Below are 60,081 nucleotides of genomic sequence, written 5' to 3'. Positions count from 1 at the left end.
AAATCGTAAACCTGTATGAAGGCTAACAGAAAATGAATTTGCAGCATTAAAAATGTATAAAGCTTTTTAAGTCCCTAGAAAGACCATTACTAGGCAACATATTGCTGTAGTTCCCGTCACAAGGCGCTTAGATGGTGCAGACCCAGCTCATATCAGCCGCGGTCCCTCCGACCTGGCAGCGCAGAAGCCATCAAGTGCCTTTGTGCGAGAAGCTCCTCGCCGCCTAGAGGAGCATCAAGTCGGTGGGGGTCTGCTGGGGCACACAGGGTGGGAGGTCTGAAGTCTCCGGTTACCAGCATCCCTCGGGTTGAACCGTAGATGGCCTGGTTATTTGCCACATTTCCTAATCATAGGGTAGCTTTGACCTTTCCCTTAATGCGAGTTAGCACTCTTCCCCTCTCTGTAGCAGGTTGAATCTGACTGAAAACACCCCCTAGGAACTCCTCAAATGAACAGGTTTCATAAAAATCCTTTGAATCTGAAATGGCTTAGTATTTCATAGGTAATGCTACTGCCTTCATGCAGTGTGACTACCTTTTTTATGGTGCGTGCAGTTTTCTCATTTACTGCTGGGTGTTTTTGTGAGAAAAGCTCTCCAGGGGCTGGCAGACTCCTCAAGGCTCTGCCTTTCTCTTTCAGCCATAGCATCGAATGTGACACTTTCTGTGCTATAGTGTCTGTAGTTCTGAATAGGTAGAACGATACACCACCTCCCAGAAGTATTAAAAGGCTCAGTTCCTCGTATTTATGAAGTGCTTTGAGTTTTTGAGGGAAGGTACAATGTGCTGTAAATGCAATTTATTAGTAGCTATTACTTGTGTAAATAAAAGAGGATTTCTATTTGGCAGGTCTCGGATGAAGCGGAACAGTCATGTCAGACGTGTGCTGTGTCAGTAACAGATGGGTGAAAGGAAAACCAAGCCCCCGAACTGTCGGGATTGCTACCAAATCCACACACAAATGCATTGGCAGAGGTCAGCATTAAGTCTAAGACTCTGCTAAAAGTCAGATAGGATTTATTAAGCTGTTGCTCTTTCAACAAGATTCATTGCCAAAGGGCTGTTTTATTTCTGATGTCCTTATATCCTTAGCTTTATATTGTGTCTGTTGTTTAAATATTTGTGTGCATTCAGGAGCAGTAATTTCATCTTTCCAGCATAAAAATGTTGCAGCTGGCAGTGGCTCTGGGCCAATAACAGGATGTTAGCAGCCCTGTGTTCAGTGTTTCTCTGCCCCAGCAATCTGGATTGTGTTTTTGTAAATTTATTTGATCATGGTGCTCATGAAAATTACAAATTAACATCAGCAAGTAGGAGCTGACGTGGTCTCAGCGTATCTCAGGTAATCTTTGCCATTGTTCTGTTCAGCTCAGTCCTGACCTGCCACGCTCCTTCCTTTCCCCAGGCTGTGCTTCTTCAAAGACTGATGCTGACAGTGCACCATAGAAACTACAGAAACCGAGAGAGCTGAAGTAGGATGACAAACTTTGTGGAGTTTGAGACTAGCATGAAACCCAGTCAAATTCCCTATAATGACAGGAATATGACATGAGAATACTTTGGTGCTATAGTAACTGGCCAACGGTTAAGATTTTCATAAATCCCTGAGCATTTAAGAATATACTTGGCTACAGCCCTTGTTTGCAATTCATGTTAGTTTCACCTCCCTCATTTGCACATACCCATTGATTGCCTTCATTTATTGTATAAGGCAGCAGCTCCTCCTGAATGTGGCTGTAAGATCTGGTCCTTAGATAAATTAGCATTAGTGACAGAAGACTGATATGCAGCAGCAAAACGATGCTGTTTCAGCCTGCAGTACTGATTTCACACATGCACACACCACATCAGTCTTTGTTTTTTAACCACTTTAAAAAGTGACTCACTTCTGCACTGGGAAAAATATTAGTCATCATCATGGATTTTAGCAACACCGAAAGAAAAGAACAAAAAAATAAATTTAGCACCACACTGCGAGCTATCCACACTCTACCTTTTCTAAAATGACATCCCAAATATGCCCCAGGAGGGTGGTAGGCAAACGTGAAGTTGCCTCAGCGATGCCATTTACAGGAGCAAATCATTACCTCACAGAGTGCAAGTCCAGATGAAGCTCATGTAACTAACCTGAGGAAAGCAGCCACTTGCCTGCTGAAGAACTGTTCAGTAAGTTAGAGCAAAAGGGATCAATAGGATCAGCTTTCGCCTGCATGTTCATCACGAGAGCTTACAGGAAATTAAATGGAATTTAATGTAACACCATAATATCATACTGCCATTTAATTGCACAGCAATATATCATATAAAGCATTCCCCAAAGTTTAACCTGCTAGTTCATTTAGTTAATTGGACATTTAGCACTTCTTCCCCCATCTCCCTAACCCCTGTTCCCTCCTCTCTGAAGGAAACATTGATTGATTCATTCATTATTGGCTCCTGCTACAGAATAATTCACTCTCATTTTCAGTGTCAGTATCAGAGTGTTCTTATCTGTTTGAAAAAAAAAAAAAAATAGACAAACAACCCCCCAAACAAAGACACAGAAAGTCTTTCTAAAGGAAATCACAAGCTAAAACCCTAACAGTTGCAGAGACCAGTACACTTCATTACTGTGACAGGCTAAATAAATCCATCCCACCCGAGCATCCCTGCACTTGGAGCTCAGGCTCCCTTTTGCTCCACAATTATTGTTCCAGATGTTTTAATGGTCAGGACAGTTGGTTCTACTGCATGCACCTCTCCAGCTGCTGGGGAACAAGGCAGCCTCCCAGCTTGCTCCCAGTGCAGAGCTGTTGCTGCAGTCTCCTGCCTGCGTGCAAGCCCACCCTGCTGTGTGCCCATGCAGCTGGGCTGGGCTATGTTTAAATGCCTTTAGCTCCGTCCTGAGAAGTCAGGAGCTCCAGAGGTGCTTTGCTTTGGGACCAAAACTATGGAAATGAAAACTGTAGCACTCTGGCCCACAATATTTATTTATTAGAAGAGCAGAAAAGTTAGGAGGAATGAGGATTCACACAACTGGATTTCCCCAGTGAATTCTTTTTTTCTGCTGAAAAATTTTGTCCAAACAATTTTTGAGGCTTTTTTCTGCTTATCTCCTATTTCCAGGTCTTTGATAGCTGTAACAGATTACGCACCACCATCCCAGTGCTGGCAGTTGGCTCCCACTACTGGAAGATCTGACCATCCTCTGGCAAGGCGCAGTCCCACCGTCAGCCGGTGGGAATTAGACCTGTTGCTTTGCACCATGTGGTCCTCTTTGACTCTGTCCCATCAATCTCACTACCAGCAAAAAGCCACGTTAGGGGATCCAGAGAGCAGGATAAGTCGCTGTATTGTTCTTTACTGCACACACTTGCATGAGCTCAGTGCTTCACAAACATTGTCTCTTAACTCTTGTAAGGGTGGTCACACGGGAATCAGGTGGAAAACAGAAAACATTGCAAAAATCAATTAATTCAACACCATAATCACATTTGCAAGTTGTTACAGAACGTAAGCCCTGCAAGCAATGCTCACAATGGTTTGTGATGCAAACAGCTCAGCTAACAGTAGGCAGCAGACTCTGGAGCTGCAAACAAAACTTGATCTGGGATTTTGCGTCAAATTTCTGCTTGCATAGCATTAAAAGACTCATAAAATGGCAGAAAGTAGTGGACCCCACACACAGAAACCATAACTAAAGCTGGTGCTTGTTGCAGGTGGCAAAATTGGGCAGTTGTGTGAGCTTCACGGAGCACGACATGCAAACCGCCTGATCTTGTGCCGGTTCTGTTATCAAGCAAAGGCAGGCTGCTCCATGAAACAGACATTGCTATGTTGCTCCAGTGGCTGCTCAAGCTGTGAAAAGCAATACTGTTTTTTTTTCTTTTCCTTAAAAGACCACAATATATCGTTGCTGAAATGTAAAAATCTGTTGTAGCTTAGTTGTGGCCTCTCTTGGGAGCCTTGGAACAAGACAAATATGACTACTCTGTCCACACAAGGCTGAGCAAAAACACACGACTGAAAATTTGGAAGCTGTTCTTCCTGACCTCAGGGAGGAAACTCCATGCTTCTTTCAGCTTAGCACTGGTTTTCAGTTTTCTCGGTAGGTTGTCCACAGCACAAGCTGCTCTGGCAGGGACCCCGTCCAGCCCTGACCCACTCCAGGGGGCTCCAGAGCTAGGAGAAGAAGCAGCCACCAGCAGCACTGCTGGAGCTGCTGCTGGAGAGCCCGCGGCACTGTGTCCATGGCTCCTTTCCCAGCATCAGGCAGGAGGAATAGCAGCCTCGAAAAGAAAGTCTGTCCGTCTCCCTCCTCCCTTCACTCCTGTGATTAAACTTTGGAATAGGCAATGGGATATTATTGCTTGGGACTCCCTGTATGTTCCCAAAGAGCTGTTTAAAGAATGCTGAGTTGAAGAAATAGAATTTGCCTTCAGTTTCTACCCATGAAGCCTGCATTTGTTCATGTCTCTTATGTGAGTAAGGGGTATGGCTTAAGTCCCATTCCTGTGGATTTCCTCCTGTTGGTAATAACATCGTTGCTCCAAGAAGATGCAAATGTTAAAGGAAGGTACTGTCACAGGGAGAAAGGAGTGACGTGTCCAGGAAGGACTTTCCTGTCTGGAGACCTGGGCTCAGACTTTGCATTTATTGGAGACTGGTGCTGAGATGAGCATGTGAGTGATGTGGCTGTGCTGTGTTGGTCAGCAAGCAGAGAACTGAGCAAGCAAAATCTGCATTGAAGGGAGCTGTTTGGCAGTGTAGGGGTACGAGTGCACCTACAACAAGTTGCAGCTACTGGATGAATTGCTGATGCTAAAGATGCTCTGACATGGAAATCTGGAAGTCCAGCCTGCAGGTTATTGCGGGTTTGCAATTTTCTCAGCAGTTACAAAGTGAAGACAGAGTTTTAGCAATCACGAATATTTGGGTTATTCAGAAGCATTTGGGAGTCTAAATAGAGCAAAACTTAATGAATATTTAGTGCATATGTACAGTATTTATCAAGACGGCATTGGTGTGGGCAGACATTATCAAGCACTGAGAGATAAGGCTGAATTTTTGTGCTGCATATTCCAGAAAGAGCAAGCGATTGCCATGCTCACTTGAGTTCAGTCTAAGGGAAAGGCCATTTCCTGCCCTTTCTCGTCACCTCAGAGCCTCTCAAGGAAGACCTACACCCAGCACCCTGCAGGCCTTCTGCAGGGCAGAGCTGGAGACGACCTGGAAGAGGTCACTCACCAGTGGTACAAGTGCTGCCTCTGCACCATGACCAGGCTCATGGCAGTCCAGATGCTAACAGTATGTGCTGGAGGCTTGGTTTTGCTACTGACAGACCTCTTGATGGCAAAGAGCTTTCACGAGCAATTGTAAAACAGAAAGGCAACAGATTTTAGTTGTCCCTGAAGGAGAGGGCTTTATGGAAACAGCAGCAGCGTTTAATGCTCTCATTATGTCTAGGTCATTTTATCTGTGCCATTTTATTTTTTTTTCCAATGGGTAGAGATAAAATCTAATCAGAAGTGGCCTACTGCTGTCCTTGTTACCTTGTTAGAATAAAATTTAGGCCTCCAGAAGGTAATAGGCAATAAATATTATCACTATCTCTTTCATGGGAGTAAAGTACCCAGAAGTAAGAGGAAGAAATACGTAGACTGAACCAACGCTGATGACTGGGAGCAAAGAAGCATTAAAAAGACAGAGCATGGTAATGTTCAGCTGCATTGGCTCAGTGGTGCCCTGATATAAAAAATGCAGATTGAAGGGTTTGCACATCATTGTTTAAAGGGTCTGTTTCTTCTGCACTGTGATAAACAGAACACTGTGTAAACACTACCTCATGTCAAAAGATTAAAATATGCCGTCGCTTGAAGAGCTGTATCGTTACTGTATGTCAACAGAAAAAAATGTGCAAAAGAGCACTTAACTGAATTTGACAGTTTGGGAGGGGCAGTTCTTGTACCATAAGGAGATGAAATCCTTGCATGTTAGGTGATTATTTTCAGTGTTTTGCAGGAGCTGAATTATTCAGGAGTAGGAAACAAACTACTGAGCAGTTTTGCAGGTCTGAGTGCCTCTTCACTGTTATAATGTCCTAATTGTTCTTCGAAATCTGTTGTTAGGGAGGGTCTCACCGACTGAATGCTCTGTCTAATCTAAAATGGCCCATAGTAACATTTCCTGTAGCTTGAAAACAAAATGAGGGGAAAAAAAAAAAAAAGGTCCAAGAGGAGAAACAAGGGAGAAGGGGAGAAGGAGAAAAACATGGGAGGCTGTTGTATTGTTAATGAACCTTTGAATTGCTACTATTGATGATCACTTTTTGAGGAAAAAGAAAAAAAAAAAAAGTAAAACGATGAGATGAGATATATTCTGTCATACCTATTTGTAATGTGTCTTACTGTCTCAAAAAACAATGCTGAGGATTCAGGCATCTGTTTCTGCAGGAGAGAGGTACTATAAAACACAAATGATGATGTCTTTGTGGCAGAAGAGGTTAAGCCAAAGTCAATAAAAAACCTGGTGTTTTCAATGGGATTTGGATCAGGTGTAAGTAAGTGATGGGTAACTACAGGGTCTTTGGTCTCTGCCCAGCTCTACCACAGGGTTCCCAAGTGGCCCCCACAAACTAATCCACCTTTTATGCCTCAGTTTCTCTACTTTTCTGAGTCTTCTAAAGTAGCTACCCAAAGGCATAATCAAGCTTAATGGCTCATAAGGTGATTGGAAAACCTTAGAAAGTGCTGCAGAACTGCAAGGTATTCCTGGTACCCAGCAAATGTTTTCTTTTATGGATGGTTAAACACTTAATGTTTAAGATATGAGGGGTTGGTGAACACAAGTGTTAATAAAAGGTTCCCACAGATTAGGTTTTCTCCTGGGGGTCTACTTTGAACTTCGTTCCTATGTTTATTTAGCTGTGCCTATGTGTGTGTATTGCCCTGCATGTAGCAAAGAGCCAGAAGGACCGAGCCCCTCCCTGAGGAAGCTCTGACAGAGGATCTGTGCAAATGTGCTTCCTCTTCCTTTCACTCCCCAACCTTAAGGTCAGAGGATCTGGAAAATCCTCCTCCACCCTGTGACTTGATCTGACGATTGTAATAGTACCGCGGTTCCCCCTCGCCTTCCGCTCCCCACCCTTCCCTCTCACAGCCTGGTAACCCTTTAAAGCCTTTTCCAGATTGATGCCCATCAATCCTGGACCCCAAGCAGGGAAGCTCGGGCATTCAGTCTTCGCATTGATGACGGCTAGTAACCCCAGTGTCCCAGGAGGTGTGCTGTTTCTGTGACCCTCGTGGGCCAAGACAACACATGAAAACAGTGTCTCAAAGGGTATTCTGGGGCATTGCTTCCTGCAGCCAGCCAGACAGAGACGAGCCTGGAAAACGCATTAATTATTAACTCAGTTGAAAAGAGTTAACTGCTTTTTTATTTATTTTTTTTCATGCTTAATCTCCGATATTTGGATTCAGGTCAGTCGAGTCAGGAATTCCTGCCTTTGACTTCCAGCTCTGCTGCAGCGCGAGGGGCCCCGTGGTGGCTGATGGCACCAGTGCCGACGGGAGCATCAGGGCTGCAAGGATGCCATTTGAAGGGTCCTGTTTTGAGTGGAGCTCTGCCATCTGGAGGATTTTCCACTGCTGCTGGCACTACCCTTAAACAATTGCTTTGGGGACTCTTAGGAAGGTCTTTGGGGAGCCCATTATGGCTCACAGGAAAAAGGGATAGTCGACTAAAGGAGTGTCTCCATTTCCACAACACTTTTCCAAGCTGGATGCCAGGCAAAGCCATGAGCATTACCTTTTCTCAGAGCATCCATCAGTCCTGTGAGAGCAGCAAGTCTTGCACCATGTGTAGCTCCTTCTGTCACCTCACTGCCTCAGCACAGGGAGCTGGCAGCTGCCTTGCACCTCAGGGCAGGTGAAGGCCACTGCACCCCATGCATGGCCGACAGCAGGGCCCTCCGCACCATTGTAGAAACCATGAATCAGGCTTCCCTGGAATGGAGAGTTCTTACAAATAAAGAAAAAGCAATGGCATTTGGAGTTGTTTTTATTTGCCTTCTGGCTCTTGAGTTTTCTTTTTTGTCGCACCTGAGTCATATTTTCAAGCTTTTTGCAGTGCTCATCAGAGCAAGGAAGTGCCTTTATTTTCAGAGGAAGGCGTGATTTCCATAACAAAGAGCCAATGTGTTGTGACAACATGAGCTATGGGCAGGCAGTAAAACCACCGAGTGAGCCATGCTACCTATGGCCTGTAGGCCCACACTGTGGCTCAAGATGGAGACCATACCCCTCCAATGTCAGCCTTGGGCTCGCTGAACAGTGAGGCTGACACACAGTGTGGTGTGCCCCTTCCCACCACCCAAAGCTGAGGGTTTTCAGGCAGCATGGGGCTTTCTGATGGCAAACACCGCAACAACAAAGGGTTGTTGTGGTTGTGGCGGGGACATGGCTGGTGCCAGGGTGGGGGCAAGGAGCGTCCATCAGAGGGAGGGCAGCAGCCACGGCAGCCCTGCTGGCCCCAGGCCTGAGTGCCTCACCTCCTCCGGAGGAGCAGGCTGACGTCTCTCTCTGCCTCCCTCCCCACAGCTGCCTGTCTGCAGGAAGAGACCTTGTGGCAGTGACGTGATCCTCAACGATGGGTTCACATCGCAGATTCACCCCCGCCAGCCGGCTGGTCAGGCGGCCCTTCCTGCACACCTGCCCTGGCACAGGAAGGGACGCCAGGGCCAGCACGCCATCGGGCACCACTTGACACGTCTCTGATGGCAGCCTCTGCAGCTCTGCAGACCACTTCAGTGAGTGCAGGACTATGTGCCCTCTAGGAATTGACTGGGGAGGATGCAGTGCCGTCTCACCTGCTGCTCCAACCCTGTGGGCTGGCAGTCGATCCAGTGCTTTTCAGAGACGCTGTATGCACTTCCAACCCTCCCGTGGTCCTAAACACACACATGCAGACCTGACTACTTTGTATTAACCTAAATGATTTTTAAAGAAGCATTTGGGACTATTAGTGTTTGTTGCTTTTCTACACAGTCTGGTATTTCTGGTGTCATGCATAGACTTTGCCTCCCTGGAAGGAGCAGAAGGTACTCCCCAAAGAGCACACGCAGTGTGAGCCTCCATTTCCCCACGCAGTCTAGACTGAGCAAACATTTTATGTTCTATCAGTGTTTGTGGTCTGCAATTAAAAAAGCTAGGACAGATACAGGTTAGTTGAGTTCTTCTGCAGAGTGATTTATTACGTACACACAGGCCAGCAGCTGAACACTGCAGCAATATGTCTGACCCGCAGAATAAGTACTTTTCAACATTAGCATTGACCCAGGCGAATTACACAAAGATGCCTGCATAATTATGCCTCTTTGAAAGGCCTTTCAGAAAACATACATGTGCATAAAGTGCCTTTCATTTGAAGAACACGAAGTGTTTTGGGTCTTATTCCACTCCATTTACTCTAAGGCCCTATTACCCTTCTGTGGCAGGGAAAGTACACTGGGCTTGAGCCCTGGGGGAAACCACAGATGTTTGTATCCTGCAACAAATGTTTCTGGGTGCCTACACTAGCATTTGTGGAGGTAATCGCTAAATGAGTTACCACGGGGCCACAAACTTGGCTATAAATATGTGCACAAATTTCACGTTTCCTGGAGCAGGAACTGCTATTTTTTGTGTACAACACCTGACACAATGAAGTCTTGACCTGGTTAAGGTTCCTGGGCTGTCCTGCAGTGAAATGGTAAATAAAATTGCAATAATGATGTTTTCTCCTTTCCTTCTGCATAGTGTTATTGCTGGGGTGTTTTTGTTTAGTGGGTCTAATTAGCAAACTTGTGGAGCTGCTGCTGAATGAAAAGGATTTGGAAGAAGGCATATTTTTGCCATTTGTGAATACTGTCCACTTTAAAGCAGGGCATGGGCTCCTTGCAATTTTGTAAGAAAGAAAAAACATGTTTTCTTTACAATAGTAATGAATTCTGTGCAGTGCAAAAGGTCATATAAAAAGCAGCAGGAGGACAGGATGTTGGGATAAAACACTGAGCAGATTTACTTCCTAAATTAACATTTCTCTCTCTCTCTCTCTCTCTCACTCTCCCTGGAAATTTGTGGAATAACAGCATCTTGTGCTAGACAAAGGAAATGAAAAAGCATTAAGTACAGGTATACTGCAAACACAGTAGGCAAAATACTGGGACATTTCTAAAGAAGACCAACAAAAGAACCCAACAAGGAATGCAGATTTAAGTGGAAACATGCAATTCAGCTTATCAGCAGCTTTACATTTTATTCATTGCCAAGAGTCAAATGTATTGGGAAGATGTTAAGTGGACAAGTATACGTAAAAGTTGTCAAACATGATCAACATGAATGAACTCACTGAATTTATGAGAAACATATGCATTTGCCCATGTAAGTACAAAGTTGTGTTGTTATACCTATATATTTCATGAATCTGAAGAGACTGTACCAACTGCATCCCTACCGCAATTTCATCGCAGTCTTGGGTCGCTTACTAAGCTTACATTTTCCTGGTGTAAGTGCCTGAAAATGCAAGCTCTGATAACATTGCGATCCAATTGATTGAAGTGTCACTTCGAACACCTTGCTAAGTTTATGAGAAAAGCACATACGTATCTGTTGCTTCACATTTCTGGCTGGGCCCTTCTGTCTACTTTAAGGTCTCAGGAGGACTGCTCTTAGCTGTCCCAGACCAGGAGGAGCATGGGGGCACCCTGGCAGCAAGACTTCCTCCCCAGATCCTTATCCGCTTGGGGAAATGACCGTGGTGGGAGTGATTTATCTTACTGCCCCATCTGCCCCTTCTGAGCAATGCAAGAAGGGACCAGCACCATTCTTTTCCATTCCCCGTCCTTCTTGCCAAGTAGATGTATAAAGTACAGTCCCAACATCTCTGCCCATTTTTCCCTTTTAGCCTCCTGGTGAAGCTTGTTGTGTGGGAACTCCACAGGACTCTGCTTCTAATTTCTTGCCTCACTGTCACACTTGCTGGGCACACCGATTCATCCTCAAATTCCTGTGGGATAAAAGGAGGATTATGTTACCTGTTTTCTATTTCAGGCAGGAGTTTCGGAGCCCCTTCCTGTCACTAGTCCACAGGATCCTGCAGGGCTCTGCAAGGATAATCTCTTGCAGAAGGGGAAAAGCAGAGAAGGCTCCCATGGCAGCCTTCCTTCCATCTCTCTCCATCTCTCTGCATCTCTCTGCCTGCATCCTCTCAATTTTCCTCTGCAGAGAGGAAAAAGATAAGGTTTGCCCCGTTTTCCTTTCCAACAAGCACTGAAAGATTACAAAGAGGGCTGGGAAGACGTAAAAATGATAAATACTAAGGAAAAACAAACAAACAAACAAAACAAAACAAAAAAAAAAAAAAAACACAAAAACTGCAAGATAGAGAAGTGTATAACTACCAAGAAGAAATGATAAAATTTTAAAGAATGAAGAAGAGGAACGTGCAGAAAATAAATCACGATCCCAAGTATTTGAGTAGCTGTAGCCTCCTCTACTGCCATAGTAATATGCACTTCCTAGGCTGGCTCAACTGTGCAAGAGCATTTTGTGGTCAGAAACAGTCATTTCACACAGGACCTCTTGAAAGGATCATAAAAGCCAGTCATGAGAAAGCCTTTTTATGAAACATGCTGGAATATGTTCAAATTATCCTACATCCAAATTATGATTCCAAGGGGCAAGGAGAAAAAGTCAACATGGTGTGGTGGACTACAACATACATTCACATTCTGCCTGGGGTTGCTCTACCTCTTAATATGATAACTTAAAAATTTAAGATCTATGACCAATGCATACAAGTCACCTCCTCCTTTGCCTTTTCTTTATCATCTTCCTCCCAACCTTCCTCTTAGTCTTTTGGGTCAAAAGGGCACAACTTCCTGTCTGCCTCCTAAATCCTTAGTCTCTTTTATTCTGAAACAGGAATGAGCTGAATATGAATTTTATTTTGCAGATAGCTGAACATGGCAACATTTAAAATAAATAGGCACAGAATTTGAGTGCTTTTATAAAGAAAAAAATATATAAACAAATTGATTCCCTCACAATACTTGCAAAAAAAAAAAAAAATAAATAAATAAATAAACAGACATGGAAAAAATCTAAAGGTGAATATAAAATAAAATCCAGACCTGTAATTTTTTTTTTTTATTATTTTTACTTTTGGCAAAGAAAGCCAAAGTTATTGATACATCTTCCAAGTATGGAAAACACATATTTGAAAAAGTAAAAAAAAATAAATGGAAAATGCAGCACCATAGGCCTGAAAGGATCAATAAAAAGAACAAATTGAATGAGGATCTCAGAGGCCAAATAAATGCTGACATGGTTTGAAAAGAACAAATAAAATAATCCTAGCTAGCAGAAGAAAATCTCTGTGTCATAACTAAAAAAAAAAAAAAAAAAAGACAGTTTGAAAGATGCTCTATTATCTTTCCTAAGAGTTTATATGCTAAATTCTGATGCTAATGAGTCCATAGTATAACATTTCTTCAGCTGATCATCATGTTACTTAGAAGGATATTTGTTTTTTTTATAAATGAGAGAATAAGGCTGCTTTGAAATTTCCAGATATTAACACCACATACACTCCACCACAGTGTGTAGGTTGTTTCCAGGCTGAAAGCTTTAGAAAAATGTGCAACTGATCTGCTGAGCGTAATATTTCTTCTAATGAGATCTATAAGTTAATCAATTTAACATGCATAACAGAAACTGTTCTGTTCTCGCAATTTTGAGGAAGAACATAATAAAAACCACACCTGAAAAACCACACAGAAAAAATGTGTGGTCAGAGGCCTGATCCTTACCTGTTGAATGCTTAGTATAAACAGCTACAACCTTTTTTCCACTAGCAAATTAATCCTTATTCTCAGTAAACTTTGATGTTCAAAATGCAGTCTTGTTCAAAAAACAAAACAAAACAAACAAACAAAAAAAAGAATATGTATCTGACTAAAAATAGGGGTTTGGTTGTTATCTGTTTTGTTTTTCTTCTTTTTTCTTTTTCATGATTTTAAGACGTAAGAAGTTAAACAGGGAGAGATTCTAATTATTCAGTGCTTTTGGCTTACTACATGCAAAGTGACAACTGCCCAAATGTTGGAATGAAAATGTGACAACAGTTTTATTTATTTATTTATTTCAGGGATTTTACTGGTTTTCTTGACAAAAAAGTCCGAGACCTTTGGTTAGGACATCACTTCAAAGTCTTCCTGAAACTACTTATACAGCAATGACTGTCCAAAGCAGCCACATCTGAACTTTTTTCAGTTCACATCTTTCAGATCAATAAATTTCTTCCACCCCAAATGTTGGCACCAGTAGTGTACTGTAATCTCATATCATTGAGCTGTAGTCTCATATCAAAGAGCTACATTTGAAGGTATAGCCCTCAATTTGGGATATCAATATATATGATATTAGGTATCAGACATAACTGAACACATTTTAAGTGCTTTGATAATTTTTATCCTCTTCTCTTCTCTTCTCTTCTCTTCTCTTCTCTTCTCTTCTCTTCTCTTCTCTTCTCTTCTCTTCTCTTCTCTTCTCTTCTCTTCTCTTCTCTTCTCTTCTCTTCTCTTCTCTTCTCTTCTCTTCTCTTCTCTTCTCTTCTCTTCTCTTCTCTTCTCTTCTCTTCTCTTGCTGTTTGCTTGATAGCTCTTCTGAGCAGACTTTATTCATGCTACATACAAGGAAATCAGAGATATTAGATTAAAATATTAGGTTTCCATGCCCTTTCCATCTTTGATATTTTCTCTTCTATTCTCTGGAAGAGTTCTGTCCTCATCTCACAGACAGAAGACTTCTTAAGTGTAAATCTTGCGTGAAGTCAACTAGCATGTAACTTATGGAGTGACAAAGTGATATCTTACCAGCAGAGACTGCCTCCCCCATCCCCCCATTTTTTTAAGCAATTTAATCAAAAAGACTAGCATATAATGCCAGAAGCCCTGACTTTGATTCCTGAGACTTCTCCTCATGTAAGTACAAAGACGTATCTTTCAGACCGATGACCTCTTTTTTTTCTATAGACCCAAGGAGGGTGACAATATGGTGATTTCCAAATCACTGCAAGATAACAAATCCTCTTAAAGATATGAAATATTCTCACAGTTCAGAAAAGACTTGAAGCAGCTAAGTAAGTTCTCCATTCCTGAAGCAGAGGACCATTGCCAATAAGTCCTTGGCACTTCCCGGCACCATTCCCATGAGACTCACATCTCAGTTCCTTCTTTCACCTTACTCAGTACTTACACAGAACATCAAAGAGAGGTGATGAAACAACACCCAGTTGGGAAAAGAGGCACAGACTCTGTTTTGGTAGAGCTCCATGGAAATTAAGCAGTTTCGTAAACAGAAAAAAAAATCATTAAAAGGACTGAAATGCTACAATTACAGATTTTCTTTGTGCCTAGAGGTCTCTGAACTGGCAAAACCTGTGCCTACCTTAAGACAAGCTGGCAAAGCCACACGGAAGCAAGACAGAGGTGATTTTTGCTGGGAGAAAGACAGGCATCATAGAAGTTGCTGTTTCCTCTACTAGACCACACATCCTCAAGGGCATCTGTTTCTAGATTATTAAATTAATCTTTAGCCTGTGACTCATTTTTGTTTCTTCACAAACAAACTCCCTTGACGGCTGTTCTGCTTGACTGAGGGAACTGTCAGACACTAAAGGAAGGTTTTTGCATGCAGAAGAGAAATGGAAGTGGAATCAGTGGGACCTGCAAGGGTAGATGCAGTCCTGCTCTAAGTATGACATATGGCCATGATTTAGTGATTTGACCCTTGAGTGCATGGACTCTGCCAGACCATGGTAATTGGGGAAGTGTGAGGACGGGGAAAGAAACCCTTTCAGCATCACGGTAAGCGCCCAGCTTCGTTACCTCCCCCACAGGAGACACAAGAAATGATTCTATCTTTGCTAATTTCAGAATTATACAGAGCACTCATCTCTTTTTATGGCTTTACCTCAGGAAAATCCTCATAGAAATACATATATATATATATATATATATTATTACTGAAATTATAAAACAGTTTTTTGTTTTGGGAATGAAGAAATAGTTGTTTGGAGGTGTTTGTAACAAGGTTCGAACAAAGAAACAAACCTGAGAATGCAGACTCTGAAATCATCATTACACTTTCAAGAGGCTGTTTTTTTCCATCATTAAAGAGTCTTTCACTGGAGCATCCCCTGTCCACTTCCACAGAGCCCAGGTTCCCACTGTGACCCACCCTGCCAAGCGGTGACTCAGTGATAACATGTTAGCACAAGCATCAAATGAAACCAACTGCCTATACATCTTATAACTCCGCTTTGACTATGCTGGTCTGGGAGTGTGAAGGTTTCTACTTGTCCTAGAGGAAGCGATGAGTTTACAAACTTATGTGCATAAGTGGCTGGGGAAACTAGTTCAGAGAGCCAGTGGCCTCAACACTGTCAGTCTGGCTGTGCAACAGGAGAACCCTCTGGAGACTGAAGTAAGCTGTTCGCTAATCTACTTATTTCTATTTTTCTTTTTTTTTCTTCTGTGAAACTCAGTTGAGAGTGGCTTATCTAATATAGTTGATCAGAAGTATAACTGATAAATTAGGGTAAAATACACATTTCTTTTGTTTTCAATTAATTTTCACCTTGTTTTTAACAAATGTTGTTCTTGTTGAGATCACTAGCACATGTGTAATTTTACACAGATGTCTTCAAGAAAGGAAGACTCTTGCAACCTTCTGGGGGAAGGTATTGAACAATTTGCACTGCTTTTGAGGTTAATCCAGAGAGCAGAATGGAGTTATCTATACCTTCTGAAATGTGGTGTCACGAGGCTCTGATAAACAAACCAAGATTATCTAGAGAACCAGGAACACCAAAGGAGAAAGATATAGAGAAGGAGGAGCAGGTCCAAGGCCGTTAAATAATCTGTGTTTTACTGGCATGGCACAGGCTCCCAAGACAGTCCAGTCTTTCCTTGTAGCCTGTTGTGCATGTTGAACAAGAGATTAATTTACGTCTCTTGCAGAAAAGAGGAGCCAATGAAGCCTGTCTTCACATGGCCTAAAATATTTTGACTGTTTCTTTTTTTTCCGGTGCCTACTAAGTGCAAACTACAATTCTCTCTGATGCCATGGTTAAGGCATTTATAGTATCTCACCACATGGACTCACATTTGCCCATGGCCTGCTGAGTTCACTTACGCTTCCTCCTGATATAGCACTAAAATTGTCTTCTTTCCAAGAGCTAATATTCGTGGAGTATTCATGGAACTTAATGTTGGGCCTTTGAGATCATTTCTGTTAATGAGAAATTTGCATTGTTAGGGAGAAATGGCAGGTGTATCCATGCAAATACATTGACATTTGGAATCAACAGGCATACGTGCACTCACTGGCACTCACACACTCATGGTGTGTAACCACAAAAGCCTAACTTATTTATGAAAGTGGACTAAAGATGTTTCTCTCTTTTGGGGATTGGGAAGCCAATATTTCTTTCTGTAACACCCATAGGGGTTCAAAATTGTTCAGAATTAGCCCAGTGAAATTCTGAGTGACACCAATGACTTCAGTTCATGTCTGTTAGTTTAGACATGAGGGAGCCTGAGCAGAACATGAACTGGAGTCAAGTCCATTAACCACAAAAGCAGAATGCTCTAACACAATCATAAATGACTGACACATGCACAAGTATAGTTCCCACTGCTAACTGCGATCTTGAGATTTTTTTTTGGAAAACCGTTGCCCTCATCAATTTACAGTGTCAATGTGCTAGTTTTAAACATGGGGTTATTTTAGGGACCATTCATTGCTGCATGTTAGCCTTGTGCTAAATTATTTATTATTTAGATATATTATATATTAAGAAATAGTATTTATAGAAATGAAAGGGAAGAACCTTAATATAAACAAGTGAAATAAATAGCATTTAAATAAAACAAAGGCTAACTAATAAAACTTCTTAACCAGTTTGGTAATCAGTAAAGGCACAATTTTTAAACAATTAATTTTTTTTGACTGCATTATTTTGCTCTTCATACTGTTAACTTCCTATAAGTCTAAACATTTCCCTTTATTCTATTTGCCTGTTCCATTTATCACAAAAAGAAAGATAAAAACAAACAAACAAACAAAAATGAAATATATACCTTCTCAGAAAAGGTGAAGAGAAAATTTAAAAGCTGGTAACTACAAGATACTTTTAACTCAGCAAATCTCATCCACGCAGACGGATGAATTTTGTTCTGTGTTATTTTAAAGATAATTTTTAAAACATCTACTTCCTATTTGCTATTTCAATAAACTGTCTGAAACATCTGCATATTTTTAAGTTTCTGTCTTTTCACATTATTTTAATTTGATACCCCAGTGGATCATCTATTATTTTACACACCTGACCTTCATTTATTGTAGTGTACAAGACTACAGTGTAACTCTCTTCAGTCTTGATCACCATCATGCCTTACTGCTATTGCAGGGGAAAGACAGCTCAATGATCTAAATGAGAAATGTATGTGTATACATCTGCATTTAGATATGCGTAGGGTTATAAAACATGCTTGTGACATACAGAAGAACAGCCCAGCAGTAAAAGCCTACCCTCCTGACTGCTCAGGAACATGTTCCATTAACATTAACTAAGCTTATCAAGTCCTGGGCTTTTTTATTTATTTATTTTTAACCGTATTGACTTTTTAGAGTGAATTAGGACACTGCAGCCCAGACCAAAGGCCCTTACTAATTTCCTTATTTATTACTAGGAGTCAAGAAATCAGTCCTGTACAATTCCCACAAGGATGCAGACAGAGTCTGGACAGACAGGCAAGCGAGAAGTGGGAGCTAATGAATATTGCTCTAGTGTCAGACAGGTAAAGCACTCCCCCCTTCCTGTTAATTCAATCGAAACAATGAAGAGAAAAACCCAACCCGCCCTTGTCTTGTTTGGCTTAGACATGAACCCTTGATAAGACTCTGGAAAACAAGAAAGTTTGTAATAGATTTGAGCTACCTTTGGCTGAGTAACTTATATGTCATAAAAATGTGAATATAGTGGTGTACTTCTGCAACCAATGTAGACTCAGCTTGATATGCTGTAGATAACAGAAAATGACTGAGATAAAGAATAATATAACATTTTTACTTGAATATGACATACTTTACATTTCTTTACAGAAAGGATATCCCAGCAGGAAGGAGAAAGGTGGAGCACAATCCCTGTAGCATTTCTTGTTCTGCATTGTGCGAAACTTTGTAGGGACACAGGAAGAGGATACGGAAGTTTCTACAGGAAAACGGAGAAAAGTTCAAACATAAACAGCATCCAAAAAAATTTACCAACAGTTTAGAACAATTCCTTTTTCTCTTTAAATACTTGAAGACACTTACATTATAGTTTACTATACATTTCTATGCATATCCACTTTTGCAATTTCTCTCCCAATAGCAGTTTAAAGCAATTTTTAATGTGAATTATGCAAACTATATTCTGTGTGCTAATGTAAGCAATAATCTATTTGGTACAGCATTCTCCTTTTAGCAGAATAAGTGAATGTTGGATTAACAAGTTTATCTTGCATCCTCTGCAGGATTTTGAAGGAACTTGGTGTTAAAGAAGATGCTCCTGAAGAACACTTCAATAACTGAAGGCCACTGAAGTCAAAGGAAAGTTGCTAAAACTCCAACACCTTTTGAACAAGGATGGGCGGTCTTGCTTCAGCCAAGCTTTAAGAATGTGCTTAAATCTCTTATTGCGTGCAGCTGAAATGTGGATAAAAGGGTTATAGCTGATGCCTTACCTCTCTTCTTACCTGGGAGAGTTGTGCTTCACCAGATGGTGCTAGTGGTGGGCAACAGCCAACTTAGCCATTCTCCTAAATTTGTGGTTGCTTGAATTTTATTTTATTTTATTTTATTTTATTTTATTTTATTTTATTTTATTTTATTTTATTTTATTTTATTTTATTTTATTTTATTTATTTTATTTTATTTTATTTTATTTTATTTATTTTTTTATCTTAAGTACAACATGAAAGCACGTGGTTAACTCTTCAGGGCTTCTTTGAAGAGGGTGGATTTTGGCTTGTGTTTATAGTCTTTGGCTAAGTCTGGATATAAGGAGCATACAGTTTTTATCAAAAAAGCTTTCATTTAAATGTGTCATCTCTTGATAACAACTGGTCAACAGCACACAACAAAATATGAGACAATATTCATATAACCATAGCTCTGGTTAGCTATGGTTGTAGCTAACCATATATGTTATATATGTTAGCAATTCTCATAGCACTGCAGCTATCACTAGTACTTGGTAAAATGTTATCAGATAGGCAAATGGATATCAGATTTTCAATGTGTACATTTAAGGTACAGGCAGAAGAGCAGTCCTGAAATAATACATAGCAAACCAGCATGAGAAAGATGCACAAACTGGGAATTTCTGGAGGAACAAAATCAAGTTTGCATTGCCTGCAATTAAGCCTGCATTACTTGAGTTTTTAGAAGGATCAAAATGCTGACACATTTAAATGATTCAAATCTGGGTATGGCTACGCTGAAAGGTTTCTGTACTTGTATTTTAAATGCATGGGAAAAAAACATCAACAAAACACATCCCAACATCCCATCATAGACAGCAGAAGAGGAAAATCACATTTTAGCTGTGCTGAAGGCAGAATATTCATGTATGTCTGTTATCTATGTATCCATGTCTCCTACCTTGAAGCACCTATTTGGACAGCTACATTAGCTGGGAAAATCCCCCAGGATCTCTGCTAGAGAGCAGAGAGATGTGATTTTCTAGCAAGCAAAAGGTACCTACAGTTATGCTAACGGCAGTCATTTCCCATAAGAAACTCACAGTGCATGTGCTTTATGGTCTGTACCAATGGCTGGTTAGGGGTTAGTTTGGGTTTTAAAAGCCCGAAGACATTTTGAAGATTTATTTGCTTTTCCGAAGTGTCTTTTATATGAGTTTTATAACTGCGGCTATTGAATATGAGAACAGGTAAGGCTTTAAGAAACATTGATTATTAGAAAATGCACATCACCAAGATAATTAACTTTGTAACAGCAACATGATAACACAAACATCGGAACATTATAATCAAATACGCTATAATTAAAAGAAATAAAAGAAAGAAAGAAAAACATTGTCATTTGCACCTAACTCAAAATTAAGAAGTGTCTCCCCAAGTGTGTATCATACAGGGAAACATAAAAGCTTCCAAGGTCACATGTTGAAGACAAAATCTGCACAACTTCATTTGTCAGCTAGAAATCTTAAAATTAGTGCGGGTTGAACAGAAGTGGCAGTGAGTCGCGCTCCATTTGACCAAAAGCATTTGAGAACAGTAAAAGCAGTTTAATTATATTCAGATGCTATGGTGATACTTGGCAGCAGAAATACCTTGGTTAAGTTATATTTAGAGATTAGGTTAGAATAAAATAGACAGATGGGAGGCAGGAAAAAGAAAGAAAAGATAGATGAAATGCAACTAAACTTTTACCTCAGACCTTTAATTAATTAGTCTGGGGAAAAAAATGCAGTAGAACAGATTGAAAGATTTAAGAGAAGCTCAGTGACCTCTCAAATAGTTAATCTTTGTGGCTAGATTAGACCATGGGTTTATTCAAAGATTCCCGGAATCCTCTTTCCCTGTTTTCACGGATTGTTCATTTAGGTGCTACAGGCTCCTTCAGCACACAGCAGCACGGCATTCCTGAAATGACAAAAAATTGTAGGCAATTGCACTGCACGCAGGAGGTAATTCCTTATAAATCTTTCACTAAGAAGGCAAACCTAATGAAATAGCAGATGTTAAGTGATGCTTTTAATCTAAACATGTTGGGTCATGTGCTTTCTTCCACAACAACACACAGGGAAAGCAAAACATTCAGGACATTTCCCCAAACACTCCTTCCTGATCCAGCACCGCAGCCTTCCCGGGCTGGGTAGAGGACAAGGACGGACACCAAAACATCATTCCCATAAGACTGCATGTAGATTTCTAATCGCAAGGCAGCAGTAATGCTCATTCACAGCCTCTGCCAGGAGGGACTGGAATGCGCTCCCCAAGGAAACAAAAGTCCGTGGGAGGAGGGAAGAGGCTCCTGCTTCTTTGCTGAGGTCCTGCCATCTGCACAGGATACTTGCTTCGTGGTGTGAAGAAGCACTTAGCCCTCCTCCTGCCTCTGATGGCAAACTTTTTAGGTTGAAACTTGCAGGATTTCTTTGTTCCAGAAAACATGGCACGAGGTTTTCAACCTTTTGATGCTGACATGCAATGTTTTTTCCCACTATTTAGATCCTGCTTTGAACAACACACACAGTTTTGTCATTGTCTGCCACCTAAACCCTTTTGTAAAGCGCACAATTTTACTCAAGACAGGTGAGCAAAATGCCCAGGAAGGAATAATGCTTGAAGTGGAGCAATGTGCAGTGCCTCCTTCTGAGTTTCTGTGGGTTTAGAGTCAGTGCTACACCCTGGAGGTAGCTCTGTACAGTACTGCAGACTGGCTCTGCTTGCCAGTGAAGCTGCCTGCGAGATGAGATATAACTGAAGACCAGGCCACTTTGTGAGCAGAACGGATCCCCCAGGACTTTTTGCAGTAATGAAGTTGTTGGCTCTGAAACTCACGTTTGTCCAGCTACAGGGAAGTGTGAAAGAGAAAAGCCAAACCTGCTAGAGGAACATTCATCAATATTGATGCGACATTTGCAAGGCATTGAAATAGCAATGTTGTGGAGGGCAACCCAAAATCCTGCATGAATTAGGCTGTTGTTCCAACTCAGGTGATCAGGTTCTATATAACCACCTTCCAAAATCCCCCGGAAATCCTCCTGCAACCTGGCAGGTGGTTATTCAAGCCAGAACTACTAGAAAATAAAAGCAAAGAATGGTTACTTCTGATTTTGCCAAACAACTTCTGGTGGTAGATGTCAAAAAGACCAATACAAATGTGAAACCTCTTCACTACAGAGCTTGTAATCTGGAAAGAAATACAAAATGTTCAGAGAGGGCAATATAACACATACTTTTATTAAATATACTTGCAATTAAATTAGTAAATGAAATGACAATTATTTCCAACAGCTTTCAACTTTGTTCTCAATAATTGTACATGATTATAAACATCTATGTACATTTAAGGAAAAATGTGTACTGCAAAGTGGCATTACAATTATTTAATTTAATACTATAATTACAGTCGGACTAAAGACTCTGAGTGAAATTACAGTAAAACATAGACCAACAGACATGACCCTCAGCCTGATGAATGTAGACAGAGCTCTGGAGAGCAGCAAATCTGCTTTTTTTTTGGTTTTTTTTTTTTTTTTTTTGATGTTGTTGTTGTTTCTTTGCTTTAGATAGGTTAATTATAGAAGCACATGAGATTTATGAACATTTTAAAAATACAGTAGAAACAATCTGAAAGGACAGACAAAGCCTGGTTTCTTAATTGACGTAATCTAATGAAAATGAGGCAGAATTATAGTCACTATACTTAGGAATGCTTTGGGGCGATTTTTTTCAACAGAAAGCCAGGTTTATAAATACGGGCTCTTTTACAAACTCTACAATCCCTAGATAAACAGGCCACAGAGACATCTTGGGTGCATATGTTTGTGCAGAGTTCGCCTGAACCCATCAGATTAGGGCTTTCAGTGGCGGTAATGTGCCTTTCTGGTGGAAGGGGAGCTGTCTCCTGTTACTCCCAGTTCTCTCCAAGTGCGACAGCTGTTGTCTGGACCAACTCTGAGCAATGAACAACAGCTTCCAAAGCTAAACCCCCAAATCTCAACAGCTTAAGGACAGGACTCGGGCTTTATAATTAGCAGTTGTGATGGCAGTATGCACTGATGAATAGGCATGAACAGAGACATGGAAGTTGACTAGTGACCCTGCTAAAAACATAACCAGCATTTTTATGACTACATTAACAAACAGGTTTTCTGAGTGGAATTGCTTTTGCAGAGGAAAAGGGCTTCTACACAAAACAAACCTGCAATTTGCCTCGTTCACCACCTTGTATTTTCGTATCAGCTAGTCCTTAAAGACTAAACTTAAGTCTAAACTAATACTAGACTTAGTTAAGTCTAAACTAATTTAGCTAGGTAGATATCATGGATGAGAGAATTTTAATGACAACTCTGTAAAGCACAGTGTTTTTATCAAGCACAAAAAAGTCTCAAAAAATATTTTCTAGATGATATCCATGTTACTAGAATCACTAGCCCTGGCCAAAAGCTCACAGTTTCTTCCACTTCCAACAGAATTTTCTGAATTTGTGTTTCCAACATATCTTGATGGCTTTTTTCAATTGAACAAATTTCTCACTTTCTTCTCCACCATTCACAGGGTGATATGAAGAGCCCTCCCCCGGTGCCTGCCCAGTCTCCAGCATGGCAGCTTTGTTTAGTTTTCTACTTCACTACCTTGACAAAGAAGAACTAGTGCTGTAAAAAGTATTCTAGTACTCATGATAAATAAACATGCTCATTTTTTAACCTTTTTTTAAGGACATAGCATGTTGTGTGAAAGAAAAGGAGTCTTGGTTTGGAAAAGTAATATTGGCTTTGAGGGTTTGTTTTCTCAGATCTCCACACCACTAGTACTGGCCAAGGCAACTTTGGAATGTCTCTGCTTCTTCTCATCTTCACACAATTAATGGAAGATAAATGGAGAAGATGAAGGTAGGTACCCCCAGCTGTTGGTCCAACATTGCATTATTGGGACTGTAAAAGCCCCTCTGGCTGCCCTGCTTTTAAAAATCAGGTCTTCAGTTGGACTTCCTAAGTGAAGCTTGATTCCTGCACCCTAGTGATTTAAACACTCAATGCTAGGACTTTGTCCTCTCCACGTTTTAATCTAGGAAATGTGCTGTCTGGAGTTAAACGTTTTCATGCTTCTTCATTTGGGAAACACCAAGCGAGCAGACCTCACGTCTGTAGTCTGATTCAGAATGACTTCTTGAAAGGGAATTGAAGAAAATGACAAAGTTATGCAATTTGTTGTGCCAGTACCGCGTTACGAGGAAGAGAAGGGGGAAACCCAGCCAGCCTCCAGACTCCCACCAGGCTGCTCCCCGCCAGCTGCTCGGGTGCTATTTACTCATGCTTGGTGGCCAACTGAGCTTTTTATTCTCACGGGAGCATGGTTGTGTTCCCCGTGACACTGCAAGGAACAAGGCGTCAGGGAGGTAAAGCACGATCACGGCTTCTGTGTCACTGCAGGTTGAGAACATTTGGAGCTGCGTTGTTTGAACAGTAACTCTTGGGACTGTTAAAATAAATGGTAAAATGAGTAAATCTGTGAAAAGAAACAGCAGTGCAGTATTGATTGTAAAGTATTATGTATTTAACATCGCTGATGCACTTTATGCTGGGCAGAGGGAAGATGTGTCCCACGCTCTGGGAGTTTCCAAATAAAATCGGGAGTAGCGAGGATGTAGTGAAGACACAAGGACGTAACACCAAGCCTGGGAAGTGCTTTTAACAAATCCTTTCCCAAATCCCCTTTCAGCAAGCCCTGCTCGCAGCTGAGGAGCGCGGCTCGGAGCCCAGCACGCCCCCTCCCAGCACACTGCCTCAGAGCCGCGCTCCGCTCCCTCTGGGGCTCGGCACCTCGAGCACCCCTCGGCTGGGCTCGGCTCGGCTCCCCCCTTCCCTCTCCTCACGGCCCCAGCGCTCCCCTCAGCGCCCCGGGGTCCCCGTGAGGAGCCGCCGGGTCCCCCCCCCGGGGGCCGCCCCCCTCTGAGGGCCGAGGCGGCCCCGGCGCCTCACCTGCGGGGCCGTGTGGCCGAGCCGCGGTGTCGGCGGCGGGGGCGGGAGGCTCCTCCCCGGGGGTGTAGCGCAGGAAGAGGGGGAGGCCGGGGAGCCGGCGGGGCTGCCGCGGAGGGCTGGGAGCCGCCGTGAGGGCAGCGCCATGCGAGCGGCCGGCGCTCCGGCCATGCTGCGCGGCGGCGGGCGGAGAGAGGGGCGAGGGGAGGAAAGGGCTGTTTACACAGACTGCAAACCGCCTGGGGAATAATGCAGGAAAGGAAGTGAGCCGGCTCGCTGTCTGACTGCCCTGACTTCCTGCTCGCTCTCTCTCGCACAGACACACACACACACACACCGACAAAAAAAAAAAAAAAAAAGAGAAAAAAAGAGAGAGAGAGGAGAGAGGAGGGGGGGATCGGGATCTCGTTACAAGAGCAACAGAGCGCTCGCGGAGGACTGTCAGCATGGGCAGCCGGGGGGTTTTACCCAGCTCCCTCTAAAGCACCGGGAGGCACCGGGAAAGCCCCGCAGGCTCTGGGTAGGTACGGGTGCTGCCGCGCCGGGACAACCCCACAAAAGTTTCGGGGGGCTGCGGGGAGGGCGCAAACCCCCTTCTTCCTTCCTCCCCCCCCCCCCTACGGAAAGGGGACCCCCGCGGGTCGGGGTGCGGGGCGCTGCGAGGGGACGGGGGGGGGCACGGACAGCGCCGCCCCGGGGGGCTGCGGGGGAACCGGGGGCGGAGGAGAGGGGATGGGGTCCCCACAGACCCCCTGCAAAGCCCCCCAGCCGCGTCCTGCCCCGGTGTCCCCCCCCCTCGGGCAGCATCACCATAAGGGAGCCGGGGGGGTGGCACCGCCGAGGGGGCGCCGGAGGGGACCCCGGAGCCGGCGGTGGGGGTGAAGGGGGGAGGCTGCCGCAGAAACTGCAAAAGGGGCTTTAAAAAAAAAAAAAAAAAAAGTGTCGGGAGAGTTTCTGGCTTGTCTGGAAACAGCAAGACTAATTGCCATGCGCTTCCGGTTTGAAACTGGCAGCAGACAACATCTTGAAAATGAGTCACTGCAGCTCACAAAGAAACTCTGTGGTTTTCTCCCTCTCAGGTTTATATATTTGCTCTTTTTACAGTTTCCTTTGTAGTCCTCTGCGTTCTGCCCGGCCCTCCCCCTCCCCACTTTGCTGAGCCACCCCCTGCCCCAAGACCCCTTGGCCGCCGCTGATAGTTTCCACGACCAGCCGAAAAAAAAAAAAAAAAAACAACCCTGAAAATGTTTGTAAGGAAAAAGAGAGAGAGAGAGAGAGAGAGAGAGAAAGGGAGAGAAAGTGGAGAGTTGTTTTTGGATCTGGCTTTGCTGAAGGTTAGAGGGACTCTGATGCTGCAGGGGGAAAAAGTTCCCTGAATTTTCCACTGGCTGCAGGAAGAGAGCCCATTTAGTCATGGCTAAGTAATGTCTGCACACACACCAACTAATCTCATTAGGAGTTTCCGTTCCCTAACACAGGAGGGTTTTGTGAAGCCCTGTCAGCCTTCCTAGCATTGCAGTTGAAAGGGAGACAAGTTACATCTTTATTTACTTAGGGGTGTAGTGCTGGGACAAGTTTGTACAATGCAGCATCTTTTTGGTCGGGAGGACGACAGGAGTTGGTGGCTGCATTTGATTTCAAGCAGAAAGCTGTGGTTCGTCTCGTATTTTGCTCGCGCAGGCTCCTTGATTATTTCAGATTGAATGCAGTTTATTAAATATTTGCATAAGGTGAAGTGCAGAAGTGGGGAATGCGGAAGGCTGTGTTAAGATAAACATAAGCTCTGCATCCATGACGATTGAATGTGATTGAATGATAAAAAGACACTTGTGACACGGTGCTGGGGCGATGAGCGTGTTTCAACTGTATATTCTCTCGTGTAGCCTTGCTGTATTGGCACTTTCTTACGTGTTTAGTTTTCAAGTGATATTTATTTTGTATACCTCACTTTTAACTTAGTGGTTTTTGTAATTATTTTGATTATTTTGTGGTGATTGGCTTTCACAGCAGTCATGAAAAAAGTCCACGGTCAGAATTAGAAAGATTTTTGCCGTGACCCAGTGATCTATAATTTCAATTAGAAGTTAACTTTTTTTTTTTTTTTTTTTGGAGGGGGTGTCTGGAGAAAACAAAGAAAATGGAGTCTTGCTTGCAAGTGTTCTTTTCCTTAAAGAACCTTAAAGAAACGTCCAAAATGTGAATGAAATTGCAAGTTAGAGGAAATAGCACTTAGCTACTTAACTTGAATTATTGTGTGATATCATTAAACTAGTAAATAGTGTGCAACAAAAGAGTAACTGGATGGAGGACTAATTGCAATACACCATGTGTTTACCTTTGAGGATCTTCAGTGTTTCCTGTACTTTCTATGTCCAGGCTGCACAGAAAAATTCCTCATTAATGTCACTTTATGGAGGAGTTTTATTAGGGGATTACTGACACGGTCTCCAGACACAGATGCCCCTTGATTTCATGGTTGGGCAGAGAAAAAAAAATCAAAAATAATATATAAACCAGAAAATGCCTGACCTCTGTTCCAATTGAATGCAGTCATCAGGTAGCGAGAGTTATTTTCTGGCTTTGGAGTTTTATTTCTTTTGTAAAATCCTAGATCTTTAGGGAGAGGTACATCACTATGTATAACATTAAAAAATCTGTTGAATATGTTAGGGAACAGTTGGCTTGATGTACAACACCCAGACTCTTATCGAGGCTTTTTGAGGCTTTCCCTTGCTCTTATTATCTCTGCTTGAGATATGCACCTTTAATTGCCCACTTACTGCGTTAAACATTGCTGGAATTTCAGTGTGCCATCTGCTGAATCAGCGTAGGTGAAGCACGCACGTTGGTACGTACAGATATGCAGTGCAGATATCCCATACACATCTAACTTTCATATAGTGCATTTGCTCAGCGTAATTAAAAACATCTTGATGTCCGCACGGAAAAATAGATGTAGTAGTAATGTACCAGTTGTGTGTTCTGTATATTTGAAACAGTGAATGAGAAGCAGTCCATAGATTGTATTAAAGGTACAGCAGTTCGGTTTGGAAGAGAGAAAAACCCAAATACCCAACAGTGCACGATGGTTTTCCACTTATGTAATAAAGAGGTCTTAGAGGTGTTTCACTATGATTTTATTCTTTCCCTCTTTCAATTTGTGAAATACAGAGTGTGTGAGAAGCAAATATGCTGTTGGCTAAGGGATGAGATGTTATCATAACTGCTTGTATCTCAGTTTGCTGATCACCTCCATGAGTTGTTCCTAAAAAGAAAAAATACAGGCTTTTATCCTTCTCGGTATTGCCAACTCCTCCTCTATGCAACAGCTGAAACCAGCAGCACAAGCTCAGGGGAGAAGCTCAGCTACAGCCTTCCTTGTAACTGTGTTTACAAAACACAACACGCATGGATGCTTTCATGTGTAGAAACAAAAATCTATTTTGTTTTACCCATTAGCAAACAAAAATCTATTTTGTTTTACCCATTAGCACTTCTCACTGCTTACTGATGCACGGTGCTTCTTTGCTCCTATTACTTAATATTTCATTAAACTTAAATCACGAAAATAATTCAAGCGTCTCGCTCCAAAGACTGAAGTATTCCCCTTTGCTCCGTGCGAGGTCTGATGATGTACACGTTGCTGTCTTGTTGTATTGCTGTTCTTGGGCTGGAGGCCAACTTCAGGGTGTGCTGTGATCGTGGTATTCGTATCGGGACGGTGTTGCTGGTCAAGTGATAGCATAGCTGGAATCTGCCTTCTCCTAACGTCCTGTTCTGGAGGACTTGGATGAAAGTCTTTTGGCAGGTTCATCGTGGTGCAGGGAGCTTGCTTTACATGTGGGAGACAGGTATATGCACTACTTAGGGACTCCTGGGTCCGTCAGCTGTACAGAAAATGCAAATCTTAGCTGTGGGAATGCAATTACATGGCACTGTGTGGCTTCAGAAAATCAAAGAAAAGAAGTAAAGCTGGAATCAAAAGATTTGGTCATTGAAGGTAGGGGAGAGTGGAAGACCCAGCATGCAGTTACGTGTGATGCATGTATGTATAAACCCTTATTTGAGCTGGTGTACCTTGGTGGCATCCTGTACATCTTGTATGGTCAGGTATTTACAGTTCTCTGTTCGGTGAGCGGCTGTGTGTCACAGTGCTGAATAACCCCAGACAGAAGAGGACTGGTGAGTGGAGCAGTGCCACAGAGGTGCAGCAGGTTGCACCCCTGCATGCAGCACACAATTTATCATCCTTCTGGTGGTGTCAGTGGCCCCAGTCTGCAGCATGGCTGAAGGCTGGTTTTCTTTTTTTTCTTTGACACCTATAACAGGGCATGGCTAGCCCAAGCTGGTTTCAGAGTGCCGCTGGTTGTGAGCTGCGGTGCATGGTTGGTAACTACACCCAGTGGCTCCTGCGGCAGGCTGTGGCTTTGGGGCGTTTGGAAACCACCTCGTGCTGCCCACGCGGGGAGCCAGTCGCCGTGGCCTTCCCCTCCCTGTTCCCCACAGCAGGGAATCTTGCAGCCCTGAATCCGTAGGCAGGTGTTTCCTTGGTGTGTGGCTTGCTGAAAGGGTCATCTAATGTTCTGGAGGCAGTCGGGAGCTCTTGAAAGACCGAACGTATCTGTTCTCATGTTGGAGTGTGATCGAGTCATTGAAGAGTGGAGTGATGAAAGAATTAGTCATGTTTTTTTGGGAGAATGTCAAGGTGTAGGAGCAGGAAGTCCAGCTCACTGCTCTGCAAAACACAAGGCCACGTGTCTGGAAACAAAGCAGCTGAAGCACCAAGCACACCTTACCCGTGCACTTCACGAGCAGAAAGCACACCTTTGTCCGTAAAACGTTCTTAAAACCCCAGCCAGTTTGTGCACCAGGAATCGTGTCAGAATTCAGCTTCTTAAGGGTTTGCTTTTAAGAGTGGATTTTAACTCAAGCTCTTTGAAGGAGACTTGCTGCTTTTCTGAAAGCAAAAACTAAACAAAACACCTGCTGTTAGCATTGATACAAACATAACACATGCCAGGTAGTTCAACTCCGACTAATAACTGCGCAGACATTCTGCGTGTTTAATTTTACACGGGTGCTGTGGTGCCTTGGGGGGTACCAAAAAGTACTCTAGAATTCTCGATCTGTCTATCCAGTGTCATTCATGGTCAGGATCTCACAGTGTGATGAATAACTGACTATTTAGGAAAATATTTTAAGTCATGTTATAGTTGAGAACACCAGAGGCCAAATTTCACCATGCCATTAGCAGACAGAGCTCAGCTGAAAGTTACCCTTTCTATCACTCCTGTGGCATCACAGTTACCAGTACGGTGTCTGCCCTTTCCCTTCTTGCCCTGGTAGTGCTGCCGTGGCTATCTCCAGCAGTGGTTTTGGGATCCGTAATTACTTGGAGCGGTTGCACGGAGCCGGTGTGTCAGTGTGGCAGTCACAGTGCGGTGCTGCCCGGCCCGTGGGAGGGATCCCCTGGGCCCTGCCCGCGTGGGCCACGCAGTGAAAACTGCTCACCTGGGTGGTGACACGCAGGAGCTTCTCAGATAAATAGCTGTTAGCTACATAAAGCTTCCTGAAGACTATACCACATGCTCTTTCCTCAGCGGAGGAGTTAGGTATAGCTCAGGCCCTTCAGGAGAAGGGTTTCTGTAGGATGTCACAAACTGGGTCTCTGCTGGCCAGTTGGCTATTTTATGTATTTGAAGATTCAGGATACAGCTTGGATGGTCTTTGCAGATACCCATTACTACATGCTGATGGGTTTGGGCCACCATGCAAACAACACGCTCTTAGTTTCTCCAACTTTATGCGATTTTTTCTAGATCTTGTGGATCCTAAGTGGAAGATCACGCGAGGTAGTAGGAGAGGAAAAGCCACATCTTACACATTGTCTCATTGCTTTAGCTGACATTAAATTATGTAATGAATCAATTGGTTGTAATTTCTCTGATGCTTACCAATCACACAAAATTGGTAAAAGCTCTTTGAGCACTAACCTAAGTATAAAATTCTGGTAGTGTAATTTTACTAGGTAGGTCTTTTTTTTTTTTTTTTTTTTTTTTTCTGAAAATGCTAGTGAACCAGCAAAGAAGACGTTTATGTAAAATAACATTTCATACAGTTGTACAAATCAGAATAGACTTGGCTTATATAATTCATCTAAAGAAACTAAATGCCTTTAATTGATTGACCTCCTATAAGTTTCCCGTCCTTGTTTTGCAAAACAGCTGGCAGTTTGTCTGGAAAGCAGGTTTCTATTACACATCCATTTGTCTCTGTTGTGGTGACAGCACCTCTTCACTGCAGCTCTGCATCTCACTACTGCTTTTTCTTTTTTTGATATGTAGAAAATTGATCAGATATATTTGAGTGTAAGCTTTTGGTGAAGGATGCTAATGAGTGTTATTGTTTTAAATGTTTATCTTGTGGTAACGTTGAGTGGCCTCTGTTGTATCAAGTCACAGTACAACACAAACAAAAAGTTTATAGACTCAAGTGCCACTATTATCTCTTCCCAGCAATTTACAGTAATTCATGAGAAGAAACAATCTTTAAAAAGCACTTAGAAAGTAAGAGCAAATTCCTGTTGGTGCTATGTTAGCAAAATCTGGAGAAAGTTGCCTACCTTCAGAGAATTTCTTCCGTGTTATACTAACATGGCTGAGATGGGAATTGGGTTTGGAGTCCAGATAGGGGCCCCTGTGGAGCCTGGTGACTCAGAGCAGACTCAGAGCAGCCGGCATGTGTGGTTAGGCCAGCAAGCTGCTGGCGTGGAATTGGGCTGGTACAGCAAGCACGGCTGCAGCTCTCCTCCTGCTGCCGCTGCTGCAGTGCTGAAGGTCTCCGATAGAAATGCTTCCAAAACAGAGTGGTATCAAGGCTGGGCTGATTCCTGGCCTTTCCTGGGAACGGGGTGCAATAAAACTGGCTGCGCAGTCTGGTCCAAGTTGGGGAGAGGGGATGTGGTCTTTAAACTTCATTTGAATGTGGAATCTCAATGAGGAGTCAGTGTGGAGGTCCAAATGATGGCATCCTGAGCAGCAGAGACACTAACAGCCCGCCTGGTGTATTAATGTCATGTCTAAGCACAGGCAATCTAGGCAGTTCTTATGGGCTGAAGCTTGCTGTAATCATTGAAATACTCTCCCATTTCTCTCTCCTTCATAGCTTGCAGCAGCCATGGCAATTAGTTCAAATAGACAGGACATGGACAGTACAGGAGGCCAACAACCAGCTCTTCTGTTGGCTGCAATCTCACGCATTTTAAGGTACATTCTGTCGGGTATTCCACTGGCTAATTACTGATGCTAGGGGAAGAGTGTAGGTGTGACCTTCAAGTTCTTGTTGGTGTACTAGACAAGTGAGTAATGTTAGAAGCTAAAATAGACTTTCAATTGGGTTTCAGTTTAGCTTAGCTCATGGTAAACATGCAAAACAGAACTTTGATTAGCACCAAGAAGGGAGGGTAAGACCATTTTTTTGAGATTTGGACATATAAGAGGAGATTCTTAATTTATGTTTTTGCTATGAGATCAATGCACACAGAATTAATACCATTTAAAATGAAAAACAGACTTTAACTAGTGTTGTGATTGGTTGCTCATTATTTATGATTAAGCAACCTGCACCATGGCTCGTGCTCTTTGAAGTGTTACAGCGGTGCTAATTGTTTGGGAAGGAATAGTCCAGATAAGATCTTCCTATATGCACCTACGTTGCCATCTGCTGAGTTGTGTTACACCGTTTTCAGTATAATGCTGTGACTGAATCCTCTTGCAACATGAGAATATACAGGTAAGCTGTTGATGTCACCGAATAGTTCAGTGACTCATTGTGCTAATCCAGCACACTCTGACAACTCTGTGTGCATAGGAAGGCGAGCTCCAGCTGCCAGTGTGAGCCACCATCACCTTGCCGTGCTTCAGCTCTCACAGAAGTTGCCAGCTGCCTCAGTTTGCCTGAGCAGAAGTGCCAGAATTGCATTTCCTTTTGTTTTGACCGGCTTCCTCCCTGCCCACAGCGTTAAAAAGACCTGCTTGTCTATCTGAGTTTATACTCTAGGGAAAATGAACAGGGAAAGATTAGTTTAGAAATTTGAATACAAAACCTTTGAAAAGCAGCATTTGATACAGCTGATAGTATAATACACTATTTAATAACTTACAGCCGCTAGCATAAATTACAGAGCATTCAGTCTGCTGTTGCAGCACTGGAAGTGTTGGTACTTCAGCTTAAGAAAGGTGTACTGTGAAGGAAAAAGCATTTAAATTTGGGAGCAATCATCAGCATGCCAAAGAAACTTTGAGGATAGCCACTGTTGCTGAAGACTGTCATCTGGCCTCTTGTGTCTTTAGCTATTTTTTTTTGTTTCCATGCATATTTTCTCTGACTTTATCAGAGGCTGTCAGAGGGTTTACATAGGACAGTCAAATAATCGTGAACTGTGTCCTACTGATGCTGGCAAAAATGTAAGAGAAAGTCATATGGGGAAAATAAACATATAGAGCTGGCTTTGAAACCAGAAGTCCCTCAGATTGCAGCGTAGCGGACTGCCAGCATGCCACAGATGTGCACCACATGAGGAGACAGAAAGCAGCGTGAGGAGCCTGCATTCATTTTATGTCTGTCCCAAGGTGAATGGTTGGAGCCATTACGGGTTTGTGTAGTTCTGTTTACAGCTAGTGTTAGAAACAGTTGAGCAGGTTGTTTTTTAAAGCCCTTCACAGGCAGGCAGCTAGCCTAGCCATGTTTCCTCCTGCTGAGGGCTTCTACACAGTCTGATTAAAATGGTTTCTTGCATCCTTGTGCAAGGAATTTAAGAACTACATCCTTATGGAGAATCTGCAAACACCTGTGTTGTAAAGGTGGTGTCACCACACTTGTTGGCAGGCAACCAGACCTTCGTTGTAGAACTTTCTTCCTTTGGACATCTGCCTCAACCTTTCTTTGACTTCCTAAAAATTAAAAAAAAGATAATTAAAAACTGAAAACATTGTATTTCCAAAAATACCTGCTGGAACTGTTGCTGGACATGTGTACGAATGCTTTCTTTTCTGCAATGTAACAGTGCTAGCATGTAATATTTTGCTAGTTCTTGTTGCTGTCTTTCATGTTGCTGCTATCTGCAGGAGTCTGTTTATTTTTTTTAAATGTGCTGAGGCCAGAACAGTGGGTATTCTTGCTTGAGAAGGAAACCCTGCAAATTATTACACTTGACTGTAAATAATCTTTTAAATTATAATATAAAGAGAAGACTATTATGCAGGAGGCGCAGAATAGGCATACCTCATGTGATTCTGCTAAGGACACCAGCCAGGAAAACCCTCTGTGCTTTTTTGGCACATCCCTACACCGATTTGGATTTGTGTGGCAACATTACTGTACTGCTGAATTGGATCGGAACTTCTGTGCCGGGGCACTCTGCAACTTTTTCTAATGTTTCCACTGGGTGGTGCTGCAGGAATTCCTATTTTTTTTTCACTTGAATCTGCATTTCCCAGAAAGACGCCTCTGAAATATAATAGGAGGAAGTCCTGATTTAGAAAGTTTTTGCAGTTTCAACACAATAGAAGAACTTGGAGGATGCTCTGGCAGGAAACGTCCTTGTTGCTGGATGTGGAAAAATTACCAGCAGTCCGTATCATATACGCCGCCAGTCCCCCAAAGTGCTGTGGATGTGGATAGCACCATCAGTTTGATTTATTAACCTTTAACAGAGAAAGTTCTGCATCAGGTTAAACCAGGTATATTTACACACTCGGTTGTGAGCTTATTTTTTCCAGGCCAATTAAATTAGCAGCAAGATCTCCTTTGATGATGAGTAGTTGAAAACTTGCTACATAAACACATCGATATTTGTTTTTCCTCCTTTCTGGCAGAATCACTGACTTTTCACCAACCACATCCTATTTATCACCCTTGAAGCATCTCTGTTGAGAAACAAAGTGTGAGGCCTGACTCAGACTTTTGACTTGGTCTTTCAAATGTTTTTTAGCAAGCACTTGGACAGATTTGGCAGTTCTCTTTAATCTCTTGTGATATACTCGTTATGCAGGCTAAGTTTCAGTGGAAAATGTTAGGTGGGACTGATTTTTGTGGTTATTCTACAAAAATACCTTTTCTCGATCAGCTCTCTTTTGCTTCTGTTATGAAACGCAAAACAAATAAATTTCTTTTTTTTTTTTAGAAACTAAAATGCAAAAGAGTAAAATCAGCATAGAGCACTTGTAAGCTGTTAACTTTCCATGCAAACATTCGTCTCCGAACTATGTCAAAAATAAATATGGCTGAAACAGCTAGAGTCTGCCTTATTCTATATTTTTCTCAAAAAATATTATTTTGTCTTTGATCCTTGGCCTTGTGGAATTGAATTATTTTGGTCATTTCCAACAGAAGTGTTTTTTTTTTTTTTTAAACTCACATAACTGCATGTAAGTATTATTATATTTTAAATGTGAGTGTCATTTACCAACCTCTCCATTTCTAATATTGAGAAATGGTGTTTAAAAACAAAAGACAAAGCAGACACGCTCTTTCACATGTTGTTGCAGTAGTCCTCTCAAGGGTTAAAATGAACCTGAGACACTTAGAAAAATAAAACCAGAGCTGCTATTACAAACTGGGACAGATGTAGGAGGCCAGGTTTCCTGTGGCCCATTTTCCAGTTTCCTGGCTGCAACCTGCAGAAATAAAGGAAGCCGAATGTGAACGTGAATGAGAACCTAACAATGCCCCACGTCACGCTGCTCCAAAAAACGTGCTGCTCGCCAGAATTAGGATTCAAAAGCAGTAAATGGATGCACAAAAAAATAGACACGCATTTCCCAGACTAGTCGAAAAGGAAAAATAAGGCATCTGTTGCAGAGAAATGCTGCGTGCTTGCAAAAGCACACGCTTCCCTGTAGGAGCAGTGTAAATGGAGGTGTGTGCCTGCTGTGGTGGGGTGTAAGAAAAGGAGCTGGATCCTTTACAGCTGCTTTGGCTGCAGAAGGAGTCAGCCGTTTTTTCATACACTGAGTGAAATTAATTTCCCTGCCCTGACTCTGCGTCTTAATCCTTTTCACATACCTGTCTGATCACCAGCTCTGTGTGACTACTTACAGTGCGTAATGCTGGCTGACACTTTTATGTCTTCCTGATTTTATTGGTCCCAATTTTTTTCCCCCAGTCCCTGGGCTCCCCAGGCAGTCTGTTCCACTCATCTCTTCCTCCTCATCCCCACGTCCCCTGACCTGCTGTGTGGCTCAGAGCCCCAGATGTCTCTCTGCAGACCCTCTGAAGTGACAGGGGACTGGTTTTGACCCTAATGCCTGGTGGGATCTCTGGTTGTAGACTTCAGCAATATGCCTCTATTTCAGAAAGGCTGATGGAGGAGCTAACATAGAGTGTGGAGAAAGGATTCAGGAAATCTCCCTGGCATATCTGGGAGAATGAAGGATGAACATGCAGCTTTAACATAGTCATCTGGAAGCTAAAGACCTGTGAAGGCGTTCTGAATGCTATGGAACTGCTTTCCAGCTTCCTTACTTTTTTTTTTTTTTTCCTATCTTTTCCTTTGCAAGCATCCTACAAAACTTAATGCTTCAAAGAGTATCCTACGTATCTCACAGTTCATGTCATAAATCTTTCTGATACTGAGCTTTTTATTTAGCTAGCTTTGTTTCTGAGCCTCGTGTTTTGCTGCTGCCTGGATTTAAGGTGGCTTGGTTGTTTCTTTTACTTTTCCTGGTAGGTTGATGACCTATTTTTGGTAGCCTTAATGCTGCTTTACTGACATTTTGTCCTACAGAATTTTATATGCATTGTCTCGGTCAAAATGCTCATCAGCACACATACTCATGTCTTAACCATTTCTAGTGTAACTTTCACAACGTTTTCATAACATTTGCTCGTACTGGTAGAAGTCAGTCTCCAGACACCAAGTGGAGAGCCAGTCTTTGGTATTTTCCCCCCTATTTACAGGAAAATCAGACCTTGGGTGGGATGCTCACCCACGTGGATGGATGTGGCCTTCACGGAGAGCTTGCAGTGCTGACTTTGCTGCTGCTCCAAGTCCAGGCATTTCAGTTAGGCCCTTAGTTTGGTTGAAACGAACAGGGGTGATATTACCAGCACAAGCATTCACGGTTGCCTCCTTCCCACATCAGTCCTGAATGTAAAATTTGATGTGTGGAGATCACATTAGATCACACTGCCACGCAGTTGGTGGGCTTTTTACAGAGGGATGTATTTGAAGAATGCACATTGCACACAGATGGGTATTAGTGTGGTTGGCTGTCACTCTTGCCCAAGAAATAGACTTTCAGGAAACTTGGTTCTGAAACATCCTTTTGCCATGTGATGCTGCACTTCCAAGTATAATTTTTATGGTGTAATCAGCTCTGCCACTGATTTTTTTTTTTTTTTTTTGCATCAGTTCTAGTGGAACTGATCACAAAGTAAAAATACCAGACTATTTAGGTGAGGTCAACCTAGCAAACTTTATTTTGTGGCTTAGAAAATATCTGAGTGTCAAATGCATTGTATAAATATTCAAAAAATGGTAACCACATGTTCAAGTTGGAGCATGAAAAAATAAATTCTGATTCTTCCATCTATATGCATTCTGATTAGACTTTCCATAGCACAGAATATTTTTCTTCCACAGGTTGCTTGTCTCATTCTGTACCATAGATGAATGTCACTGTCTGAATAAGGGATTTTTTTAAGCTATTTTTCTTTTAATCCCCGTAATTCGGTATGTGGTTACATGTGTTATTTGCTGCACAGAATTCAAATCCTGTACAGAGCACAGAAGTAACAGAAATATTTATTATTACAATTTAATATTAATAAATAGTTGAATGAAACGTGAAATATATTCCCAGTAGGAAGTGATCACATCCTAGCACCCATTTCTGTCAAATTAAGGAGAAACATTGGATTCCTTTTGAGTCAGTAAAAGTTCAAAAGAATTAGAAAATACATAAATGAAATACAGAGTATTCTGAAGATTTCCAACTCCTCCCAGTCATAATTTTAAATTATTTTTTAGTGTAGTAATGTATTTTTGGTTAAATTACGTGGCCTGGGATACATCTGTTGGGTGATTCTTTTGCTCCACCAGTCAAGTCAGGTGCAAGTACGGTGTGAGGCCCTGCTGTCCACCCAAGAGGGTAGTTAATAATTTGTGGAATGCCAAAATGGTGTCCATAAACAAAGGCAGGTTAATACTTCAGTTGACCTGATTGGAAATAAAGTGTTTTGGACCATTTAAAAAACAATGCTATCACTGCAGGCTTGGATTTTTAGTATTCCCCTGAAAATCACATTTTAGAGAATGAAAATGAGGCACAAACATTAACACCAATTTATCAAATATATAATGCTCCGTTTGAAATGCCTGAAGCCTCCTTTTTTATCATACTTAAAGAACTTACATTGCCATATATGCTCTGCAAAGGGTTTCCATTAAAGGTGCTTCCAGCTGTGAATATTCAGCGCTCAGCACATGGCCTCAAGTTGGGTGCTCAATGGCCTCGTGTTGGGTGCTTGAGGAGACAAGGACAGGGGACATACAATTATTGATCAGCTGAAAATGGAGTTTGCTTGATCTGCCTTGTGTAGGAGCCACATGTATACGGTTGCTCCAAGCTTGTATGGCTGTAAGTGGTGGCAATGACCTTTTTTAATGTAACCCGAGGGTAGCGCTGGGTGGGTGCCCACCCCTGTCGGGTGTTCTCCTCACGCAGGCCTGCGCTGTTCCACAGCGTTACGCTACGGCTGGGCTGCCGTGAGGCCCACAGTTAGTAAAGGAAGTGGAATCCCAAACTGTTTACGTTTGGTAAGATGATAACCATGGGAAAACAGGTTCATGATGGGAAGTGTAGTGCAGCATTAGCCGTAGGTTAAGTGGGGAGTGTTCTTAGCCAGAGGTGGATGGGGATGGAGGAGCCTGCAACACAGTACACTGTGCTGTGAGCTCAGTTCCACCTAAACTCTCTGAGGGGACGTGGTTGCTCATCATCTGAAGGAAGATGTAATTTAAGGTCTGGAAGGAGAGAATTGCATCTCTAAGGTATTACACTGTTTTGGGTAATGTCATAGGGGTAGAGTTTGTATTAGTGATCGTATAACTCTCTTCCATCTGTTAATTTCAGCTGTTAATTTCCTCAGCTGACATTACATAGACAGGTTTTGTATGCATTTTTACAAAATTTTGAAGAAAGATATTTACAAGTTACTTCTAATTTTCCAGAGGGGGGAAGGAAAAAAAAAAAAAAGTTGTGTGCTTTCTTGTTCAAGAGAGCTGTGTGATGTGAGCTGAAATTATGCAGGTGCCTCTGTATAATACATAGTGTATAGAAACTGTGATTACTTCAGAGCAATACGGCTGCATATACCTACTATGTATAGTAGTGTAAGTTGCAAAACTTTAAATATTAATGAAAAGGTATGTATATGTGATGCCAATGAATAGGGATACTGTATTAGCAATGACATTGCAGATGATTAATCCACTAAGGATGTTAACACTTGCACTGATGGTGTAATTTAAAGGAATTTCTAAGACAGTAAAGCAAGTATATAGCATTCAGCTATTTTGAATTGTAGCTGTATATTTTTTTCTTGCTCTATGCTGGATATAGAGTGATAAAAAATGCAGTGGAGCAAATGCAAGACCTTTGAAAGTGCCAAAGCATCCCTATAGGCAGTTCTGTTTCAATGCATTCTGGTCCTGTGAGGATTTGCCATCTCTTGAAGGTGTTGCGTAGTTGTGTTACACAGCTGGGTGTCAAGGGTGTAGGTTTCTGTCCTCAGTTAACCGATTCTCAGTTAATTAGAGAAGCAAAGCTTTTGCAGGGATAGTAAAACCATAGTTAATTCTGCAAAACCTTGTTTGGCCTGTGTGCTTGGAAATTATGTTGACTAAAGCACTGCTCCAAACTCTGTATTTTTGTGTAAAACTGCAATATTCTCATGTATCTTTACCTGGTTTTTACATGAGTGAAGCTTACGCAATTTTTCTTCTTCAACTACTGTGTGGTGAAGGCAAGCACAGAGCAGCATCTGGTGAATTAGTGAGACAAGTGATTTCTGCTCCCTGGGGACGTGCTGAAGAGGCAAAGAGTACCTCGGCCTCCGGCTGTGCTGCTGCCTACAGGGCATAGTTAGAAGTCGTCTGCCCTCTGGTGGTCAACACACCAAAGGAAAGGTGAAGCAGGAAGCCTGACGTGTGGGAGTAATAGTATATTAGGAAACAAAATGAGCCGGGAAGTTAAAAATGAAGAGTTTGTGTAAATAAGGACAAAAATATACATTGTTACATATTCAAAGGTAAGTCAAGTAATAATTAACCTCATTCACGCCACAGTGAATTAACCCAGTAGTGCAAGCATCTTTAAATCTGCATTTGTTAGATATAACATGAAATCTCAGAGCGGTTTGGGTTGGAAAGGACCTTAAAGACCACCCAGTTCCAACCCCCTGCCATGTGCAGGGACACCTCCCACCAGACCAGGTTGCCCAAGGCCCCATCTAGCCTTGAGCACCTCCAGGGATGGGGCATCCACAGCTTCTCTGGGCAGCCTGTGCCAGGGCCTCACCACCCTCACAGTGAAGAATTTATTCCTTATATCTAATCTAAACCTACCCTCTTTTAGTTTGAAGCCTTGTCCTATCACTCCACTCCCTGACACCTCCCCAGCTCTCCTGTAGGCCCCTTTAGGCACTGGCAGGCCGCTGTCAGGTCTCCCCGGAGCCTTCTCCACAACCCCAACTCCCTCAGCCTGTCCCCCCAGGAGAGGTGCTCCAGCCCTCTGATCAGCCTCGTGGCCCTCCTCTGGACTCGCTCTAACAGCTCCTTGTCCTTGTGCTGGGGGCCCAGAGCTGAACGCAGGGCTCCGGGTGGGGTCTCACGAGAGTGGAGGTAGAGGGGGAGAATCTCTTCCCTTGCCATGCCAGAATAAAATACCAAAAGAGGCCAAGAAAAAATGATCTGATACAGTGTTAAACATGCTAAGGCTGGCAGTGTTGTTGAAAGTGTGTGTGTGAGGGAGTATCATTTTGTAGTTCTGTGGTTCAAAAGGCCAATTACAGCTCTATCTTTATTACAATAATAAATTGTCTTCAGTGGTAGCATGCTCAAGTTAAGTTGTGTACGTGCCTGTGCTGAACTAGAATATAGCCATTTGTACATTTATTCTTCTGTTGCACCATGTGAACTAAGTGGGCAGTGCTTTCCTAAATACTTGCTGTATTTTATGTGTTGCATCAGAAAATAGCAGTGGAAAAAAACGTACTGAAAAGGGAGTGCAGGACTTGCAGGTCTCATGGTTGGGCACGGTTGTGAATGATGTGGTTTTGTTTGCCAAGTTATGTAGGATGACTCTGACACAGAGCTTATTACTGAAATGAGTGTTGTTCCCACTCCCACCTCCCAGATGTTTTTCACACCATTGCTCTCCTTTGTCCCTTGTAGGTATGGAGAGTGCAATCACGCTGTGGCAGTTCCTTTTGCAGTTGCTGCTAGACCAGAAACATGAGCACCTGATTTGCTGGACGTCTAATGATGGCGAATTCAAGCTACTCAAGGCAGAAGAAGTGGCTAAGCTGTGGGGACTCAGAAAAAACAAAACTAATATGAATTATGACAAGCTGAGCCGAGCGCTCAGATACTATTATGACAAGGTAAATTTTGTTATTCTCATGCAGACTAAGAAAATAGAAACACTACCATTTAATATTTCACCTCTATGTGGACACTTTTAAAAGTTCCCCTAAGTAGTTTTTACAACAGACGATACTGCTGAAAGCAATCACGGTGAAGGTAAGAGGGCAGCCGAAAGATGCACAGGAAAACACTGCACATCTATTTCCTGGGGTGGGGGGAAGGTTTTCACCTAGGTTGACACTTACTGACGCTTTCATTTGTTTCTGTGTTTGGCTACCCAACATTTTCTGTAGCTTTTGACAACAATAAAATAACTGTTAATAACGGAGAACTGTTTGATTATTACAGCCTGCACAGGATCTTCAGGAATGCAGGGAGGTGGCAGAAAGCAGTAATGCTGTGGCAGAAATGCAGGGAGGTGGCAGAAAGCAGGCAGTGGCAGCTTTAGCATGGGGTACCACCTATGTTAGAGCAGGGAGAGGACACAAACAACCCAGCAGTATAGAGGGTGGGATGAGTTTTCAAAGTTTTCATGGGACACATCTTTTGGAACATAGATCCTGTTGCCCCATGTTTTAGGTAATCTTTCCTGAGCTTTCCAGTGGACCTTTTTTACAGTTGTATTGGATCTTAATATTTTTTAGCTGGAAATACAACATTGAAACACTTCTAGAATTATTCCGACAGTGCAGCATTACCTCACAAGAATCTCACTGTAACTCTTCATTTGTTATGCTCAGTGTTTCTAGGGTTGGGAAGTTTTCCACCGTATCATTTTAGGACAAAACGTGTTAGCTTCAACAGTAGCCTAGTTTATATGCTGCTATCACTTAATTAGCAGCAGCATATGCGAGTGAGCACTGATCTGATGTTGAACTGGATGAAAGTGCAGAATGAGAGTAGCAAGCAGAAAGACAAGCAACTGGTCAGATGATGGGGGTCAGCAGGGTACGTTTGGGTGTATTTGTCAAGGTAGCAGTTTCATGCTGAGCTCACTTTGGATGAAGACTTTATTTGCAGTAGAATGTTAAATTTACTCCCACTTGTGAATTTATCTTCAGGATATCTCAAGACAGAATAATGGAGTGTGTGCTTTAGGCTGGGTTTCTTTGTCTGATTTATCTCCCCTTGCAAAACCTATTGAATTTTGCCCCTCCTTCATGTTGACAAAAGTGGCCATGGATACATCTGTTGAGGTTTGATAGAAGTAATTTGACCCAAGGAGCAAGCACGATTTAGGCAGCAACCTTGTAACTGGCGAGCTGTGGTCATTTTCTCCTCTCAGAAGTTGGTTACAGACAGGTAGCACAGGCATACACTCAGCGCAGTGTTGCCTGTTAGAGCTCTGTTTTCAACCTCTTTTTAAAACCGAAATCTGAAATATCTTGAACATAATAATCTGAAAGTATTTAGATCAATCAATTTACTTCAGATTTCCAGAGAACGTGCCCATGCCCATAATCTAGGAGGAGTCAGTAGGGGGTACTGGTGGCTGGCACCTCTGAAAATCAAATTTGTGCAGTACTGTGGGAGTTCACAGGATCACTCTCATGAAACCATCTTTCACTTTGACGTTTAGTCCTTAGCATGAACTAAAGTGGCAACAGTATAATAAAGAATACAAATACGAGAGTAGGAAGTAAGCAGAATTTACGTTAGATTGCAACAACAGAAAGATGACTGAAAGAAATCTCTCAGACATGACAAGAAACTAGAAGGAAAAAATTGCAGAACAACTTCTGAGCTGCTAAAATATCTGCATATTCACCTTTTTCAGTTTCAGGCTCAGAACTGAGCTCAAAGTATTGTTGTCATGTATTATTTTAGTGCACTAATTCTCAAAGTGCGCAGTGGGACTAAGCGCTGTGCAGCAAGTCCAATACAAAACCAAAAACCATGTCGATTGCAAATTAACTTTGCACAATTTTCTGAGCAACATTTTTGTTCCTTGCAGTGGAATTTGGAAAAACCCTGTATGAAACTGTAAGAATTTTCATTGCAGATTTAGAGCTCTAAGTTTTGCAATAAAATGTTTTTAGTATTTTGTCTGCTGTAAGTCAGCTTTTTTCACTTAACATCTTTCAAAGGTGGCCTAACTGAGAAGGCACAAAGGGATTCAGAGAGGACACTGCAGCGGCTGTTCCAGGCAGCTGGGATGATGAATTCCTCTTCACAAAGTGCTAAAAAGCTTCTGCTCAGCATGGGGAAATCCACTTCTTTATATGACTCCAACCCCTCTGATTATAAACTTGATTGGGATCAGTGGGGACAGAGAGCCTGGTGGTGAATGAACAACACACCCAGACAAAGCCCAAATACACAGTTAGTGACTGATCGGACATTGCTTGAAAATAAGGGACAATAGAGTGTAGCGCTTGTCCTCTGAGATCTCTCTGATCTCTTCAAATCAAAGGAATGCGATGGCTCTTTACTTGAGCCTCGCTTTCTTCTTTTGTCCCTTAACCTATTTATTTTTTTTAGCCTTGTACAGATTTCAGTTGCTTGCCCACCACCACCTGCATCACAGACGCACACCTTTGTCACCTCCTTTGTCTCCACGCGTGCAGCACCTGCCGGAGGAGTGGCTGTACAGTCTCTTCACCTGGGTGCAGTGACTGCTCACTGTTCTTACATCTGCGCTCTCCTCCATCTGCTGATTTTACCTAGGTGTGGCAAAGGATTTTGGCCATTTTTCCAGGAGTTTTGCAGCCCAGTGGATACCGGGGCTCCTGGGTGGAAAGGAGGATAAGCTCTTTCTTTCCCATGTATTGTGATCTGGGCTCAAACCCCAACCCAAAAATGTTCCTGGTGCTATTTAAGAGGAAGGAGCAACTCCTTTCTGTGTGGGTTTGGCATGTTTTGTCCCACTGGCTCACAGGCAGTGCAGAAAGCTGGATTATTACGAGGGTGCAGAAGGACAGGGAGCCTGCTGCAGGTTTCAAAGTGTGCGAGACAGTGGCATAAACCAGCAAGTTATGAATCCTGTTAGGCTGGCAGGGAGTGCTCAGCAGTTGATTCAGTCTTGTTGAATCAAATCCTCTGCATTTGATTCAGTTTATGCTGCAGAGCACAGAAGGGGAGGAAGTTGAGGGGGGGAAGAAAGCCTCCGTCATTTTCCTTTCCTTTCTGCAAAACAAAAGGGGAAGGGATGGTGAAGTGAAAGAGCCTGTCTTGGACTTCCACACTCCTCTCCGCTGGGCTGTTCACTGATCTGTGGGACAACCCATGAGGAGTCTGTACTCTGAGGTAGCCTTAAGGAGCCTTCTGAGATCCTTGTCACCTCCTATGCTGCTGGCAGTGATTGATGTGTTGGCAGCCCGATGTGCTGGGGCAAATGGGATGAGCATTGCGCTGCAGTCAGGAGCAGCTGCAGGAAAGGAAAGTGGCAGAACTGTTGGACAGCACCACGTTTGGGTTGTGGCCTTGTAGCTACCGGGACATCCCTACCTATAACCCAGATGACCTGGCAGCACGTGAGTTTGAGGGAAAAGCATTGATTTTTTAGTGGTGCTGGTGGCCCACGGGATGGGCCTGTCTTTCTTGGGCTGCCCTCTGCTGCTGCATGCAGCTGACACTAAGCTCCATGGTTTTTCTTTGAAATAATTCACTGTGGAGAAATAAAAACTGATCGGGGGATAAATGGAGGTTTATAAGCTCTGCCATTTTGCTCGGGGGGAACGCTGCCTTGTTAAAATTCATCATCTGATTCATCTTGAGTTAAAAGCAAATTAATTCCAGTGCTGGAGAAAAATAACACAATTAGGGCAAGTTCCTCAGCTTGGCTTTGAAAGCAAGCATGATGTGCTGTTGAGGCTGATGGCTGGTTTTATGTTAAATTCACATATAAAACACCCCAAAAAAGGTATAGCGTGGCATGTCTCACTTGTAATTTGCTGCTGCGTTTTTGGTCACTCTAGGTATCCGTTTCCCTCTTCATTTGTTACCCAAGTTCCCCTCCCCCCTTTTTATTTAATGTATTTCCTCAATTGCCTTAACAAAGCAATGGCACAGATGGCAAATAACACTAAGGAAAGGAAGGCTTCCTGCACCATCTCTACCTACAGCTTGAGCAGCATGTCCGTCATAACACACACTGGGGACAGGCAGAATGCTCTTGTAATGCTTCCAGGCAAGGAAACCCTTCGCATATATGTTCATGCAGAGCTCTTTTTCTTGGTGTGTGAAACCAAAATACCTTTTTAAGTTGTATTAGTGCCTTTCTTATGGGTAAAGTTGCCCAGGTACTCTGTTATTTTGATAACCAAATGATAGATACCTTTTGAAGTCTCTGGAGGTTTCAGGACAGGTAAAGGTCCCCATGAATATTACAAGATAACATTACAAGAGAGAAGCTAATGAGTTTTCCCCACAAGGTGTGTGGTTTTTGTTTTTTGTTCCTTGTTTTTTTTTTTTTTTGAGGGAAGAGGGACAAAGCCAGGGAATTGCCTGCAGGTAGCCCCATTATTAGGATGTTACAGTTGTGGAAGTCAAGTCTTCAAAAATTAGGAAAGTTAAGAAATACCAAAGTCGTAGTTCTCTGCGTAACTTCAACGTTTGCATGAGTTATGCTGCATCTTTAATTACACAGTCATATATCGCTGTGACAAGCACAACAATCCAATATTTTTGCATCCTCTCTGAACAGGCTGTGGCCCTAGGCTTTATTCAATGACTGCTATTCAATCTGTCTTCTAAAGACAGAATAAATCATTTTAACTTCGGTTAATGGCTACCCTCTTATTTAGATGGGCTGGCAGCGTGATGTATAGTACATAAATAGTAAGGCTTCTTGTTTATGCTCGGTGCAGCAGAAGGCACGGAGCTTCTCAGGTGCTCAGGCTTCTGAGGTACCCGTGGCCATCCCTCCCTCCCTAACAGGTCAGAGCCCATAGCCGGGTCAGTAACTCCAATTATTAATGCCCAAGTGTGGGTGGCAGCATGGAAGATTTGTCTCGGGAAGAGGGTCTCTTGCTTGGTCTGCTTGCAAAACTTCAGGATATAAAGAAGTAGCAGAAATTATTATTTTACTTTTGCAAAGGTCTTCCCTTGAGTTAGCTCAGGGAAAAACAAGGTTTCAGTGATACAAGCAGGATGACGGCGCTAGTGTGCCAGCTACGCGTTTTGCAGTGGTACAGGTAAGAGGTATTCTGAGGAAATACTTGAAGGAACTTTAGAAAATAGCTTTATGGAGAACTGAAACGAGCTTCTTTTGAGAGTGGTAGGGGGAAATCAAGAAAGTGCTTGTGTAAAGTGACGTAAAAGTAGTTCATGGGTGCTTTCCTCAGGGAAAGAAGGGAGTAAGGAGTTCGATATGGAATAGGAGGTGGTGGGTAGAGGAGGAAACCAAAGAAACCCCCCAGAAGGAATGACAACTAGTTCTTGTTTGCTGTGAGAGGAAAGGGAAGCCTAGTGAACTGCGGAGAGAGCAGAGCACCTGCCCAAAGCTGCCAGGCAGGAGTGTGCTCTTTGCCTTCCCGGTGGGGTGAGGACAGACTGACACCCAGCTTGTGAGAGCCGTGCACTCACGAAGGTCAGTGCAGGTGCACGGTCAGCTTTCACCTGTGCCTACATCAAAAATCACAAAAAAGCATCTGGCTTATGCACGCACAGTACAATAAGTGTAAGGGCATGAAGTATGATAAGATTCTGCCTGCCTGCACATGCTGACGTGGACACGTGCCCCATTTTTTGGAGCGTTGCAGCCACAGCTACCTCCTGCCAGCTTACGTACTTCAGGCATGGGAGTGTGAATATTTCCTAGCTTCCTGCCTTGTTTTTGTGCTGTTCATGGTAATTTTGCCATTCAGAAAGAGGAGGCAATTATTCCACCCACAAGTTCTGGTAGAATCTTAATCATGTGGAAGACAGAGGGAAGACTTCATAGCCTAAATATCCCCACGATGTTGCATCCCTGCAACTCTCAGAGCCAGGGAACTTGCGACACATCCAAACGGGAGTTAGGTGCAGCAGCTCTGGCCCTTCTTCTTTCCCAAGCAGAGTCCTTTTAGCACCTAGGGACATGTTCATCCCATTCTGAAACAGATTTTGAGATCGCAGGCACCCTGACTCAGTTCCTGGGAGGAGGAGAAAGTGCCCCAATCTGTCTTCCTGCCCTGGGACCCCTTGTCAGTCTGAAGTTCAACTGGGAACTGAGTCCCAGTTACAGCTCATGCTCCTAGAAGTTCCTGCAGCCAGCAAACTTGTGAGCTAACAGGTTTGAGTGAAGCCACTAAAATCCTTGCATTGCACTGGTAGTATAGTTATGCCTTAACTCCAAGTGACTTGGACAGGGAGTAGGAGAGCTGATGAAAATAAAAACACAATAATATGATAGAGGAACTGGAGCCCGGATTGCACTGATACACAGAAAAACAGGGAAAAAGAAAAACAGAAAAAGGAAATCCAGAGGTCATGCTCTGTTGAGATGGACAAACAGTTCACGTGTATATTGGCAAAAAGGATATTCCAAAAGTAGTGCATGCACATAGTCATCACAACCCCCCCCTTGGCCACACCATAGCCTGGGCCCCAGCTCCCTGGCATGCTGGCGGGCTGGAGCCAGGCAGCGATGTGCCCAGCCGGCAGCAGCAGCCTTCAGAGCGCGGCACGATGGAGGACGGCCACCTTTGCTGTGGTCACCATTTCACAGGCTGGGACAGAGGAGGGGAAGCATAAAGGGAGCAAGGGATTAAACCCGTCAAGATGCACACAGGAGAGGGGAATTCCCAGCCCCTGCTCTCTTCCAGAGTCAGAGGGTGATCTTAAGAGGTTTTTAAGCCACCAGTTCTCCTCCATAGCAGCTGCACTGGCCTGGCAGTTGCCGTCCCCAGCAGCAGTCCTGGAGCATCCCACAGCCCTGGCCAGCAGCCCTGGCACTCGCTGCCAGCCTGCTTGTGGGTGATGTCCCTAGAAAATCCAGACAACAGCAAAAAAGGGCTAAAGGAGCACATACGCCTATTGTCCTGCTACAAAGTGGTCTAGTCTCCCTTCAAAAGCAGTCCTTAATGTAAGGAAACCTTCATTGCCTTTTTAACCCAAAGGTGGAAAAATCCCATTCATCATGATGCCCATCACCATCCTCCCTGGTGTGAACCATCTTCTGCAGCTCAGAGTGATTCTGACAGATCACGGAGGTGATGGTAAAAATAAGCTGCTTTTTACCTTCACTTCAATTATTTATCAAAAAAATTTCAAAATGACAGCAGCATTTCAGAGGCAGTTAATTAATTTGCATCTTTATTTTCTCTTACATGTTGTTGGAGATTTCCTCGGGCTCCACATTTAAGAGAAGCCTGCAAAATGCTCGAGGGGTTTGCACTTGAATCCTTTTCATCTGCAGCCATCATTAAATGGGCTCGCCGCAGGTGTATGGAGACAGAAGAGCCGTACCAAGAGACCTTCTGAAAATATAACGATATTTAATAACAATAGAGGAAGTATAAACTCACCAGCCCATTCCATTGCTTTTTATAACAATGCGCCCTTGTTTGAAGCCTGCACCAGTTGCACCCTTCGATATATTTAATCCTGTCCTTTTAGGAGTCAGCATTTTCCAAGTAGAATCTCAGTTGCCTGTGCTTGATGGAACAATGACTCCAAGGGATGGGATTATTTTAAGTTAAAGTGTATATATTAAAAGAAAAAAAAATCCAGCTAGGATGTTTCTTCTCATATGTGAATAGTTTGCAGGTTTTGTGTTTATAACGAAAAATATAAAATTGAGTTCATAAATGAAACCGCACAGAAAAAGAGTGTCCATCTAATGTTTCACCTAATTAGCACCCAAAAAAAATCTAGGTCAAGGCCAAAGCTATGGGAATTAAAGCTCATGCAAAATTAGATTCTGTGGGCTAAATATCTGTCCTGAAATTTTGGAGTGCACGGGAGGATAACCTGGGTGGGCAGATGTGAGTACAGCTCAGCTTGGAAGAGGGCAGTTTTGTGCCTTTACCCTGAGCTCACCAAATTCACTTCTCCCTGCTGCGTATTCCACTTGTAAGCTTGGGGAGCAGCTTTCGCTGTGCTGCAGCTCCTGGCCTAGGGAGAAAAGCTACATCCCAGGGCTCACTGTGGGATTCATTTTGTATTCAGGAAGGTGCCTGAATGAAGTGCCAGCATGCTCAGACAGAACAATTATGGGGTGGAGTAGTTCAGTTGAAAGACAGAAGACAATCTGATACAGAACTGCAGACTCTTCCTCGTAATCAGCCTTCATTTTGTGACAAAAAAAAAAAAAAGATGTACCTCAGGCACTGTGAACACCCAGAACTAGAACTTGTCCATATATAAATAGGGGGGATGTATTCCTTCCTTCCCTTTCCCCTTCCCCTTCCCCTTCCCCTTCCCCTTCCCCTTCCCCTTCCCCTTCCCCTTCCCCTTCCCCTTCCCCTTCCCCTTCCCCTTCCCCTTCCCCTTCCCCTTCCCCTTCCCCTTCCCCTTCCCCTTCCCCTTCCCCTTCCCCTTCCCCTTCCCCTTCCCCTTCCCCTTCTTCTTTCATTTTCTCTTCTTCTTTCATTTTCTCTTTTTCTTTTTCAATCAATACATGTTTTCTCTACTGGTCTCAGAATCTGTCGCTGAATGTAAAAAAATAGATTGTTAGGAATTATGTAAATATTTACATGCCCTTACATACGGGAAAGCACGTGTCTGTTTGCAGAGTACTAGGGGGAGGTACAGCAGGTGTGTGCCCCACAAGGGGGTCAAGTCTTGGAATGGGTTTTTAAGAGGACGCTCCCGGAGAAGCTCTGCAGCAGGGGCTTCAAGAAGAGAGAATCACAGTCGCTCCTGAAACCTCAGGAAATAGTGCTCCTTGTTTTTCTGCAGTTTCAATAGCCAGTCTAGACTGATGGAGGCCTGGAGCTAGCAGAGGGGATACGTCAGGACACAAGCGATTGCGTTTGTCATGGACGTAGCTCAGGACTGCTGAAAGAAATGCAGTCACCGTCGGTGCACGTCAGTCCTGCATGTGGGCAGGAAGGGAGGGCTGGTGATCAGAGCAGGCAGGCTGTGCTTGCTTTGTCCTTTGCAGACATTTTAGGAGAGGGTTTCATACTTCCGAGCAATGGGTCTGGGTTTTGGGAAGCACAAATGAAGGCGTTTGCCACCATGGTGAAATCAAATGGCTGAGTGGCTTGAGCCTGCAAGGTGGCAAAACTATTCTTACTGTAAAGAAATTGTTCCCAGGGTGCCCCAGATGAAGCAGGAGGAAGCCAGGCCCCAGCAGCTCTTTGTCACCTGGCGGTGGTGCCTTGTCTGGAGGAGATGGCCTCCGTGGCTGAGCAGGGGCATGGGGACGGGCCGAGGGGCCCTGCTCAGCCTGAGGCGGTCACAGTGCTCCCCTGCCCTTGTGAGACCCTTCGTGTTTGCTGCCCCCAAGATACTGATCTTCCTAGCGTCTGCTTTTGTACTTGCAGAACATCATCAAGAAGGTGATCGGACAAAAGTTCGTGTACAAGTTTGTCTCGTTCCCTGAGATTTTAAAGATGGATCCACACGCCGTGGAAATCAGCAGGGAGAGCCTTTTGCTGCAGGACAGCGACTGTAAGATGGCCGCCGAGGGCAGGGAGGCGCACAAGCACAGCTTGTCGGCACTGAAGAGCACAAGCCGCAACGAGTACATCCACTCTGGCCTCTACTCCTCGTTCACCATCAACTCTCTGCAGAACCAGCCAGACACTTACAAGCCAATCAAAACAGAAAAACTGGAGGAGAAGTCAGAAGGGAACACACCGGTCGAAGAAGTGCGGACTGTCATAAGATTTGTGACAAACAAAACAGACAAACAAGTTATGAGGCCCTTGGTGTCGTTGCCTTCCACCTCCGAAACAGCAGCTGCCTCTGCTTTTCTCAACTCGCCCGTATCAGCCAAAATCTCTTCCTTAATGCTACCAAACAGTGCCAGCATTTCATCTCCATCGTCATCTTCCTCCAGGTCGCCGTCCCTGTCTCCCACCTCGCCCCTCCCTGCGGAGCACAGGAGCCTCTTCCTTGAGTCCAGTTGCCACGACTCAGATTCCCTTGAGCCGCTGAACCTCTCCTCAGGCTCCAAGGCAAAATCGCCATCTCTTCCCCCAAAGGCTAAGAAACCCAAAGGCTTGGAAATCTCAGCCCCACCTATGGTCCTATCCAGCACTGATATCGGTTCCATTGCCCTCAACAGCCCTGCGCTTCCTTCAGGATCCCTGACTCCAGCTTTCTTCACTGCACAGGTAAGCCCTGCCAGCCTCAGGTGCTCTTGCCTGAGCCAGCTCTCCCTCAGTTTGGCCAAGGCCAGTAGCGCTAGGAGCTTGTTGTCATCTGGCAGCACACGGGGAAGAGGAAGACACAGCCCAGGTCTGAGTGGTGTGTGGAGAGCGGGTTCCTCGCAGCACCGCGCTCCCGGGGTGAGCATGAGCATGGAGAGCAGCACCACAGGGTGCCTGGGGGATGCCGAGATGGGCAGCCGCTAACACGAGCAGATCTCTTACCAAGGGAAATCAGCCTCCAGGTCTGCAAAACAAGCAGAAAAAAAGCCAGGAAGAAAAACACAACACAGGGGTTTTGTTGCTCAGAAACTGAGTGTGCGTGCTGTGGGGTGCCTGGTTAGATTTCTCTACTGTATGTTGTATCCATTCAAAAAGTGTGGCATTTTCATTAGGTTTCAAATAGGGAGCAAATTAATTGGTTTCTAAGACAGGCTTTTAAGCCAGTTTTGATTTCCAAAGTTTTACAGGTCCACAGAATACTTGCCAGAGCTGCCGTTCAGTACAGACCTACTGAATACCTGGTAGGTTATCCTGTTCTTATAAAATAGCTGTCCATTAATCATTTATTTGTGGTAATGTCAATGAGTTCTCATTTGCAAGCAAGCCTGTGGAAGAAATCTAGTAATTTAGAGGGCAAGAGGAAAATCACGTAACAGAGAGTGAGTGATCTGGTGCGTTCACCTCTTCGCTGTTCTGAGTGGTGTCGTGTGGCCTCACGGCCGTGTCCTGGGGCACCCGGTGTGCCCACAGAGTGCGATGCCCTCCCCGCAGGAGGCAGAGCAGCGACCAGCACGCTCGGCCAGCACAGCTCCTCCAGCCCGAGCTGGTTGTGGGGCAGCTCACACACCCGCAGGCCACTGAGATAGGGGCTGTGCCACAAAGGAAGAGAGATCTGTGGGCTGCTGCCTGCCATTTGTGTGCACCGCCAAGCCTCCCAGTGCTACTGTGCACAGCAGGAAGAACAGGAGTGTGGCAAACCAAAACAGAGGTGCATTGACAGGCTCGTATGGCCTCGATCTGTGGCGTAACCACAGTAAGTAGTTTGCTTGCGGGGAGCAAATTTCACAAATCCTATCAGATGCCAACTAGACACAATGACAGCGTGTTATTACAAGCTTGCTTTAATTTGTTGCTACTCCAGAACTCAGTACGATGAGTGATTTCTGTCCTCATTTTGTGATTGTTTCTTTGAACACTTTGTTTTCTCATTCATCTCTGAACCAGAGTACTTACTACTCCTCAGAGTCACAGAAGGGAATTATGCTGCTGTTGCCCTCCTTCAGAGGGCTTCAGAAAGCTTCTCATTTATCTCATTTTGCTGGTCAGGAGCAAAGCCCTCAGGTGGAGGTAGCCCTGTGGAAGAGCACCTGATTTGCACAACCAATTCAGAATAGAGAAGTGAGATCTCAGGACACTCCGCACAATGCTTGAGTGAGAAATGTCAGCTTTTCTTTTGGTTAGCTTTCAATGAGAGCTATTTAGATTTTGTTTCCTATTTGTTCCACCACTAAACCATGCTACTAAGTTCTACATCTACATCTTTCTTGAAGACCTCCAGGGGTGATGACTCAACCACTTCCCTGGGCAGCCTGTTCCAACGCCGCACAACTCTTTCAGTAAAGAAATTTCTCCTATATTTCTAATTTCAACTAACTTCTCCTAGTTGCCTTTATCTGGCAGCTGGGAGGGACAAGGAGGGCTGTGCTCACATGCAGGCTCTTGCAGAGATGTCTGGAGCTGGGAGCATCGCTGCTGAGCTTGGTCCTCTCTCTGCGCTGTTACCTCCATTTAAGCTAGTTTATAAAGAGGGTTTAAGCAGGCACTTCCTGCTGGTTTTCACATCCAGCACCAGAGGTATAGCTACGTGAGGGCAGAAAAGGAGGGATACACCAATTTCCACATGTAACTCGAGGCCAGCTGGTGCTGTGGTGTGGTTTACACTTGTTTTCCTCGGGTGGCTTTGATGCTTGCCTGATGGTGACACTGAGAACACCCCCGGAAGGCACTGTGCTCTTTTCGCATGAAATATTAACAGACTCGGAGGCTCGCTTTGGCTGGCTCTTGGCTCTGGCACAACTTGCAGATAGAAGCACAAGCAGACTTTTCCTTTCCCCATAGTACCACGTTTTTGTTGCTGCCTGGGACACAGCTGTGGTTTCTGCCGTGTGGTGCTGTATTCACGCTCCACCTGCTTCAGCACGAGGGAGATGGCAGTGCCCTTCCCCTTCACATCTCTCCCTCTGCTTTTTTTGAGATGCCTCAGAGAAATCAGCCACTTAGAGAGCAGCCAGGCTCCCAGATACCTCGGGACAGAAGCACTGGGAGGCCCTCGAGGCTTGCTGCTCCTCTTCTCTCCCTTTCTTCTCCCCTGGCGCTGTTACCCGAATTGTCTGACCCTGCTCTGAACTTGGCTGCGAGCACGTCAGAGCAGGACCGTGTATTGCTGGGCCTCTGCACAGAGCCTCGAGCGGCACAGCGGATCCCTGGGGTGCTGCTTTGCAAGTAAAACACCCGTCGTGGTCTGGAGCAGAGGTAACCTGTGCTACCTGCCGCTCTGATGCTGCTTTTCACAGCGACCCAGCAGCAGCAGCTGGTGGGCTGGGTGGTGAAGCGAGACCCCAGCTGCATTGGCCACGTGTGGGAGGCAGAGCTGGCATTTCTGGCTGGGCAGGTGACACCAGAGTGCACGACCTGCTTGCCACTCCTTGTCTACTGTCTTTTCTCTACCTATTTTAAAGGCTGCCCCAGCACACGCACCTGCTTGCTAAGTGTGTGCCCAAATTCCATTAAACGCCTTGCTGAATGGGACTGAGCTTGGTAATTGGCATTGAGATTACTGTGGAGATTAATTCATTATGCCAAATACTTTGTTCAGAACTGTCACATCACTTTCATGTTCTTCTTTGTGAAGATAAAAGTTACTCTGGGTATGGAATAATTTATGTGACTTTGAACAGGGATTTGCATGTCCTTTAACTCCACCAATTGTTTTTTGGAAGTGCTGAGAGTATCCGCAGCTCTCAGTGTGCACTGTGACATTGGAAGGCACCACCCCAGAGTTGGGAATACCCTTGGGTGCGTAGTTTTGGGGTTCTTAGTTGTTGTCAGCTGTTGTGAATGCTGCAGGGATGCATCACGGGGTGTTTTTTTTGTCTTGCAGACCCCAAATGGATTATTGCTGACCCCAAGCCCGCTGCTGTCTAGCATTCATTTCTGGAGCAGCCTCAGTCCCGTTGCTCCTCTGAGTCCTGCCAGGCTGCAGGGACCAAACACTCTGTTCCAGGTAGGTCTTCCTAATGCACGGGGTTCGTGTGTGAAAATGCATGTGGAAGAGACGTCAGGGGAACATCTCACATCTCACATTGGTCTGGAGCTTTTCAAATGGTTTGAGAAAATGCAGGAGTTGGTGGGCATATTTAAGAGAGGCCTGTTTGCTTACACCCGCTTGGCAGCACAGCCAGACCCTCCTGGACAGTGTTGGTAGTGCAACAGGAACGTACTTTTTGAATGAAGGAAACAAATAAATGCAGGACCTTAGGACGAGTGTGTAACTGAGCCCCCAGGGCTTCGGGGGGAGAGCACCATTCAGGCAGGGACTGGCCAGGAGAGCAGTGGAGCAAGGACTCTGGAAAAACCAAGATCAGTTTGGGTCTCTTACAGCAGGTGGACATAGGTTCAGTCTTCTGTCTTAATGAGATAGTTCTCTCCCAGGAAGACAGGACATTGTTGTATTTAAAGGAAGGGCACTCTGAACCTGAAGGCTCCGTTTCCAGTTCTGCTAAGTTTCCAGGTGTCCACAGACTGGCTACTTCAGCTCTCTGAGCACTACCTTTCCATGTGTAACAGGAGAAAAGCGGCGTTGTCCTCTCTTGTGGATACTGGGAGCAAAAAAAATAATCTCAGTTTTCTAGCAATGCAATAAATCAGAAAGGTATTAAATAAACAGTGATGGCTGCAGAGCTCAGGGGCAGCATTTGTTCGAGGCTGAGGAAGGGAATCATGGGGATGGTGCTAGCAGCTCCAGCTGCCACGAAACAGCTGATTCATTCGCTCACAGAAGTTATGCTGATTAGCTAATTGGCAGGAAGCACAAGAAGCTGGTGGCAGGCCACGTGGCTGCAGAAGGCAAGGAAACCCTTGGAATGAAATCCCCAAATGCTGTGACTGACCAGCACTGATACAGGAGGGGGCTGCTGCGGAGCTGAGACCTGCTTTTAGTCTCTGAACCTTGCCGGAGCCTCTGGGGCTCGGCTTGAGCTCAAGAGCTCTGCTCAGGTGGGGTGAAACATCCTTCTGCCTCCAGCGGGAGCCCTGCAGCTGCTTTTGTTTTCACCTGAGCTGAAAGAGCATTTGTTCAGCGTTAGAGGAGCCAAAATCCTGCAAGCAGCTGGAGGCTGGCGCAGCGCTGCAGCTGGGCCTGCTGACTGACACGGGGGTGAGAGCAGGCTCGGGTACGTCGTCTTCTTCCAGGTGCCTGCTGCTTTTTGTGACAGCGCCGTGCCTGGCACTGGCTGCAGCTCTTCAGCGTTGGTATTTTTGTAGTCTAAGGACCAGGATGGGATCCATCCACGTCCGCAGTCTGACTATGACCACACCTATGGGAGTGTGCTCCCTGCCTTAACGGGCCAGGAAGAGTTGTTCTGGCACTGCTGGGCACAACTACGTGGATGCTCCCTCACCGAGTCCATGGATGCTTATTAACTGCTAAAAATCCTCCTTCAGTGCTTATGAGGTGAAAGCAACCCCCAAACACCACCGCCCGTGCCCCCTTCCAGTGCTTGTGGAACGTCCCTGAACGCTGCAGCCTCCTTCACACAACTCACCTTGGAGCCCTGACCTGCCTGGAAAGCCTCCCCTTTGAAGCTGTACTGTTGTGTAATGAAACTTAATTGGATGTTTCATCATGAGCTGGAAATTACCACATAACTGGAACAGCGAGAGACCTGCGCAGAGTTGATTAATTCAAGAAAATGTGGCTGAACTTTAGCAAGTTAGCCTGAATTAAGCACTGCCACAAGAAGCTATTTTATTTGTTTCTGCCGTAGTGAGGGGTCAGCCACGTCCCAGGCCCCAAGGGCCACGGAAGCAGCAGAAAGAAGACGAGGGCAGCTGGGTTGGGGTGGAGAGCAGGGGAAGGGTGCGACTGAAACATCACCGTGGCCGGCATCTCAGCGGTGCCAGCCAGCCCCCGGCCTCGACAGACACCTGAGATCACAAAACCCTCTTTTTGATAACTTTACGAGGCACATCAGGCATGGTGTAATTTATGTGCCTCGCTCAAGAGGAATAGACTAGAAAAGCAAGAGCTCACCATCAGGTTCTGCGCTGTGATAAACGTCGGCAGAAGCGACAGCAAGGTGTCCCCAGGCCTTGTCAGGCCAAAGCCAGTCCCAGCTGCTGCTCCACTGGCTGCTGCCCAGCGCTGGGCCATGGCTGTCCCTGAAGTCAGGAGCGCTGCTCCTTGGCCCTTCTGCTCTCAGGGCTGTAGTGACCGGGAGTAAGGCCTCATGGAGTCGGCCCCAAGGCAGACGAGCGCCTATGGATGGCACAATCCCCGCCTGACGCTGCAGCAAGCCCGCTGCACCTCCCTGCCTGCTGCACCTTCCTGCCTGGCCCTTCCCCAGCCCAGACGCTGAGAGCTGTCAGCACATGCCAGGACTGCATGGGTTAGTTAGTGAGCAAATCCTCTCTGCAGAGCATGTCAGAAGTCGAGCGTTAGTACTAAAGTGCAGTATATTCTGCCTTATCTGGTCTGGCGTGGCTGGCGGACAGCCTCTTAGTGAATACTGACATAAACTGTAACTGCTTGAGAGAAATTCTCCTCATGGTTCGTGTTCACAATTGTGCTTCTTCTGTCCTAAAGCTACATCTTGACTTTCACTTTTACAAAGAGCTTTTCTGCTTAACTTCTCTGAAGGGCAGATGAAAAACATGGATTTTAATTACTGTTCTGTAGACTAAGAAACATTTTTGGAAGCAGAATGGATGGCAAACATTTCTCTCTGTGATTAACTTTCCCATCGTGATTACAGCTGTATTGTTATGTCAACTTTGATATGAAATATAGCCAATAATAGGCTCATACATCCCTGCACACTGAGAAGTTATCCAGGTTCCATCCTCTGCTTCACATTCCTGATGTCTGATGCAGGCGTTTGGTATCCATCGTACTGTACAGAAATCACAGGCCTTGAAAACATCTGGAGTCGGTTGCTAATGCTAAATGCATGTGCTTTGGGGCTGAACGCTTTGAGATAAAGACTAATTTTATTTTTTTTTTATTTTATTTTTTACCTTTTGGCCTCTTACAGTTTCCAACTCTGCTAAATGGTCACATACCAGTGCCACTCCCCAGTCTGGACGGAGCCTCCTCTCCAGTACTGCTTTCTCCAAACGCTCAGAAATCCTGATGATGCCTCATTGCGTTAAGGACTTTTTGGTGGATTTAACACTTCATTCCTATGGGCTAGTTTTTCCTGTGTCATGAGAAGGACATTGTGAAACCCTCTATTACTTTGGTTTGCACTTTTCATTACATGGATAATCTACTTTTATTATGTTAGCATTTTTTAAACAGTGTTTATATATAAAAATATATATAAATCTGTTTTGCATTAAATGAATTATAATTTTTTTTATATCATAGCTCTCAAGTGTTGAACACTTCTGTTGTTGATGAAGTACTTTTTGTAATGGATTGCAACAATGTATCTAATAAGGATGTGAAGCTTCTTTTTAATACCTTTTTCTGCATATTATGCATTGTGCTTGTGTAAACTATAACCGGCTGTGCCTTCTTTTGCATAATGTCATGTAAATGATTTATATATTTTCTAGTATTAAGATAAAAAGTTGAAAGACAAAACTAGTATTGAACAGCCCTATGGTAGTATTTCAGTATTTTCTCCACGGATAGGCTGTATGATGCAGTGTATTCATGTAACTTTGTATTAAGTGCTTTCAAATTGTATAAAAATAGCCTTATAATTTTTCTTTGCTGAAGTGAAAAACGTAATAAATGTTACAGTCAGGAGATGTATTTAGGAGTAACAAAGCCACATTTACGCCCAAATTCTTCTGTGGAGTTGCAACAGGGAGGAACTGGGCTTTGTGTATTCACAAAACATTTCCAGCATTTGAAAACACTTCTGTAGAAAAGAAGAACGTTGCTCAGAATTTATTTGGCATATACTTCTTACGAACTGTCGACATTACAGCTGGAAAGACTGCAGGTGATCTCTGTCCTCCCAGGGAATGAGGATCGTTCCCGATAGAGAATTTCCAGGTGCTTTGTTCAGTCGTGCCAAGTGCCTTCTACCATTTCCCTGGAAAGATTCTTCCAGCTACTAAAGCTGAGAAGGTCACATTTCCCCTTCCCCGAAAGCTGGAAAAGTTACAGGACTGTAAATTAATGTCTGGTGCTTGTAAGGAGGCATACTGTACATGTGGGATGTTTATGTATAAACATCTGAATTCTGGATTAAAAAACAGCACTGTGTTACCATATACTTGCAACTTGAACCTACGAGGTATGTCCTCTACCTTGAGGTGATGCTTTAGTCATCTAAATGTCAGGTTAGGATGAGGCTAGACTCCCTGGCACCACAGATTCTAATCTTGGCAGGGCTGATGCAAATCGTCCGTTTTCTGAGGTGGCTAAATTGGATTGAACGCCGTTTTACCATGTAGGTCTTTCAGATGAGACCTTCAAAAACCAAACCAAAATCAGGATCCTGTTTGCTACAGGTCATTAGAGCCTCTACTTTGTTTTCTGGCCAAGCAGCTGGTCAAAAGTCCATTCGTTTTGAAACCTATGCAGTGAGTTGTCTGCTGATTTTCTGCTTGGATGCATTTCAGTGATGATGTGTGTAGTTAATTGTAAAGTGCTTTTGGATCCTTCTACCTGAAAGGTGCTAAATAAACATTTTATTACTGCAGTTCTGATGTTGAGAAGCCGTTTTTTGGGCAGAGGTAGTCTGACAAAAGGGACCAGGAATTTTTCTCAGGCACCTGGGTTGCACAACCAAAAACGACTTCTTGGTTTCACTCGGAGTAATTAACTGACTAAAAAACTGCCATATCTGCATGGAACACCAGCGCTGATAAACAGAGCACTAAGATGCAGGACACGAGGAAAAAGAATGAAACAAATGGGAAGTCATTCACTTGATTCAGCATTTTAAGAGCTCCAAGAAGTACCATCCCATGGAGTCGAAACCAGAAGATGAGCTTAGAAAATTTATGAGTGAAGGGATATTTTACACTAAGAAAAGTCAGAATAGGTTGGAAGAAAAGGCAGCACATAACTAATGAGATTGACTAGTCTGGTGGAGGTTAAATCACGAGGGCTCGCAGGTCAAACATTTCCCTTTCAACAAATGAATCCTCCCAGCTACGT

The 60,081-nt window shown here is 43.9% G+C and overlaps 1 protein-coding gene and 2 long non-coding RNA genes across 4 annotated transcripts; 2 read left to right on the top strand and 1 right to left on the bottom strand.

Moving 5' to 3' along the window:
• Positions 1-22,020: 22,020 nt before the first annotated feature.
• Positions 22,021-24,932, bottom strand: LOC119718013 (uncharacterized). The gene is made up of 2 exons (XR_011808539.1): positions 24,795-24,932; positions 22,021-24,291 (listed from the first exon to the last, which is right to left on the bottom strand). It is a non-coding gene; the product is annotated as an uncharacterized lncRNA (long non-coding RNA).
• ELK3 (ETS transcription factor ELK3) lies at positions 24,910-59,620 on the top strand. Of its 2 annotated transcripts, XM_027452343.3 has the most exons (5): positions 24,910-25,311; positions 41,248-41,456; positions 50,853-51,647; positions 54,844-54,966; positions 57,995-59,620. In XM_027452343.3, the coding sequence occupies exons 2-5, from the start codon at positions 41,250-41,252 to the stop codon at positions 58,091-58,093; spliced, it is 1,224 nt and encodes a 407-aa protein (XP_027308144.3). In that variant the 5' UTR covers positions 24,910-25,311; positions 41,248-41,249; the 3' UTR covers positions 58,094-59,620. The 2 variants fall into 2 exon arrangements, with proteins under 2 accessions (XP_027308144.3, XP_071892455.1); XM_072036354.1 differs by lacking the exon at positions 41,248-41,456 and having other exon boundaries at positions 24,915-25,311.
• On the top strand, positions 41,463-49,188 carry LOC140002243 (uncharacterized). The gene is made up of 2 exons (XR_011808540.1): positions 41,463-48,578; positions 48,702-49,188. It is a non-coding gene; the product is annotated as an uncharacterized lncRNA (long non-coding RNA).
• Positions 59,621-60,081: the final 461 nt, after the last annotated feature.

This window comes from Anas platyrhynchos, chromosome 1, assembly GCF_047663525.1.
Source record: "Anas platyrhynchos isolate ZD024472 breed Pekin duck chromosome 1, IASCAAS_PekinDuck_T2T, whole genome shotgun sequence".
NCBI classification, from domain to species: Eukaryota; Metazoa; Chordata; class Aves; order Anseriformes; family Anatidae; genus Anas; species Anas platyrhynchos.
The sequence above is the reverse complement of the archived record's forward strand: the minus strand, read 5'-3'. Positions and strand labels throughout refer to the sequence as shown.

What these genes read in the sequence shown, in the direction of transcription:
- ELK3 (XM_027452343.3), top strand. Translation starts at nt 41,250, where the DNA reads ATGGAGAGTGCAATCACGCTGTGGCAGTTCCTTTTGCAGTTGCTGCTA. An exon ending in TCAGATACTATTATGACAAG is followed by an intron (nt 41,457 to 50,852) that starts GTAAATTTTGTT and finishes TTGTACTTGCAG; the next exon opens with AACATCATCAAGAAGGTGAT. An exon ending in GACCAAACACTCTGTTCCAG is followed by an intron (nt 54,967 to 57,994) that starts GTAGGTCTTCCT and finishes GGCCTCTTACAG; the next exon opens with TTTCCAACTCTGCTAAATGG.